Source organism: Physcomitrium patens, chromosome 13 (genome assembly GCF_059467195.1).
Source record: "Physcomitrium patens ecotype Gransden chromosome 13, ASM5946719v1, whole genome shotgun sequence".
Taxonomy (NCBI): Eukaryota; Viridiplantae; Streptophyta; class Bryopsida; order Funariales; family Funariaceae; genus Physcomitrium; species Physcomitrium patens.
Genome location: NC_143422.1, coordinates 9,485,092 through 9,557,180, shown reverse-complemented (window position 1 = coordinate 9,557,180; position 72,089 = coordinate 9,485,092). Strand labels below are relative to the sequence as shown.

The window sequence follows — 72,089 nt, the reverse complement described above, 5'->3', positions numbered from 1 at the left end:
TTTCTTGATAAAGAGTGGATTACTCCTCCTCTTGAAAGTACTATAACATTCTAGAGGTTATAGATTACCATCCCCTAGACTAATATATATATATATATATATATATTTTAGTATTCTTTTGGTTTTTTTTTTTTTTTTTTTTTTTTATACTATAGATCACATTTTTTTCTTTTGAAGGCACATATTTCTTTGATTTTCTTTGGCAAAAGGTGAAAAAGTCAACATGATAGACTCTAAAGAAATCAAGTTAGATTCTATTATTAATACTTTTGAAGCATTGAAGATCATGACGAGACTTTGTCAAAGCAGAATGAAAAATTATATATGACCATATACAATGGTCAAGGAGTTGGAGTACCTCAACCACCACATCAAATTGCAATAGAGGTTCCAAATTCTCAAAGGACTATGTCTGCTTCAAACATAGGAGGTGTTTCCACTCAATGCAATGATCTGATAACAATAACAATAAAAAAACCAAGAATTAACCTTCTAGACAAGTTTGATGGCACCCACTCAAAATTTCATGGCTTTGTAAACCAAGTACAACTTATCACCTTATTTCAACTTCAAAGATATTCTACTAAAGCATCTCATGTTGGTTTAGTTGAAATCTTCATATTAAATCAAACTTTATCTTGGTTTTTTCCATTATTGAAAAGAATTCTCCTACATTACATAATTTTGAAGCATTTTTGGCTGTATTTGTAAAAGCATTTGGTGAACATGATAAGGTTCATTCTTCAATAACTAAAATTCAAAGCCTTTGATAAAAAACGAGTTTTGTATCAACGTATGCCTCAGATTTCTAATAATTAGCATATAATATAAATTGAAGAGAAGATGCATTAATGAGCCAATTTCATTGGAGATTAAGAGACAATGTCAAGGACTTATTGTTGTCTCTGTCGGATCCTCTAATACTCAACGAAGCCATTACTCAAGCTATAAAGTGTGATAATTATTTATTTCAACAATGACAAGATAAACGTTCTTCAATTATACCACATGTATACACCAATTATTATACAGCTTCTTTACTATCCAATTCTAATGAGCATTTGGAAGCAGAAGATATACAGATTGATGCAGTTTGTTTCAAATCTCTTTCTAAGTAAGAAAAAAATATTGAAAGAAACTTGGTCTATGCTTATAGTGTAAAAAATTTAGCCATAAGGTTAATAATTGTTTAAAGAAATACTAGCATACATATTGAATGAAGAGTGTAGCTACATCATCAAAAGCATTGCAAGAAAATAAAGGCGTCCAGTCAGAGTAGGGACCGTTGTCATATTACGTACTTTTTTGCTCGAGAATGCACTGAGCATCTGGCTGTAGAAGGTAGTATGGAGATTCGCTAATATTCAAGCAGTCTATTGATTTTTGATTGTTGGAATATAAACGATTGAAAGAATATATCATAAATCTATACGGATGTCCTTTGACTGCTCGCCGAAATCCTTTTTGTCCCAGCTGATAGGTCTCTAGACGTTACAGAGAACCTTGAACAATCCAATCTGTTAATCTTCGATACCGCTTTATACTCACGACCTTATATCCACTGATTGTTTTGTTAGATTAATCCAAAAATTTTCATTCACTTTGCATACTCAATCCTATAGATATCCTTTTAATTCTTCAATCACAGATGTAACTTCGATTTCACAAAACAATCAAGAATAATCACACCCACTTCATTAAAACCTTGATTCACCAGTACAACACATCAACCTTTCAGCATTGATCACCAGAAGTTCCTTTTCTGACCCCTACCCAAAAACCTTGTATCCTCCCTTTTTTTTAACCTCCCTAGTTCTCGAATCTCTGAATCCTCTCTTCCACCCTAACCATTTCCAAATATTTTTTTTTTCTCTCTTTCGGAAAAAAAATCCAGTTCACCAATACAATACTGACTTTCAGCAACAATTACCTCCATCTTCCCCAAAACCCTATGAAAAAAAAATCCCAATTCTCTGTCTTTTCTCCCCGAAGCATGAAGCTAGCTCTCCGATCCTTAAAATCCTAATTCTCCCTTCTTTTATTTCTTAACCTATCCTCCCCTTTAACCCTGAGAAGATCCTATTCTTCCGCCTTGGACTCCCCAAATTGGAACAGTCGACGGAGCTTTCTCCTCTATTTTTGCCTTTAAGAGATCCTTTTACCGAAAGGACGTTTCCAAAACGGCACAAAGAACGGAACAGCCTGAAATGGAATCGGAGCCCCGTAATTGAACCGCATTGAGTTTTCCGACCAAGTCACGTCTCATATTAGATAAGAAACCCGTAATAGGACCTGGATTAGAGGTCTTCTAAAATTGGATCTAATTGGCTCTGCCGTCAGAGCTTTCTCCTCCATTTTTTGCCTTTTAAAAGGTTTTTTTTCCGAAAACAACATTCCCTGAAATGGCACACAGAACAGGACAACCTAAAATGGAATCAAAACCCCCGTAATCAGAACCACATTAAGTCGCCCGACCAAATAAGGTCTCATATTGGCTAAGAGGCCCGTAGTAAGACCTGGATGTTCCCATAATTGGGTCAAATTGGTCCTTCGCGTCAGGCTCGCTCAGTCATCGATTTAGTCCTTTTGATTCTGTTGACTCCCATTATTGGACTGGAACGGAGCATTTCGTTACTGGTAAGTATGCCCTGACCAACTGTGATGGGGTGTCTGAATTGGCCCCTGAATATTGGCACTGGAATCGATTGTTACTCCCAATATTCGAGGTAACTGAACATTAATAAAAGTCCTCTTTCTTTATATTTTCACGGTATACTCGTATTACAACACGACATCCACCCCCTCTGAACCTGTGCATCCTCCGGTATGCACCAATTTATCCAATTGCTGTTTGATTCAGAATATATCTTCTACGTCTTTGTCCAGTTCGTCTTCGTTACCTTCATTATCCAAATCACTTTCATCTTCTTGCTGCGGAATCTCTATACCTTCATTAAGGTCTTTCATATTCATCTCCGCGTGTCTTCGTTTAAATATTTTTACTCGCTTCCCTGCAATTGGTATTTTCAATTTTGTACCATCTAACTCCTGTAATGAGTAAGTCGCATTATCATGAACAGTTGTTACTACATATGGTCCAAACCAACGTTTTGAAAATTTCCGCAAAGTACTATGTTGATTATTCAGACTATTGTCATAAACAAGTACCCAGTCACCTTCCTCGATTGCTTTAGGTCTCAATCGATGTTGCTTATTGAATTGTGCCTTATTTTGTAACCTTGTTCTTTTTAACCTTTCCAATGCTATCTACACATCTTCCGATCTTTACTCCAATTGTCGAATCCTAATAGCCAGAAGTTCTTCTCTTGTTAATCCATCTTCCCACGGTAGCATACTCCAAGTAAGTATCTTTTCTTCAATCAACATAATTGGTTTTCGACTTGTCATAAGTTCTACTGGCATATATCTTGCCACCGAACTATGTGTTGTTCGATCAGTCCATAATGCAAATGACAAAAGCCGTGGCCACTCTCTAACTTTTCCATTACAAGCTTTAACTAATGCTTTCACAATCGATGGGTGACCACATTCGCTTTTTGCATTCCCTTCCGGATTATAAGCAGTAGTCAGTGATAGTTTAACTCTACATCTTTTAAAGAACTTACGAGCTTCTTGTGCATTTAATTCTCCATGATCTGCAGTGATTTTTCCTACGCATCCGTAGCGACAAATAACATCTTCAAGCAAAAACCTATAAATCTCCTCTGTAGATTTTGTCCTCAATGCTCTTCCTTCTACTTGATTTGATAAATCATCATGAACTAAGACCAAATATCTCATCTGCCATAATCCAATTGGCATAATAACCAAATCAACAACCCATTTAAAATGAATAGCCACAAGATACGTAAGATGAAGACCATCTCGATGTCAGATATTAGAATACAATTGACAGATTTCACATGACTCTACAAATGAGAGTACATCTCGATACATATTTTTCCACCAATATCGTTCTTTGAGTATAGCAAAAGTAGTCTAGATTCCTCTATGCCCTGTCAATAAACTATCATGAAACTCCTTTAATAATTTTAGTTTTTCTTCTTTTTTGCCTATCACTCGTTGTGGCATTCCAATTCTTTTTTTTGGTCTCTTTCATAAGAATCCATCTCGAAGCAAAAATCCATATGTTTTTTTTCTTATTTGTTTGAATTTTTCTGTAGACCGATTCCCCTGCTTAGTCAAGGTATTCAAGTAATGACCAATATCCAATAATTCTCCTTCATAAGATTCTTCAAGAAATAGCTTGTCTTCTTTGTTGAGATTTGATATTGAATAGAATTTCAATCCGACGTCATCAATGTCTTCAACCATTTCATCCTCCCTCTCATATCTTGCTCGAGATAATATGTCTGCTACTAAATTGTCCTTCCCAGTAACATGCTTAAATTCTGGATTTAGTGACTTAATATAAGCAATCCATCTCAACATTGCAATATCTGGCATTGAACAGTTAGTAATCATTCCGAGCAATGGTAAGCAATCTGTTTTAATTACTACTATTGCCCCAATCAAATAGTCCTTTTCAGCTTTCATAGTCGAAACAACTCCCCAAAGTTCTCTTTTGACTTGCGAATATGCACACTGACGAATATTTAAAACTTTAGCTCCAAATCGAACTGCAAATCTATTCCCACTTGAATCATCTTGACCCACAGCCCATCCAATGGCAATTGGACTAGCGTCCACAGTAAGAATCACTGATCTATTGGACTTATAATCAACCTTCCTCAATATTGGAGGTGACATCAATAATTTCTTCAATTTTTGCATTGCCTGAATATGCCTTTCTTTCCATTTAAATCGGTAGCCCTTGTGTAACAGTTCATATAATGGATCTGTTATGTGAAAATAATGAGGGATCCAGATTCGATAAAATATACATGCACCTAAAAACCTGCGAACCTCTATTAAAGAATCACAATCCTCTTTCATCCTTCCCATTGCATCAACTTTAGTCGGATCTTGTTTTCTTCCGTAAGATCCACATAAATGTCCAACAATCATAACCTCTTGTACTCCAAATACGGACTTCATACAAGATAATGTAAGATGAACTTCTCTAAGCCGAGTTAAAATCTTTTCACAATCTTGTATATGATCAACAACATATTTGTGACACCCCCTCTTATCTAAAGTTTCATCCTTGTCTCTTTCTCTGCACCTTTTTATAGGAACATCATCCAGAAAAGGCATAGTCTTCTCCGGAATAAAATCTCTCAATACCTTATTCATTCCATTCATAATATGCGCAACTGAGTTGGTCAAGCCTTGAGAAAAAGTGCACATTCTAACCAATCCAAGTGGTGTCCTCATCGTTGTCATATCTCTACTTCCTTCGACAAGTTGAAATTGATCATAATCTGAATACAAGTCACCCATTGAATAGATCGCCCTTCCTGCAAACGCCTCAGCAAATTCATCCACAATAGGTCCAATTCCTGCATTCCTGACAGTTACTACATTCACCGGTTGCATATCTTGAATAAAACGTAGTGACCCATTCTTCTTAGGTACCGTAAACCATCGACTAGAATACGACGCAAATGAGGGTTCCAATATTTTCATCTTCATCTTTTCTTTTAATAGTTCCACCAATTTAGGTAAATGTACCCTCGATATTAGAATCGGTCTTAGATTCCAAGGTACATGCGGTACAGTGAAGATAACCATAGGTGTTATAATATTTGGATCCACACACCCAATTTCATAAGATTCGAAGGCAAACGATCTACCTTGTTTAGCCAACATCTTTTTGAAGTAATTTCCTCCGGCAATAAAGAACCATCACAACCAATCTTCAATTCTTCAAAAGTCTCTTTAGTAAACTGATGTCCAATACTCATTGGATCTCTTAAACTTGCTTCTTTTGATGCTTCTCGCATTTGTTCCTTAGAATCTTCTGGTAATGAATCGACAACAGGCTTTACCTTCTTATCTGCCATTTTATATCTCGTCTCTACAGTAACTTCTGGTGCTTAAAAAGATTTAAGTATGGTATAAACCTCTCTTGAATGAATCTCAATAATCTTATCATTATCTCCCAATCCAATAGATGTAATCAATTCCAATGAATCTTCCAGTCCATTTTCTTTATAAATATCTAAAATCCTCTCATCATCTTGCAATGTGCCTAACTTGCATAATTCTCCTTCAATATTATATAATCTTTTTCTTTCTTTTCTTTTAAAATCATCAACTTTCTTATACATAATATTTCAATTCTCTAAAATACCAATAAAATTCGCATCAAAGGCACCTTCATCTCGTAAGAGTACCTCCTCTTTTGTACCTCCATAATCTCGCTTTATAGTGGTACCTTCCCAAAATCCTTAAATCCTTCAACAATCTTTGGCAATGGTTTCTCCCTCAACCTATGTCGATTTCATTCATGGTTAAGAAGTATTGTTAGAAATTATACAGCTTTCTTTCCATCTTCGCTACGTACCCTTGCACAAGCAGAACCATCATCAAGTACTTTTGTTTCCATCCGTGTTGCCGTAATATAAGGTTGTCCTAAAATCAACGGATAAGACGTATCTTGAACAAAGAAATGTTGCTCCGTTGCAACATCTCCAATCCAAATTTTGACATCTGGACAAGCTCCATATAATTCGCCTCGTGTGTTATTAGCTACTTGTATTGCCCATCCATGTTCCATATCAATTGGCCATTTTTGCTTCTTATAAAGATCTTTAGACATGAGATTTATTTAAGAACCATGGTCGACTAAAGCAACAATTGGTTCTTCTATATCTCCTACTTTCACCAATACCTCAATAGTTGCCCTTGCCCAATGCTTTCGAGTATAATGGCTCAAAGTTTCCATTTTCTTATCACTATAATCTTCAAAACGTACTCGTTGATTATACCCATTTTTTTCATTTGTTGGTTGCTTGTAACCAATATCAACCTCTTCTTCATCTTTATATATTCTTGCATCAATAGCATGACTCATTCCAGTTTCGCCCATTAATTGCCTCTTTCGCTTAATGCTATCAATGATATCATGAAACTCCTTCTTTATAATTCCCAAAACTTATTTCAATGTGAATTCCACCTTAGCGTTTAATATACGTTCTTTCAATACCCCTTTCAAATTTGTTGCCGCTTCAATGTTAGAAAGTAACTTATAAGCAATTGATTTGTCCTTATCTTTTGTCTCCCTTGTTTTTTCTTCCAATGATGCTGAGGTATCCTTTACAGGCAATTCTTGTGAAGCTGCCTCCCGAGCCTTGTCTCCTTGAGTTTGCTTCTTAGAAGAATTTCCTTCTCTCCTATCATCAAAATTTCCTTGTCTCTTTTCTTCCATCAAAGCTTCATGTTGGCTCTTAGCAATATATGCATGAACTGAAAGAGACTCAACAGGATCCTCCCAACCTGTTGCACCTCGTATTGTAGTTGTACTCCTCAATAACGCTTCTCGAGGTAATTTTCCTTCTTGCATTGTAGAAATGATAGAAGCCCAAAACTCACTTGTTTCTGTACTTCCACCAAGGTCATCATCTACTCTAGCACCATAACTTGCACTTTCTCGTGCTGGTGTTTTATGCTCTTTTAAGTAATCTTGACCTAATGCTCTCATTCTTCCCTTGCCAAAATTGGTTTGAAGAAGATCCTTCCTATCTTTTAATGCTATCTTCCCATCTTTCCAGCAAATAATTCCTTGTTGTATCATATTATTAAATTAATTGTAATCTTTCCTAGTATGTGAAGCATCATTACACCAAATGCATCTTTGTACATATCCTTATTTTGAAACATTCTTCAAATTATTTGTAGAAGTATTCTCTTCAAGTCTTGCCAATTTGATTTGAAGATCTCACATTCCTCGTATAATTTCTTCCATCCTCATATCTGCTTTCTTTGATAAGGATGTCGAAGGTTGAACTGTAGGCATTGTTACTGGTGTTGTACGTACTGGAGCTTTGGGTGCTTGTACTGTTTTCGAAATATTACTCCTATCCTTCCTCCTTTCTCTTTTTGTAAGCAACCCCACCGCATCTTCAACGTTCTTCCACTTTTTTGTCAATCCTTCATCTTTTTCTTTGTCTTCAAGAAGGAGTTCTAATTTTCCTTGTAATTCTCCATCAGCAGCTTGAAGAAATAGATCAACTTTGTTCGGCTCCAATGTCAATTTTTCTACCTTCAATAATTGAGAGTACTGCCTCTCAAATTTCCTTAGTAGCTCTGTTGCTTGCAAATTCTTATTAAGTCGTTCAATCCATTCCAGAAACAGCTTCTTAGTAACGCGATCAACATCTTCTAAGAAATATTCGTCTTTCAATGCATGTGAAAAAACCTCCCATGAATTTCCATAATGATCTGTAATTGATGTAATATGGTCTCTTATCTCCAATATCGTGGCAAGTCCAAATAATTCAACCATTTTCTTCTCAAAAATCCGATTTAATTCCATTTCACGAACATAACATCTTAAATACCTTGAAATATTCCTTCCATCAAATTGATCAATTTTATTGACTACTGCTTGCAATGCTTTGGTTGCCAAAGCTTCTTTTCGATCATTGCTTTGCTGTTGCTGCATTGATAATGAGAAGGCTTGAAACATACTAGCAATAGACGGATCCATGTGCATACCTTGTCCTTTAGAAGAATCTCCACTAGAAACTCCTCCCAAAGATCCTTCAAAATTTTTATTTTTATTTTTCATAAAAATAAAAATAAAATCAAACAAAATCCAATACCTTCCACCTCAAGCTTTCACGTCGGGTTCACCACTTATGTCATATTATGTGCTTTCCTACTCGAGAATGCACCGGGTGTCTGGCTGTAGAAGGTAGTATGGAGATTCGGTAATATTCAAGCAGTCTATCAGTTTTTGACTGTTGGAATATAAACGATTGTAAGAATATACCGTAAATCTATACGGATGTCCTTCGATTGCTCGTCGAAATTCTTTTTGTTCCAGTCGATAGGTCTCTAGACGTTACAGAGAACCCCGAACAATCCAATCTGCTAATCTTTGATACCGCTTTATACTTACGACCTTGTATCCACTGACTGTCTTGTTAGATTAATCCAAATATTTTCATTCACTCCGCATACTCAATCCTATAGATATCCTTTTAATTCTTCAATCACAGATGTAACTTCGATTTCACAAAATAGTCAAGAGTAATCACACCCACTTCATTAAAACTCCGATTCACCAGTACAACACATCAACCTTTCAGCATTGATCACCAGAAGTCCCTTTTCTGACCCCTACCCAAAAACCTTGTATCCTCCCTTTTTCTTAACCTCCCTAATTCCCGAATCTCTGAATCCTCTCTTCCACCCTAACCATTTCTGAATATTTTTTTTTTCTCTCTTTCGGAAAAAAAATCCAGTTCACCAATACAACACTCATTTTCAGCAACGATTGCCTCTGTCTTTCCCAAAACCCTATGAAAAAAAAATCCCAATTCTCTGTCTTTTCCCCCCGAAGCATGAAGCTAGCTCTTCGACCCTTAAAACCCTAATTCTCCCTTCTTTTATTTCTTAACCTATCCTCCCCTTTAACCCTAAGAAGATCCTATTCTTCCGCCTTGGACTCCCCGAATTGGAACAGTCAACGGAGCTTTCTCCCCCATTTTTACCTTTAAGAGATCTTTTTACCGAAAGGACGTTCCCGGAATGGCACAAAGAACGGAACAGCTTGAAACGAAATTGGAGCCCCGTAATTGGACCTAGATTAGAAGTCTTCTAAAATTGGATCCAATTGGCTCTCCCGTTAGAGCTTTCTCCTCCATTTTTTACCTTTTAAAAGATTCTTTTTTCGGAAACAACGTTCCTTGAAACGACACAGAGAACAAGACAGCCTGAAATGGAATCGAAACCATAGTAATCGGGACCACATTGAGTCGCCTGACCAAATCAGGTCTCATATTGGCTAAGAGGCCCGTAGTAAGACCTGGATGTTCCCGTAATTGGGTCAAATTACTCCTTCACATCAGGCTCACTCAGTCATCGATTTAGTCCTTTCGATTCTATTGACTCCCACTATTGGATTAGAATGGAGCATTTCATTACTGGTAAGTATGCCCTGAATATTGGCACTAGAATCGGTCGTTGCTCCCAATATTCGAGGTAAGTGAACATTAATAAAAGTCCCCTTTCTTTATATTTTCACAGTATATTCATATTACAACATGACACCGTGCAATTGAATTCTTCACTATCACAAACCAAAAAAGGTCTTGTACTCTCTACCAGCCCTTCCCATTGTTTTACTATACCTATATGGTTAAGAGTCACAAAACTAGAGTGTCATGCATTCCTTGACTTGAGAGCCTTTGCATGTTTTATTGATGAAGAATTTTTTAGATCACTCAAAATCTGTACGGTCAAAAAATCCAAATGCGTATATGTAGAAGTAATAGGTGGTCGATCTTTATCCTCTAAAGACATCACTCATGACATGGTTCCATTTAAACTAACCTTTGAAACTCATAGTAGCCAAGTAGTATTCAATGTCATTATATCACCATCTAGTCCAGTCATTTTAGGACTCTCATTGCTTGAAAAATACAATCTACGGATAGATTGCTTATTTCAAAAGTTAGAATTTCTTCTAGTAGATCATGGAATCTCCAGATCTATGAAAAAGCTTCTAACACCCAATAAGCCAAAACTTAAACAACATTTATTTATTGGAGCTAGAACATTTGTGAGGGCAGCGAAACAAGATACTACATTTGCGGTCTATGCAAATCCACAATTGGAATATGTCGTTGCTACAGCAACAATTCCAAAGGCTTATAAGGATTTTTCAGATGTATTTGAAAAAAATAATGCGGAGATCTTCTGAAAGCATTGCCCTTACAATTATGCGATTGACTTTCAAGAAGGTTCTCAACTACTATTTGGACCTATCTACAATTTATTCAAGAATGACCTTGCAACTTTAAAAGAGTACATTGAGAAAAATTTGGCTAAGAATTTTATTTGATATTCCAAGTTGCCAGTTGGTACTCAGATATTATTTGTGAAGAAAAAAGATGGATCTTTACGAATGTATGTCAATTATTGTAGTCTTCATAAAATCACAATAAAAAATCAATATCCATTGCTGTTGATATCTAGACTTCTTGATCAACTTAGCCAAGCAAAGTTCTTTATGAAGATTGATCTACGAGGCACTTATAACTTGGTATACATTAAAGAGGGAGATGAATGGAAGACAATATTTCGCTTCAAGTATGGACATTTTGAATACAATATCATGTCTTTTGGACTTACCAATGCACCAGCCATATTTCAATACTTAATGAATGAAATATTTTGTAAGCATCTCAATGATTTTGTTGTGATCTATTTGAATGATATTCTAATCTTTTCTAAGAATCTGGAAGACCACGAAAAACACATCCCCCTTAAGCTGAAAAAGCTACGAAGTCTTAGACTATATGTAAAACTAGAGAAGTATGTATTTCATGCACTTCAAGTCGAATTTGTTGGATATATTATTTCTAAGAATGGTGCCACTTTCTTGAAGGTGCCTCTCATCAGGTGACTATATATACAGATCACAAGAATCTTGAATACTTCACGTCAACCCGAGTTTTAAACTATCACCAAGCACGTTGAAGTATATCCTTATTACGATTTGACTTTTGCATCACGTATTGATCCGGTGTCGTGTTGTGATTTGGCTAATATATAAAAATAATGTAATTATGTACTTAATATATAATTTATTAAGTAACATGGTAAGAGCCATGTTAGTAGATTTTAATTGGTCATAGAATATAATTTGATTATTACCTTGAAAAGAAGTTGTTTAAAAAGATTACTATAGAATTTGTATAACTTTAATTTTCTTTTTGATAGTGGCTTTTAAGATTGGTTTTGGTTGATAGTAACTTCCAAATATTTAGAGTCACCTTTGTTAGACATTTGTGACATTTGAAAACTTATTTTGGTTCTTTTATTTAGTGTTTAGAGTATAAATTATGTAAATCTTATAAAAAAAAGGATTGAAGAAGGGTTTTGATAGCAAAGGGAATAATTAGGGCACCAATATAGATGAATGGAGATAAATGATGAAAATCTCCATTCCTATTGGTCAAAAATCATGACCAATGGACTTTGAGGAGGCTGCCCGAGGCCATATTAGGGATTAGGGTTAGTTTTTCAGAGCCATTCGAGCTTTGAAGGCAAGAGTCAACAAGTTTAGGTTTTTGGCTATGATTTTGGTACAAATCTTGTATGATTTGGAGTTTATATGAAGGCGATATAGGCACTCAAAGTTAAGGTGTTGATTTGGAAGCTACTGTCACACTTTTTGATATAACGAATGCATACGGAAGGCAATTGAGGATCGGCAATAGCAACTAGAGAAAGCACTTTTGTGGCTACACTTTTTGCATACTGATTTTTGGATTTTAAGTTGCAATGAAGGAGTTATTAGATTTTGAAGTCAGTGCATGCAATCTAAGGATAGTAAGTAACCCGATTTACTAGCAGTTGTGACTTGAGCTATATCTTGAGCAATTTGAAAAGGTTTTGGTTAAAAATTTTAGGAATTTTGTAAATTTATGATAATAAACTTTGTACATAAGTTTTATGAAATTTAAGTATTGGATTCTTCAGATATTAAGAAAATAGTGCTTGAGTGCTTGTAAATTAGGGTTTAGAGCATCTTCTAGGGTTTCTTAGATGCCAGAAGTTTGGAAGTGAATTTGTAGTTGGTTTTTTTTGTGATAAAAGTTAAGAGTGAATTCTATCTATCCTATAAATTTGAGATAATCTAAATAGCTAGATCAAGAGTTATAAATTTCTAAAGTTCAAGATAAGAAAATCCTTCGCAATAAAATTATATTTTGAAGGGATTTTGTTATATTTTGAGTTTTATGCACTTTAAAGGAGTTTTAGAAGCTAAGAAAAGATTCATATAAAGGTTTAAGCTAAACTCTCTACAGCTAGATACCCAGTGTATTCCTAGATAGCAAATCATGCCATACAACACCAGGAGTCAAGAAAGATTATTAGATGTATTATCAAGACGTTCCTACTTTGAACCAAAAGAAGGCAAGGCATCATATGATCAACAACGAGCAACCTTGTTAAAATCTGAGTAATTTTATCTTGAAGCAATCAATGTATCAATGCTTGTGGATTTATTGTTTCTTGATTAGGTTTGTGAAGCCTCAAATATGGATCCTCTTATTCTTTATATCAAGCATCTTATGAACAACCTTCTTGAAGATTCTTCTAAATTCAAGTATGAAGTCAACCTCTTATTCTGTGAAGAATGTTTGTTTATTTCTAAAGGGCCAACTTCCATGCACGTTCTTCAAACATGCCATGACTTCCCTCTAGCTCAACATTTCAGATTCAACAAGACCTTGGAACTTCTATCTAGAGATTTTTGGTGGCCTAAAATGTAGAAGGACATTAAGAAATTTGTATTATCATGTAATACTTGTTCAAGATCAAAGAATCCTCAATATTGGCTATATAGACTTTTTCAATCTCTTCTTATTCCAAGACAACCATGGTCATCCATCTCTATGGATTTCATTAAAGATCTTCCACCATCAAGCTCATTTGACACTATCTTCATAGTTGTTGATGAATTGATGAAGATGGCACATTTTATATCTTGCAAGAAATCAATTACTAGTGAAGAGTCAGTAAGACTCTTTATTGACAATGTCTATCATTACCACAGGTTACCAAACAACATTGTGTCGGATTATAGGCCACAATTTGTATCAAGGTTTTGGAAGACACTCTTCAAGTTTCTTAAGATTGACATCAATCTTTCATATGTCTTCCACCATCAAATTGATGGCCAAACGAAGCAGGTCAATCAAATTCTTGAGTAATATTTGAGGTGTACCATTAACTATCAATAAGACAATTGGAGTTTCTACTTGTCATTGGTAGAGTTTGTATATAACAACACAATCCATGCATCTACACAACAGGCGTTGTTCTACTCAAACTATAATCATCATCCAAAGTTGGATATGCTAGAGCCTTCAAAGTCGACAAATCCAGCAACAGAGGAGTTTGCTATGAAGATGGCCAAATTTCAAGCAACCTTGAAGACTCACCTAGAAAGGGCTCAATAATGTTATAAGCTACTGGTAGATGAATTGAGGAAGGAATATCTTCCATTCCAAGTTGGTGACAAAGTGTGGCTTCTTCGACGCGATGTAAAAACCAACGAGCCATGTAATAAGTTGGACTATCAAAGGTTGGGATCATTTGTGATTCAAAAATAAATTAATAACATAACTTATTAATTGGAGTTACCTTCATCCATGAAGATTCATTGAGTCTTTCATGTTTCATTTTTGAAAAGGTATAAAGAATTGAATATACCAGGTCGAAGACAACCTCCACCTCCTATGGTTGAAATCAATAATCATGTTGAATTTGAAGTATATTCTTTTGATCTTTTCTACCTCATATGATATGGATAGTCAAGAGATAGACATCCTACCAATCTCAACTAAGTAGCTTTCAGAGATGACCTCAAGATGAAGAACCGCTTGAACTATGAAGATGTCAAAAAATACCTAGTAATAGATTACTAGTAATTGTATTTGAGGTAGAACTTGCCTATGAAGGACGTCTAGAAAGAGTGTTTGCAAGATAATTTCACAATGAAGATATCAAAGTTCATGCTTGGTTACAAATAGAAGTCTTGGGGCACTATCAATGGCTACAAGGACCTATAAACCATTTCCCTTGCAAAAAATAACTGAAATATATAACGGACATTATGTGAAAAATCTTCAAATTCTTATGCATATACTGACTTGCTATAATATTGCTTCTCGGAGACCTCAAAACTAAAAGAGGAGGTGATGTCATAGACATACAACTGAATAAGATTCTAGAAGGTTCTAATAGAATCTAAGAAGGCTCCATAAGGTTTTAAGAGTTTCTAAAAGATTCTAAAAGGTTTTAATAGATTCTAAGAAAGTTCTAGAAGGTTTTAGGAGGCTTTAGATGATTTAGGAAGTTGTCAAAGAAGAATCTTAGCCTTGCTTTGTTTCCAAGCTTCATAAAAACTTCTCAAGAAGCTTCCTAGGACCTAATATATGTAGGAGTCAAGGCTGAGGAGATCCTCAATCTCGACAACTCACTTCTTATGGTCTAGTCAAGATCTTCTTGCCTTGTATCCAGTTGTTGTTCTAATGTCAAGCTAACTCCATTTCTTGATCTTGAATCCTTGTCTTATGTATGGTCCTTAACAAATGCAAGTTGGTTTCATTAAAGGCAAAAAAACAAAGCATATTGATCCAAAATATTTTAGTTATATCCATGACTTAGTTATTAATCAAGTACTTAAGATCAAGAAAATTGAATCTGCAAATAACCTTGTTAATCTCTTCACCAAAGCTCTCCCTTTGTGCAACCATCATTGACTTACTTATGGCATTGACATGTAGCGACTTGCTTTTCTTGAGCAAGAAAGTTAATAAACTCTTAAAATAATGTTGTATTCTTTTTCCTTCATTTATAGTTTTATCCTTGAATATAATAAAGTTTTCTTAAATAAGGTTTTAATGAAGTAGTAGTTATAGATTTTGCAAGATTATAAAAAATTATAGATTATAATTCTATGTAAATTTTATGTTATATAAATATTATGACAAGTAAGGAAGAATGTTGAGAGCATTAAATGTAGTCGGTGCTCTCTATAATATTTATTATAGTTTATAATAAATACTATAGCTATAGTATTTACAATATAGTGGGGAGAAACTGTTTATCTTTTTCTCTTCTCTTTGTATATGTGCAATAACCATATTAATATACTCCCTCTTTGTGTGTATGTGTGTGTGTATTTTTGTGCATATTACTTCTACCTACTCTTGTGTATCTCCAAACAGTATGGACCGAAGTCATGGATTGTCTATGAATCAATATATTAGAATAATAAACCTTTTGAGCAAAGAGAGCAAGAAGAAAATAACAAAAATAGTAACACTAGTATAGATCGAGATAAAGAAAAACAAGCAACACACATTTATAAGAATAAGAAATGAGGTTGAATTATAGAACATATTAGAATGAAAATTTGTTTATTTGAGCTCATTTGAACTCTACCAATTTAAGCAAACTATTTATTTAGATAAAGAGACAAAGAGACAAAAATATAACAAACAACAAATTCAATATTAATGTGGAACAATGAAGTAAATGAACAAGCAATATGAAAAACAATACTAGCAATACAAGAAGATAAAATATAAAGCAAAACTACCTAATTAAGATGTTTATTCTTAAATCTATATTTAAAAAAATTTAATAATTTTTGGATATTACAATGAGGCTCTTGAACTTATAGCCTCTAATTAGTAATTTATACAAATATGTTGTTAATATGTGACGAAGTGATTAATGGATCCATGGTGATATTTTTAATCTTAAAGAAGTTAATGGATGTACTATGTAACTTTTGAAAATTAGAATTATTATTTTTTTACACCTTACCTACACTCATACTAATAAAAAAATTAAATTATGTATTTAAAAGATTCAAATTTGATCTTGAGAATCAAAATTATATAGTTTGTAATTTGTACAAATATATACACAATTGTCAATTTTTTTCATAATCGAATTCAATTTTTTAAGTAGTTTTTATGAAAACTATTAAATTTCTTAATCTTTATAAATGTAGACAACAAGAATCCTCAATTACAAAGCTAATTTTCTTATATAATCAAACTGTTGTAAAGTAATCATACATACAAACCAAAGACAAGCAGATTCAAAGGGAACATTCCTTGTAGATTGAAAAAAATGTTTCAAACTTTTTTGCCCTTACAAAAAAAATAAAATAAAATAAAATAAATAATGATCACTCTTATAAAAAGATAAAAAAAAATCATGATAATCATAAACCCTTATCTAACTAGGTTTTTATAATCCCACTTTTTACGTCTAATTTAACAAGGAATCAATCAATGGAGCATTGGAGTAACGAAGAACTCAAAAGCCTAAAAAAATGCTCTCATTCATATCCATGAATGGAAAAAATCAAAATGAAATACTGGGAAGGGACATCTTCATGATAAATTTTCATTCAAAAGGCCAAGTTGTATAAACATTCCAGAAATGAGCATCTTCAAGATTTCTCTACACATAAGTGTAAAGAATCCACAGCGTGTTAGCAAAAGCCTTTAGCATTTGCTTCCAGGTTTCTGCAAGGATCTCGGTTTGAGCAGCAGGAAACAAAAATCCACTAAAACTTGGACGTAACACTTCACATCTATTTTAGGTTCCAGTCGGTGTTTAGTTTCTTCGTTCGATGTGTCATGCGCTCTCATCAAACCGTGTAATCGAGGGGTGCTGATAAGATCAAGACAGTTTTACCTACTGCAGCAGGAGTTGCAGTGACCGAGCCTGCCCTACTGTTCAACACACACACCAAATAACAGGAGATTACTTGGCTTAGGTAGCAAAGTCACTCGGGTCTACCATTTCATCCCCACTTGCATCATCTGGCAAGGGTAGAACTAAAAAAACATTTTGTAATAGCTGGAGGCTCTATTCAATCAGTACAGCGTGCAAAGCTTAAGCTTATCGAAAATTCAGCCAGTGCTTGTAAATGGGATGCTTCGCTGCGACCTGCCAGGTCTAACTCCATGAAGGGTCAAATCTTCAGGCTCTGATGAAATAATGTCAGAGTGGTCTTACTCAGGAACATCTGACATATAATAAATTCTTGGAATCATGGTCCATAACCAAATTTTTTCTTCAGCCTTGCGCTGACACTGTTCTCACTTCTATACACCTCATTGTAAACAGCATCCCAGTTATGCTTGGTCTTTTTTTCTGCTTCAGATAAAGACTGCAAACCACGTCCAATTTGAGCCGCATCGCTGGCACCCCAAACAGCACCAAGACCCCTCTCAATGCTATCTCCATACCATAATATGCCAGCCCCTGCCATCATGCTGCTCCCAAATATAACCCAAGCACCTCGACTGAATTTTTTCTTTTGCCTCTCCCTCATAGCGTTGTAGAAATTTGTGCGAATTGCTTGAAGAAATTGCCTCTGCAGCCCTGATACGAGTCCCTGTGAAGCCACTTGAGCTTTTTCAGCAGTAAGTGCAGCTTTTCCAGCGGATACGGAAGTAACTTTTGCAGCTGAAGCCTTCACTGGAAGAACAATTTTTGACGCTCCAGGCATTCCCTTAGCAACTGTAAGAGCAAGGGAACGTTTGCTGTTCAAGAATCCAATCTTGAATAGTGTGGTAGACTTCGCTAAGACAAACTTCACCAGGGGACTTAACGGGCCAGCCCAGTGAGGCAAATATGCTAGACCAACTGCAGCAGCTGCACCTGCACCAACAACAACAGCGGCTTTCTTCTCTTGGCTAGCTTCTGAATGATGAGACGTTTTCTCTCCAAATGAAAACAACGTTTCAAGAAAGTCTACTTCTTTAACTTCATCTGTGGAGACGTAGCACTCATCAATGAGTGGAATGAAATCCTCAGGGATTTGTTGGTTCCACTGCTGGCGAATCCCAGCCACACGATTCACATCTACAACTGCCACTACTGTTCCATGCTCTCGTGCTTCTTTTTGCAGGGACTGAGCTAAGATAGCATGGCTCTTATCTTCATATGGAAGGTCGTAAAATTCTGCTGCAGAGCGACTTGGTACCTAGATATCAAAAAATTCGCAGTCAACAGATCAAATTTATGACAGAAATAAGGGAAAAATCCACTGCCTCAATCAAAAGTAGGACTTGCAAACAAAGGCAGGTTTTACTCATTTATGGTTAGTGAAGAAATTATGTTGCAAGCTGTCAGACTACATGTAGGAAAAGAAATGTGCAAGGTTTCAAAATTAACTTGAACAATAAAGAAAACCAAATGAATCGTACCGTATACAGATACATCACCGCAAAGAACCCAGCAAAGCTCAGCGCAGAATTTGCTGACATACCTTGCGAGCAGATGCTAAAATTGAATTATTCATTCGCACCCGGCATATCTCCACAAAAATTCGAAACATAGAAGCCTTTCGGAGGTCATTAGAGCTGACCTCTTGGCCCCTTTCCACGGCTTGACACACATTCAGTGCGTGCGAAGCCGCATCAATATTTTCACGCATTCGAAATAGTCCGTGAAACGCTTCGAAAATAGGAAGGAAAGGAAGCGCTAATTTTGGATGATCAGATGCTTCTTCCGACGTTTCTTTCGAGGGCTCAGTGCTGCCATCACAAAAAAATTAAAATAAAAACAGAAAAGAAAAAAGAAAAACATACTCATAATCGCTTTACAGAGGGCTAGGATAATGAAAAATTGGAAACTTAATGAATTCAGCCACATTTTTTTCTAACTATTCCACAAATTCTTGTCATTTTTCGTAGTAATGGAGTACTCATTGGACAACGTAGGTAAAGCATCTCAATATTTTCTTCAAACTCAAAGAGAGGACTCTCCACTTGATACATGGTCATTGCATGCTAGTCAGAGGTTTATTCGCTTCAGCAGAATCATCACTGAACAATCATAAGTGACCATTTCATGCCTAGTAAATGCTCTGATAAATGCCTCGAAGTAACATTCCAAGAAAACTATAGATCATAAGAACTGTTCCCACATTCACACTCAAATTTGAGAAACAGAACCTGTTTACTAGAGTTGCTAGATGTGATTATGTGTTTCGTTTTCAAATAAGAGGAACCCAAGGAAAGAATCAGCAGATTCTACTCCAAAACCCCGAGCGATATCTAAATGAAATGGTTGATTCGATGAACTCACCTCTCTGTAGTAGGTTTCGTATCAGACAAGCTTGTATTATGACCGAACATTTGTGCTAGGGCCTGACTTGTCGACTTCCTCCATTGATGCAATTCAGCAAGCGGAGATTCTGTCACCATCCGTCGCAATCCCTCCGTGACACGCCTCGTTACTTCGGAATTCAAAGCATCTAAAACGCGATTATCATTGGCCAGGAGATTCTGTCGAGATGAATCTTGCACAGGATCCGGGCTGGTGCTAGGGGTTTCAGCGGGAGTAGAGCTTTCACCTTCTGCTGGGGGTTGGGGGTGGGCAGACGATCGGTAGGGATAGTCGATATAGCGAAACAACGCATTCACTTTCGCCGCAGCCTCTTTCGCTTCCAACACATCACCATACGCTCCCGTCCCGAAGATGGAATTCGCAAGCCTCACGCGCGCCCTGCTATCATACGGCACAATTGGATCCCGCTCAAAATTCTCCCGCACCACGTCGAAACTCGACGTCGGCACTTCAACCGGCACGCCATCCTTTGCCGCCAATCTCTCCTCCTCCCTGAACGAATCTATTGACTCCAAGTCTACTAAGGCAACAACAGCCTTCGGCTGCGCTTTCGCAATTAATTCCCTAACATCCCTGACAGCCTTCTCCGAAAAATACCAGCTAGAAAGCAGATATACAACCGACTCTGGCGAGTCCTTAGGTCGCAATGCCATCACGAACTGCGACGTAGACTCAGGCAAGTTAAGCTTCTTCACAAGTTCCCTAGATTCGACAAGATCTTTGGGATCGAACCAGGCGCGCAGCCAGTCCAGCAATGAGGCCGCCATAGCTGCGCCCCCCACTGCGTAGCACTCTCTCTCCCTCACACACAAACAGACAAACAAACAAATAAACCAACAAATAAATAAACAAACAAACAGACAGACAGAGAGACTTGGTATGTAAGACTTGAGGGAGACTTCAGCGTTTTCCGAGTAGTCTTCAGGTCTACCGGAAGACCTGGTAGCCCGGTTCCCTTGGGCGTTCCCTTTTGTTCTCCCCGTAGGCGCCGCGTTCGCCACCGCGTCTGGTTGAATTAGGTCCAGTTGGACACTTGCAACGAGGTTACGAGAGTTGGGAACGTGTTCTCTTGAATAGAACGTGTGGTTGTTTCGAGTTCCCTTGAGCGTGTCTTTGGATGCGGTTTCTATGTGGATTCTGTCGGTAACGCCTTTTTGCAGAGTTTGACTGCAGGTTGGATATTCAGAATGAATAAAAATAATGATGATAAGTGTGTTTTATTGGTACATTCTCAGTATATTTTTAGTTGGAAATAAATAATTAAATATGGTTTAGGAGAATTATTTTAGAATAGTTTATAGTCATATTGATTAGGTTTTGTAGTAATATATATATATATATATATATAGGAATGTTAAACAAATCCAAGTTTTTACTAAAACAACCCACTCATCCTAACCATCATGAAAAAAACAACCTCAAGATTCATTTCTCCACAATTGGATCTACAACCAATGAAAACAAACCACATTTATTATGATTATCATATTCTTCATCAAAGATAGGTTGATTTTGTAAAAGCATGGATCTATTTAACATTTGCTTATATGTATGTATATATATTATAACACTTAGTTTTTTTTTTATAAGAATATATTTGAAGTATGGATTTAGTATCTATTTTTGTTAATTTTTATTAAAACTAATCATAAAATTTTAGAAATATTAGAAGTTATAAAATTGTGTGATGATTTTTTTAACAAATAAATTTTTGTAGTTTTAAAATAATAACTAATATGTTTCTACCTATTTCAATTTACTTTCCATTTATTTTTATTCATCTAAATTGTATAGGTATTTATTGCAATATATTAAAGTTGATTTTTTGCCTTATCATAGTTGTATCTTGTATTTTGTCTACTTTAGGTAAATATAATATAATAATTTTGCTTGTCATTAATTAATTGTTTTCTTTTTTTTATCAAAATATAAATCATATTTGGTGGATATTTAGGATATCTTATAGTCAATCAAATGTATTACACATAAAAGAGAGTATCAATGTATTAGATCACTTAAGTACCTTTAACAAGATTTTTTGTAAGTTGATAAATATTGATGTCAAATTTAAGATAAAAATAAAGTTTTGTTCCTATTGACTTTGTTAATTCCATCATTTGAATATTTATTCACTACTTTGTTATATAAAAAAGATACATTAAAGGTAAAAATAAGTCACATATTTTTTTATCACATATCTAATAAAATGAAATAGAAACCAAATAATAACACTTTAAATTTGAAAACATTGTTTATTTATGGGAGGTAAAAAAAAACTAAATGGACAAATCCCAGGACATCAAAACAAATAAACAAAAATCTAGATCAAAATCTAGAAATTGATTCAATAAATCTAACATCAAACAATCAAACAGTATAAATTTTTTAAACAAACTAATTTTGTGGATTTAGATGAAGATTTTAAAAATACCTACACACAAAGTAATAAGATTTGAAGTATATAGCTCCTTAATAAATATTTGCTCTTGTCTCATATATAAAAGAATTGGCATAATTTGTGTCAAAATACATTTACTAGTGTAACCTTGACAAGTGTTGGTATATTCCCAAAAATACGAAAGAACTTGATTTATTTTATTGCTAGGAATTGCATCGCGACGTTGCAGGAATTGGCTCCGGAAGTGGAGTCGTAGTGTGGGCAACTCTCGTCTCGCTGCTACAGAGTATTCATGCTGCGGCGAGTCTGTCGAGACGTTCTCACTAGGATTGCCTCCCTCCGAGACACCTTTGTGGCTAACATGGCTGTAATTTGGACAGAGGAGGTGTCGGCCCATCAGCAGCAACAGCTTCTTTCTAGATCTTTCTGAGTGCTTCTAATGCCCACGCATGCACGTTGACTCGAGTTCTCCCTCAGCTTTTGAACTCGCACACGAACCTAATACAAAGTTACCATGCCAATCAGACATGAAATACTACAAAAATCCAGCGTCTACAAATCCCAGGTCCTCGAACTAAAACCTCACCCAAAGGCACCCTCAACAAAAATTCAGCACTTTTTAGAGTGGTCCTTTCTGACAATAAACTTGCCCACACTGCTGTGATACATTCCAGAAGCTGAATATTATCTTTCTTAGCATGTTCCTGCTCACGACAACGTTACATCAGAAAATCTGCACAGTGCCACCGTTTCCGATAAGATGATATGAAGCACTTGTAAGCGTATTTGTGTAAATAAGGGGGAATATCAAAACATTTCAAGCCATACGTCTTGGCAAAACAGCTACACATTTCTAGTATGACAAGTTTTAGAAATATTAATACCTCATAGAACAGGTAATATTGGCCAATAGTGATCTCCGCATTGCTGTGTAGGAGTACAGAATTCCTACCGACACTGACCCTTCTAAATATACTTCAAGTTTAGGAGTAATGGATGTGCTTCAGAGAATGGAACGAATTTTTGATTCTCTCTGTCAAGGTTGTTGTAGCCTGTTAGTCCCGCAGTGTAGAAGTCAAATGAACATGTCCACTATACAAACACATGGACTAGGCGATTACCGGGATTGCAACATAAACCTTCAATGCCCCTAAAGATTCAAGTCCTCTGCGGCCCTGAAGTGCCCCTTCCATCAAGAACCTGACGCTGTGGAGTATGAACTGAAGGTTTCGGGTTTGGGGTAACATTTTCAGTCATTGGTTGTGTGCGTTGTCTGCAGAGGTTGGCGATGGGGTCGGCAGCAGCGCCGATGTTCCAAAGCTTGGTAGTGTGAGCTTACGATGTCGAGCTTTATCAGAAAATTGAAGAGTTGATTAGGAGGAAATTGCCCGAGTTTTCATGTCAGCAGGAGGTCATATCAATGTGGGAGTGAGTCAGTGAGGCACAGAGAATGGCCACCATGCACATGTGGGAGAAAGATGGTGCAAAGAAAGGTAAGAGAAGGGGACACGGTGACGACGATGGCGATGATAATAGACGGCCCGGACGGCCAGAAAAGGGTGGTACCAAGCCTAAGAAGCAATATCAGAAGTCCCGGTGGTCGACTCTTTTCAGAACACCTCTCTTTCAACCAACATGAATTTCAAGCTTTTCAATCTACTCACGTCTTTTCTTTGACGGATTACTATTCAGTGATTGTTCTTAGATTAGAATATGCAGGTCGAAACGATTAAAATAACCTCATCAAACCATGACAACCAGTTTCTTCCACTTCCAAAAAATAACGAAATTATAGGGCCATGAAAAACTCTCCTTTCACAATACAATTGTATCAGTACCTATGAACATCTTTCTAAAGTTATGTATTTAGTTTGTGATAAATGTAAGGATGTGACATCCCAATATCAAAGAGCCACCACAAGAGCCACTACAAGTGAATATTCTATCTATATTAGAAGCATTACAAGACAAATTTCCAAGCATAGCCAAAAAAATTGAAGAGTATTTAAGTACTTTTGTTGTGTTGTAACATGGTTACTAGGTAAAAAAGAAAAAAAAATGATTATATTCTAAAAGAACTTAATTAAAAATATTATAAAAATTTACTTTGGAAATATAGATAATAGTCAAGGAGGTAGAAAAACTAATAAGTGCTAATGCTGCATTTTGTAAAATAGGCTTCTACTCACTATGTATAGCCAATAATAAAACAAAATAAAATAGATAGAAAAAAAATGAGTAATAAAGACATCTTAAAGAAAAAGTAAAGAGTAGTTTGTAGCAAAAATTACCTTATAAAATCTAGAAATTGATACCTCAAGAAGACCAATTGTGAACCAAGGTTGAAATTAGACCTTAAGGCACAATATCAGACATATATAGCAATTTTGGGGTTTTTTTGCCAATCAAAGAATAAGATTAGAGAGCAGACTTTAGAAAGATTGTTTTAGCATTAGTTTCAAGTGATTTGGATGGATATCAAATTTTTGAGAGCTTTTCAAAGTGAAAAATGTATACAATAATTTTGGGTTTTAAAAAATAAAAAGCTACTTACATATATCAAGAATTTGTGAGTATTGTAACAGACATATAAGTAAAATTTTATAGATCTATAACTATGCTTATATTAAATGTATTTTAAAAATCTTGAGTAAATCATTAGTTAAATTGAAAGACATAAGAATTTGATTGAGTTAGGATCTAAAGTATTTAAATTTTAGAGTCAATGAGATTTTCTATAGTCCTAAAAAATCTGCTAATACAAATGAATTGGAATTTTGTGAGAGCATAGAATGCTTAAGTTCTTATACTTTTGCTAATTAACAAAGCAACTGAATAGTTCAACAAGGAATAATTGTTGCTAGAAGATCAACATTCAGATTCAAGAAGAAAGATGGCTAATACCTAAGAGTACAAGAGGTTTTTTTTTTTCAATTGGTTAGTTTAATTTTTCTCAAACTTTGTGTGCTTTTTTTTTTACTTAAAGATTAAAATGTGAAAAAAAAATAGTCAAAATCAACATATCAATTAATAATTATTAAGATTTTAAAACTAATATAGAAATTTTATTAGAATTTTTTAAGGATTTATTTAGGATTTTATTAGAACTTAATTAAGAATTAATTAAAATATTTTAAAGATTTTATTGACATTTTTTAATATTTCTTTAAAAAATATATTTTTGATACTTCTTTAGGATGTTTTTAGTATTTTTTAAAGGTTTATTTATATTTTTTATGGTTTTTTAATAAAATTTCTTTAAGATATATTAAGAATTGATTAATGTTTAATTAGAATTGCTGAGGTTGAATTTGGATTTATTTGAGATTCTATTTAAATTATTAGGACCTTTGTTGTTGCAATTTCTAATTTACTTTCCACAGCCAAGTGTCTAGTGCATTCTCACGCAAGATAATACGTTAAACAATACCACACAAAACCTAAAAAATTATCTAAAATTTATTGTCATCTTCTTTAGTAGTATGCTTTACAAGCTCCTATTCTTCCTATTAACACTCACAACTCTTTTTAAAACTCTCTAATTTATTTTTTGTGAGCATCAAGAAGAAAATGCAAGGCTTTTATTACTTCATTTTGTATCTATATTAACACAAAATATAATTTAAGAGTCAAATGCCTATTGAAATTCTTGCAATTATAAAAACCACATGACTTCAATTTATAACAGAATAATTAGTTACAAAAGCTGTGGAAATCAACCAATTGGAATTGATATCACTTATTTTGGTTATTATTTATAAAACTCATGCAAATCAACCTCAATCAACTTAAAGAATTTTTCTTTTTTGTGATTTTAAAAATATATATATTTTGCTATTTAGAACTAAATGGTCCACTATTCAACCAAAATAAACACTTCAACTAAACATAGCTTTTAGTATGCATCCTATTAAATATCCTTCTTCATATGTTGTCAAGTTCAGCATACTTGAGTCTAGTAGATGTTGTTGATTTCTTTTTAGTACATCTAGCCATTAAAATAGTCGACACTAATATCAATTCTTTTATCCCAAATTGCCTTTCTAACAATACTTTTGTCATCATTTACAAGTTTAGTAAAATTTGGATATAATTTTGTAGTTCCATTGGCTAAATAGATGCCCAAGTAAACAATATTGATATTTTAAAGTCTCATTTAAATAACTTTATATCATAGGCATACAATCAAATTTTGGCACTTGCCAATAGTACAAAAATACACTTGAATACTTCTCATCAACTTGGTAAAATAGCTCCAATTTCCAATACCCACACCTTACCATGCAGAAAGTCCATGAGATCAACATTACAATAGTAGAAGATGAAAAAAGATGTATCAAGTGTATGATGGATTCTTCAAGGCCAAATAAGTTGAGCAATTTGTGGCTGCAATCTATTGCAACAACAACCAAAACTAATTAATTTTTAAGTTGATTTTTAACAAACACATCAAAAAAATGATAAGTCAATAAAGATATACACATTGGTGAGATTGAAGTAGGATTGAAGAGCCTTGGGTATCCTTCATGTGCATGAATGTTAAGCGTTTAGGAGTTTTGTCCAAGAGATCAACTGCCCACTTTGTATATTGAAACTTCTTACACTATTAATGGCCTTTCACACTACTTGCTACAAGCATTCCTTGACATTACTATGCTCTAGTTGAATTATTTGTGAACATTACTATACTCCTCTTATTCATTCTTGTCTAAAGAAATAACTTAATTTTTTTAAGTATAAAAGAAAAATAGATAAATAAAATAAATAAAATAAAATAACAAGCTGTAATCCAAATGTTTTATGCTGTAAAGTTTTATTGAGTGTTTTTTGGATGTTGATAATACCATTGATGAATATAAATATAAATATTTACAAATTCATGCTAATAAAAATATAAATATTTACAAATTCATGCTAATAAAAATAATGGGATTAAAAAAAATTATGTATTATGTTGCTTTTTCATTTACATTGTTGATAGATAGTAATAAATTATGATATTATGTAATCACTACAATGAATTGTATTTTTCTACTGTAACAGTCCAATATGGTTAATCTTTTTACTTAAAAAACACTTAGATGTTACAGTATTTTTTTTGTTTTTCAACTTTTTTTTGAGTGATTAAATCTCAAAAGTTCTTTTAAAAAATAATTTTCAAGCAAAAGAAAATTAAAGCTACGATGCATTTAATACGTTGCAAAAGAGTTTACACAATTATCTTTTAAAGTGATTTTTTGTATTCATTACTATATGTTGAGAGAAATGTCAATATGTATATATATATATATATATATATATATATATATAATAGTTTAAAACCTGCATATGTCCAAAACCTTTTTCAACTAGGAACCATTGATATTGAAGAAAAATACAACTCATTGTATTTTCTAACCCAGAGTCAATTCATTGTATTTCTAACCCAGAGTAGACAATAATAGCAGTAAAAATAAAACTTGGATAATGCATTATAGAGGCAATTCCATTCGTTAGATTTTATCTAATTTCAAATGAAAACCGCTGAATCAAAGTTTTTCTAAATTTTAAAAAAAATTAAAATTAAAAAACAAAAGATGAATTTTCCATAAGTTTAAATTATATAATACAATTCAATGTCCTTCACCATGCCCGTAGGCACCATTCCAATGAATTGAGGTCCAAAGCTAATTTCTGGGAAACCCTAAAGGAAAAAAAATTGTATGTATGTATGTATGTATGTATGTATGTAGGTATACATATTATTGTTATCAAAAAAAAAAATACTCTGTTGAGAAAAAGATACAAAAACAAAATAAATGTGGGAGATTCAATGGACAACGAAAGCCGCATTCAACACCCCAGGTGTGAACACACGAGCGGCTACCCAGGGCTCGTGTGAACAAGTCCCTGTGCCACGCAAGCGAAATAAGAATGCCACGTCAGGAGAAACGTGGCGCACAGGGAGGAGAGGATGTGGTTCATGGGGACTCCACCGAACCCCATCCACCCGGCCCGGTCCCGGCCTGCCCTGTCCAAACGCTTTGAAGAACTTTTCGAGGAGGAACGATGTGGAGCACTTGGATTCCATCAACTCACCCTGTGGCTCCCGTTCTCACACCCATGCATATTCATCCATCCACTGACCACTCATCCACCGCCGCCCTCTCATGCATCCATCCATCTTCACCAACAGTTGGCTTTCCCCTCACTGAGAACGGAATATTCCAAAAGATTCTCACCCTCCTCGTCCTCCTCTTCTTCCTCCTGCTTTGCGGCTAAGCTTGCTTGCTTGGTGAGAGATGGGGCGATGAATGGAAGCCAGCGAAGGAGGACGGAATTCGGAATTCGCCAAAGCGGCCTTCCTTCGCAGCCACGAGTGCTGGTTCGGAGGATCGTGATTTGTGTGCGGCGTGGAAGTAAAGGGAAAATTTGCGCGGCTCACAGAGAGAGTCGCTGAGCGTCAGGGTCTTTCAATTCTCAGTGCGACATTTGTGCGTCGAGCTTTGTGGGTTTGAGAGTCGGTGAGCTGGGGTCCTTGATGGTTGGTGTAGAAATTGAAGGAGGGGAGTTATTGGTCCTGGATTCTGACGCTCGGGGTGAATCTTTCCAGCTAGTGTTGGATGTGTTGGTCTGCTCCGTGAGAGGAAAAATTGTTCATAACCACACGGATGTGCTTGTGGAAGTCGGAATAGGATTCTAACGGGGAACAGGCCTAGTTCCTGAGTTTAATTCTATTCGGTTTTGCTGCCTGTGGGGTGTTTGTGGCATACAGATTGTTTTTCTCTTGTGTTGATAGGAAATTGCAGCAATGGCTACCGTGAAAGGTTTGTGCTCTTCAAGCTTAGCACCCTCCTCCTCTTCCTCCTCCTCACAGAGGTCTTTGATCTCACCAGCCTCGTCGTCACACGCCTCTCGCTTCTCCTCGTCGTCATCTCGCCTCAACGTGCTCTACAATGCAGAACCCGTGCGCCACTCTCGCAGGAACTCCAGATTAGTTACGTTTGCAGTACTGGCAGAACCTAAGATTAAGGTGACATCGCCATCGATAACCAGAACTAACGAGCCGGAGGTCGCAGGGATAGCAACCGCAGATTCTCAGATTCTAGAGTTGGCCAGTACATCACATTTGCAAGCCAAGCTCCAGAGTCCTGCAAAAGCAACTCCCAGGAATAAGAGTCCCGTATTGGGACTCACTGATACCAGTTTGAAATCAACTCTTGAGCACCGCCTCTGGGTAGCATTCGGCGGAGCGATGGTCACAGGAATGATGACCAAGGCCCTGATCGCCAGCCATTCTCCAGAAGGTTACTTGGAAGTGGCGGTCGGCGTTGCTTCGGCGTGGGTACTCGCTGATCTCGGCACGGGATTCTACCACTGGGGGGTCGACAACTACGGCAATGCAAAGACCCCAGTCTTCGGCTCACAAATCGATGCCTTCCAGGGACATCACCAACGGCCCTGGACGATCACTAAGCGGGAGTTCGCGAACAACATTCACGCCATTGCAAGACCTGCCGGCCTCTTCCTCAGCCCCTTCTTGCTCACGCCCAACCAACCTTTCTTCGATTCTTTCCTCGGACTATTCCTAGGCTTCGTGGTGATGAGCCAACAGTTCCACGCATTCTCTCACATGAAGAAATCTCAATTGCCACCATTCGTCGTCGCGTTGCAAGACAGCGGCTTCCTCCTCAGCCGCAAGATGCACGGGACTCACCACAAGCCACCATACGACGTGAACTACACCATCGTCAGCGGGTTATGGAACCCGATACTAAACGAGACTCAAGTCTTCAAGAAGCTGGAGAGATATATCTATGAGAAATGGGGCGTGGCGCCGAGAGCCTGGAGTGACACATCGGAAGAGTGGATGCAAACAGACAGTTACTTCGAAGACGGCACAGAATTCGACCCAAGCCAATCTTCGTGAGCAACGCCGCTCACCGAGTTGTCGCATTTGTAGAATCCCCTTTGTACCTTAACACAATCCCCCCCCCCCCCACATGTTTCAGCCGATTCTGAACCCGACTACATCTGCCGAACAAGAGTAGTGTTGATCGATGAGGTTGAGATTGCCAGACAACTAGATAGAGTTCATTCTTTTGACGCCACGAAAACGATCGTCAAGCCGGTGCTTTCTCCGACCCAAGTTGAGAGATTTAGTGCATTCTGGAAGGAAGATGGTGTATCGAATGTCGAACCAGACAATTACGTTTCTTTTTTCATTTTTGCCTTTGTTATAAATTTCCTACCTTTCCTACAGTCTGCACCTCTCTTTCGATCTTCTGTTGCTGATGTTTCTTCTGCTTCTGTGACCTCAGAAATCCATAACTTCATATGGGTTTTACTACTGTTAATTGTGTGCCCCGAGCAAGAATTTGCCTTCTCCAACGTGAACTTCTCACTTAATTCTATCCGGATGGTTTCATAGCTTTCTGGCAGCTTCATTCACTCAACAATTTGGAATTCACTAGGGGTCAATTTCACGTTGAAGAACATGATCTTGGTTCGGTGGTTACAACTTCCACTAACACTAAGTTCTCAATCTATCTAAGCATGTAATGTGTTTTGTACTATGTACTGGATATCAAGTCTAGCAAGGAAAATCGTTTGATTTTTTTTCTATTACTTTTTGTTTTTCGATCCTTGACCAGAATATAAGTTCGCAATCTTACAGTGTAATGATATTGTAAATTCTCTCTGGTAACCAATTTTTTTTTTTTTTTTTTTTTTTTTTTTTTCTAAATCTTCCTGTTTTGCTACAGGGAAATCAATCAAAAACATATTTTTGTATTAAATAGCCGAAGTTTTGAAATGAAGTTTTATTCATTTATTTATTTTATTTATACCTATGTAACTTAGAGCCATTGGAATGCATACATTGGTACAAGAGCATTAGTTAATTGTTATTTTAGTAATTCAACTTCTATGAATGTCACATCCAAGGAAGAAGAGTCATGTTGTTGCTTGGCCTGCGTTTTGTTGAATCTAAATAAACTAATGTATTATTTACATCTCATTCTGCCATGGAGAAGGCTTATGCTTATGTTCCTACTTTTCATTTGTTGATGTATTCAGGGTATTTTGAGATATTTTTATGGAGATAAATATTGTTTTCTAAAGAAGGAAAATATCTTGGAAACTGTGTTGTTGTATGAGGTTGGAATAGGATTGTTGTGTTTATGATATAATATGTTTTTTGTTATCTAGCTTCATGTTATATTCTCTCATTTATACCTCTAAAATAAATAGAAAATAATTGCATTTTTTCCTTGAAAATGTTTTTAAAAACCTAAAATAATTATCTTGTTGATATTGGTTTTTTAAACATTGATTTCTACTATATAGTCTTAAATTAATAAAACTAATTTAGCTCTATTTTTTTTTAATTTCTTCCCCTATTCTATTGTGGCTCATCTCAATAGAAATGCTTTTCAACTTTATGTATTTATATTTATTTATTTATTTATTGATATTATTTGTCCTCATTATTACAAAATAGACCACAAAATATATTGTTTATGCTATTGAAATCTAAAAAGACATTGGTTCCATTGATCCTATTTTACACAAATAAAATTTACACTCTTCTTCTTTCTATTTTAAATTATAAAACGTACACTAATTTATTTTGTAGATTCTTTCAATAATTATAGGACGAACATGTTAAAGCAAAAGATGTCTAGATTAATTGCAAGCTATATCTGTGTATATATATATATATATATATATATATACTAAAATATTATTTAATAAAATCTATGTAAAATCTAAAAATATTTAATAAGAGACTCATAATTTCTTCATATAAAATAAGAAAAATATATTAAAGATCAAGTAATAATCTCTTATAATTTGTAATAATTTTGGCCAAAAGTACATCTTTTTTAGTAGATTTGAAATTTAAATCTAACAATCATTATATATATATATATATATATATATATATATATAAAATAAAAATAAAAATCAAATTTAAATTTTCTACTTAATATATTTAATAACCATAAATTAATATAAAAAATAAAAATAAAAATCAAATTTAAATTTTCTATTTAATATATTTAATAACCATAAATTAATATAAAAAATAAAATTAAAATTAATCAATGGCTTGATATTATTTATATATAATTTACCAAGATTGATTTTATCTTATCTATTCTATTTTTATTTTATATAAATATAAATAATATAGAATTATAATATTACTTAGATATTAATATAAACACTCTTCTTTTAATTACATTTGCTTTGATCAATAGTCAATATTTAATATCTTAGTAGATGAGACATCTATTAAAATTTGAATTATTTATTTATTTATTTATTTAAAAGTTATTAAATTTATATTAATTTATCCTTAATCTAAATATTTTACAAAAAATATCTAATAATAATGACTTTATTTACCAAAGTCTCCTTATTATAGATTGTTTATGCAATATTATCAATATTTTTTGTAAATATTTGCTATCTACTACTATCTACCAAAATAATGTCTTTAATATGACTTGTTATAATTTATTATGTAACAATATTTATTATTCTATTACAAATCAAAAACAACATATATGGTGCTGATAATATTTTCTTTCAGAAGATCTTTTTTTTTAATTATAAATATAATTAATATCTCTCCATTCAACTTTGTTTGTATAATTGTGTTATGAAATCAAAGTTTGGTATAAATAATGAACTATAGTGGCATAGGTCTTAGATGTTTGATGTATGTATATATATATATATATATATATATATATAGATATGTGTATATATATGTATGTGTATCATAGTATACTTCTTAGCCATTTAGAAACATTTTTGAGAAGATTTTTAGCAAATATGGAAATAGTTTTTAAGAACTATATCCCTTCTTCTTCTCTAGGAAAAGAGAGTAGAAGAAATACTCTTATAACACACTATTTTTGTCTAATTTGGTGAACAATTGAGATATCTTATAAATAATCATTAGAAGATTTAATAACTCTAATGCATAACTTTAAAAAATTAAAATTATACATGTATTTGTATCAAGAACATGAACATCAAAAAACTAAAAGGTCAATATACTCTTGTGCTACTCAAAAAGACTAATAAATCACTTAAAGATGATATAGTATTAAACTAGAATGGCTATTGTCAAAGACAAAAAGACTAGAAAGTCTTGAAATAAGAGTAAGGACTAGAAAGACATTGAAAAGAGTGAAGAAGACTTTATTCTTACCTCCATATATACTCTCTAACTAAGAGCTATTGTCATAGACATACACATGTAAGCCAGTACTTATCTGTATAAATAGGTAGAAGTAAGTAGAAGTAGGTAAAACTAAGTTAATTCTATAATATCTTCTATAGAAGCTTCTTAGAAGCTTCATAGATACTATTTTGAATTTTATAGGTGTCTATAATTGACTTTTTGGGTTAGAAAAGTGGTCAACAAGTTGGCCATGTGCCACACATGTTCTTAGCTTGAAGACCAAGCTAACTATGTGGCCCACACATAGAAAAACTTGCCTTGTTAGTCAAGGCTTGTGCCCTACAAAGTCAACACATATTGCAAGTCTTATAGAACATTGTCACGTAGCCTCTACTAAGATAGTATATATAGAGAGAAGAGTGAAGCTCTCTTCACTCTTATCAACTCCTTTCTTGCTTCTAGTCTAGTTTCAAGAGTCTCAAGTTTCCTTGTCTTTTGGCAATAAGCCATTCTAGTTTCTTTCTAATATACATACTTCCTTATTTCTATTTTATTATTCCTTCTTTGAGACAAATTTTATTGATTTATACATCATCTTTTAGTTCATGTTCTTGACAGCTATGTAGCAATGTTCTATAAGACCTCCAACATATATTAACTTTACACGACACATATTTTAATTTGTAAGGTAAGTTATCTATATGTAGGCCACATAGATAGCTTATTTTACAAGCTACTAATATGTATTATACGTGATTAACTTGTTAACCAAATTTCTAGCCTATTAATTAACTACAAACATGTATAAAGTAAAAGTAGCATCTATGAAGCTTCTAAAAAGCTTTTCTAGAATATATTATGAAATTAATCTATTTTTACCTACTTCTATTTAATGATATAGATAATTATTAGAATAAATATATATATATCCATGATAATTTGATTAGATCTTAGTAAAATAATCCTATATATATATATATATATATATATATCTTTAATTTATCTATTTTTTATTTGAATAATTAATTATTTTATTGTTTCTATATTTTTAAATATTAAAAAGAATAATGTATAAATTTTCAGATTTAAAAGACATAATTTAATGAATATTTTTATTCAAATATATATTTTATTTTTCTTCCAAAACATAAATTAATATTAAAATATATAAATTAATATGTTGTAAAAAAATTATTTTATCTAAAAAATTTAAATTATATTTTTAAAAAAGACTTATATTTTTTAATTAATATAAATATATTTTATTTTTTTATTAACTTTTCAAAATAAAATGAAGTGTATGTATGATATAATTTTTTTAATTATCTTAAATACATCTTATTCAACAATATACATATATTGTTAAATATATGTATATAAGTCCATTCAACAATATACATATATTTTTAATCTATTAGAAATTTTATAATTTAAATTTTAAAGTATTTATAATAAAATCAAGATTTCTTTAATTTTATTTCTTTAGAAAATTAATATCATAAGAATAAAGAACTTATAGGATATTAAAATCTTTTTAGCACTTTAAATATATACATTTTTATTTATATAAAATATTTTTCTTACATCTAGTATTTTAATCGACTCTAATATATTTTTTTATATCTATTTATTATTTAATTTTAAATTTTCATATATAATTTTAGAGAAAAAATTATAAGCAAACATTATTAATGCTTGACTTTTTTTCTCATATTTTGATTATAATTTATTTTATTTTTTTAGTATTAAATCAAATTTTAATCAAAAATTTGTATATATTACAACCAATTTGGCATCAATTGATGATTTAATTATAATAGAAAGTTTCAATATTACTTATTTTTATAAATAATAAATTTTATTTTTTAATTTATTTTTAATAGATTTTAAAAAATTAACAAAGATATGGTATCTTAGATTTCTTTTTTATCTTCTACAAAACTATTTTATTCTTCTCAGTCATTTTTTAAATAAATTAGAATTATTTATCAATTTTTTTTATTTAGAAATAAGTATTTTATTTTTATTAGAAATAAGTATTTTATTTTTACTTAGAAATAAGTATTTTATTTTTACTTAGAAATAAGTATTTTATTTTTGTTTTATTCTTATACATGTTTTTTAACCAAAATACTTTATGGTTTGAAATTCATCTAGAAAAGCTTAATATTTTTTAAATCTTATTAGAAATAGAAATCATGTAGATTTATGCAATGAAAGTGATTTGAAATATTATGTACTTTACAAATAAAATACAATGCCAAATAATACAATAAAAAGATTATCTAAGATAAAAATTTTATCTTTAAATTTTATAAATAGTTAATTTTTAAATATATATTAAATAAATAAAAATTTATAAAACCATGTTAAAACATGTAAGTTGAGGCTATAAGCACACTTTAACATGGTCTTACTGATTGGCAAGCAAGCAAGGTCAAGGATTTAATTAAGGCTATAAGCACACTTAATATGTAGTTTTAGTTGAGGCTATAAGCATACCTAATGTTGATGTGTGCACATCCATAACATGTGGAAGGTTGTAATTAGTGGAATGTTTTAATATGGATCCTACCACCTAACACAAGTATGGAGGTAAGGGAGGTAGTAGCCTTCTTCTTTAGTGGTCTTGCTGACCGGCCAAAGAGCAAGGTTAAGGATAGTATTCCTCTAAGAAAACTTTGAATCTATTTGCATTAAAGAGACAAGATCATTTGACAATTGAAGTGCTAACCAAAACTAAAGCCTCATAGATCTCTACTAGCTTAATACAAATATACTCTTGTCACCATGTCACTTTTCTGAATTTGTGAAGAAGGCTATAAATGAAGCTTCAAACTAAACACTTGTAATAGAGATGTTGGTATTGTGTACTAGAATCAATTGTTGTTAATTGCTCCACTGCTTCCCAAGAAGTTATTCTATTACTTTTTGTCTCTTTCCATTTGCATTAGGATTTAGAAGTTGGAGATAAGAATCTAAAATCTATGATCTACATTTTTGGAATAATACTTGGAACTATATAAGTTTTAGGTCTATGAAAGATCATTATCTAAAACTCAACCTCCAATTCTAGCCTTGGCTCATGTGGTTTTGGAGACAATGGATCTTCTCAAAGGACTTTTTGAAGGGACAATTTGTAAATCATGTGGAATTGTTGAAGTGTGAGAGGAATAGGATACAACTTAAGAGATCTATAACAATTAGGAGGAACAAACAAAGAGGAGCAATGCAATTGGATTTGTTGTATTTTGTTGGATTGTGAAATAAAGGAAAAAGAATTGATTGAAAAATTTAGCAAGTATGATGAAAAGGAGAGGCTTCAACCAACAAAGATTTTTCATGACGTGTGGAGTGGATCCACATGGAAAGCAACAACAATTATTTGGTAGGGAGTATTATGAAGGTTTTTGGAGTATGGTGGTTTGTGGTGGTCATCTACAATCATGAGAGACGAGTGGGATGTAGATCTGGTTATTTTTGTGATATTTAATGACAATGAAGTAACAATTATTGTTTTTCTGAGCAACTTTGGTAGTAAAATAGTGTTGTTTGTTGATAAAATTCAACTTGTATCTCTAAGAAAGACATAATAAATCAATTCAAATCCTTATCCAATAACAAATCAAATTGCATTTATTTAATCATATTTGCTAACTAATTAGTGGAACCACCAAAGAGGAGGTTGTTGTCCTCCCTCACCTCGATACTTGTGTCAGGTGACAGAATCCACATTATAACACCCTACCAATCTCAATCCTCCCCATAATTTGGGTATGCACATAATAACATAAGATGTGCTTATACCAAGTTAAGATGTGCTTGTAGCCTCAATCAAATATATAATGTCTTAATAAATTTTATAGTTCAAAAAGTACTTAATGAGTATTTTAAAAAGCATATATATATAACTACATACAATATATAACTACAACAATATACTATATACATACTATATATAACTACAATAATTATATATATATATATATATATATAATAAAATAAAATAATTTTACATTTGATTTAAATAGTATGTCTAAAGATTTTATGTTAAAAAAATTTTCTTAGAAGATAGATATTATATTATTTAGATTTTATTCTACTTTGTCATTATATCAAATATCTAATCATGTTATTTGATTTGATGTTAACAAGTTAGCATCCTAAGTTAATATTTTATTATAAATTACAAATAGACATGTATAAAAGAGAAGTTTTCTTATTGGAATAAATAAATATATATAAATATATATATATATATATATATATTTGTGAGTGGATAGCAAGTTTTGCATGCAATAGCACAAATTATGATTGACAAAATGTTAAAGATATAATCATGTGTATTTGTAGAGTTTACAGCTGAAAATAAGAGGCAAGTAAAGCAATACGCTTCAATTGAAAAATCTATCTTATACACATCACTTGAACATAGCTGATACTGAGAAAACATGCGTCAAATCAACTTCCTATTGCACTCTACATAATGCAGTTCAATTGCTAGTTTTCTTGTCCTGCAATTTCGCATTCACGCATTCACGTTTTCCACAGGAAGCATTACAGACATTACAGAAGATAGATTTTTCTTCTTGGGGTCCCCAACAGGAAAGTGATTAGCTTTGGGGTGTCAATATCAGAAATCAGCTACACCTACCTGTGGTCGTCGTAGCTGCATCTTTCAATGCATCACTGTCTCACTCTCAGATGTATACAACTAATGCACTGAGAATGAGGGATTTCAAAGCGCCGTGGAAAATGTGCGACGCTGAACCCAGTGGGCAGAATGTCTGCCGAGTCAAACACTACATTAAACGAGTAATGCAACTTTTGAAATATTACAAGAGACTGCAAGTGACAGTCTGGTTGAAATTTGATTACGAAGGTGATTCATCAACTTCCCAAAATAAAACAAATCGGGGAACAAGTTTGCTATTCTGAAAATAATGAATCGGGGAACTGTCATGGCTCTAAACTTAGAGAAACCTCTAACAAAACCAATCTTAAGAGAGATCCAACGCTTTGGATAGCATCTCTATCCATGGCGTGTATAATATTCAAATAATTGAAAGGTAGAACCAAAACCTGGATTAGCCCGAAGAGCTCAAGGAATATGATGCTTGAAAACGAGATTGGCCCCACAAACGGAAAGCTTAAATCTTCAAACTCCGGAGGTTTTCTGGTCTCCATCTGGTAATCGATAAATTGACCATCTTCAGACATCTTTGTAGATGTACGGTTATTAGCACTTCGGTTAGTTACACACTTGTAGGAGAAACCCATTATATCACATGATTCTTGCTCACAATCTTAAAAACAAATCTGTTTCTTGTTTGATACATGAGTAGAAACAATTCGATTGACGAATGGTTGGCTTTGCAATCCTTGTACAAAATGCATGAAAATTGATTCGGTCTAATCCCAAGTGGAATTGGGTGCCATTTAATCAGGTGTATCTGCAAGTGAAACTTCAGCACAATTTCATCAAAATTTCTGAAGCAGGTTCTGATCTGAGGCTGGTCCACGCCATGAGAGGTTCCCAGTGAGCCTTCACGTCCACTACCCCACTCACTCGTTTCGCAGCCCACCACAGAAATGGAGTTGTCATGGCAGTGTACACCCCGATCCCCACTCCTCGCATGATGCCATTTGTATAAATCGGTGACCCCAAAGTCAATAGAGCTCCTATACCTCCAAGCCAGGGAGTCAACACCGCAAGAGCAGGAAGCTGGAACACATTGATCACCAAGGTGAGGAGGGAGAACGATCCCAGCAGAAAGACTCCCCAGCCCATGAAGGGATGCACTGTGGTGGGGATAGTGAAGGCAGGGAGAAGGAAGCTGCCAGTTACCAAGCCAAGGATTATGACCTTAATGGACCAAGGACGATACAGACTCTTCTCAGCACAGGGGCCGCGACCGAAGCACGAGATTCTAGCCATGGAGCTCTTCTCCGAGGACGCGCATTTTTGCCGAATTATCAGTGCCAGGAGCATGATGATAATGTACAAGAGACTCTCGGCTATGAGGATGGGTGTCTCGACCATAAATCTGCAGTCCACATACCATAGGAATGACTAATGGATTCGGAAAACTCGGTGCAATTAATGTATGGTTCTTGACCTCCTGAAAAATCCTACTAGCAAGAGACAAAATATGCGCAAAACTGCAGCAGTAAACCATCTGGCTCTTACTTACCCAATGGTTGCTACACGCTTTTCGTGCCATAAAAGCCCCAAAGGCAGGGTTGGCCACGACCACCAATACCAGGGTTTCAACATGGGGACACTGGGAAATGTGATGACGCTATTTGGGCCGCACGGTATTCTCCATTTGAGCTTCAGATCTGTACATAATTTACAGTGATATTTAAGTATTCTCCCAAGCTTGTCTACTGCAACGAATCTCTAGGATGTTCTTGCCATGAAGAAGGCACTGCAATCTCCTTATCCAACATGGGACCACTCCTGTCTAAATCGGTGACAACCATCATATTCGGGTGGATCAGAATCCTCGTTGAATTTTAAGGAACAAAGTCATTCACCTCTCTCTGATTCTACTAGCTTCATCAACAATTCCTCCAAAGAAGCTGAAATGATGATAAGAAGCAACTAGTTGAAAAAAGTCTTTAACATGGTCTCAGAAATGTCTGAAATTCTGATCCCCAAGTACTTACAAAAAAATGAAGCGTCCATTTGATATCCAAGTGGAAGCCGAAATAGCCCAGTCAGTCTTGAACCGTCAGCAGGAGGGTGGAACAGGGGTTGATCGAGAAGATCGTTAAAATGGTTGACCAAGAATCCTTGATCTGCTCCATCCTTGTTCTCCTTTCCAATGCTGATATCATGCATCATGATACTGAAAGTTTCATTTGATGGCTGTATAACACAAAAAATCAATAAAATGTTAGAGAGTAATGCGTATTGCTCAAGACTGTTAACTTCGGCAATCTGCTTCAATTTTTAAGAGAAATGCCATAAAGACATGCAGATGGCTGCAACCCTGACCGCGGAAAGACCTGCAGTTATCAACTTGCCTGCAGAACAAATAGACCCGTGTGGAAAATACACGGGTTGATAAAAGCAGCACAAAACTGCCCGCACTGGAAGAGCTCGTCCGGAGCCCGCAGGAATAAATTATCCACGTCAAGCATCACCACCCTCTGGTATTGCGTCAAACTCCACGCGTAGATCTTGTTCAACGTGAACATAAAGCGCTTGTCGAATTCGTTTTGATCTCTATAAGGGTTCTGAATATCATTTACGACCACAACCTTGGCACCTTCCTCAATTCTGCAAATCAGACGAGTAAAATCTGACGTAAACAATCTAGCAGTAAGATGCAAGGCAATACGTGAAATTCAGGGTGGTGAAACCAAATAACAAGGAACTCCGGTTGAATTACAGATGTCCATATCTCAGACGTTACTTTACGTCATAATCAGCTTAAAATAGACTTAATACCCTCACTACACAGCGGCCAGCTGAATACCACTTTGATCTCTTGCACAGTCTATTGTCCACTTCGTTCTCCGACAATAATTGAAAATTTAACAGTCCAACCTCGACCTTGGGGTTAAAGGTTCGTGGTCCTACTTCAAAGCTGCGAGAACTCTACTTTGTGTTAGGGTTAAAGAAGGCTATTTAATATACTGCGAGACGTATCAATGAAGCATCTCCACAGAAAAAGATGACAAATACTTTCAAACTTGTAAAGCAAAGATGGACTATATCATTAGAAAAGGCACCCTGCCGCTTACAGAGTCTTCTGCCAATGTGGAGGTACGTTTGCCGAGGCGAGGACAACAACATCCGCATCAACTTGTAATCGCACCAGCGTCCCCAACATGACGCGAGCGGCTATATAAAATTCGTAATCGCGAGGTGTGCCCATGTACAACATTGTTGCGTAAGCATTGGCCTTCGGCGTTCCTTTCAAAGGCGCAAGAGCTGCCTCGGATGAGAACACCGCACCTGTCATGAGCATGAGAACCCATAACAGCGCCGCATACACGCTCATTACTACTCCACTCTGGCTCCAAAGTTTACAATAGATTACGACAGGCTCGCTCTCAAGTTCTTGTTCCAAAGTCTGGAGAGAATAGGACCCAGATTACTTGCAGGCGTTTAACTTGGCAGGCATCGAGAGATGACAGAAGGCTTCGAAGCCCTTGCAGTCAAAGGAATACGAAGGGGAAGGAGGGAGTCGAGCAACCACTGCGTCATTCTTCCCCTCCAGCCATGGCCCAATTTCCCACCAACATGAATCAGAACTGACTCCACCGAGTTCACAAACGTACAACCCTCGTAACTCTTTAAAAATCCCCAAGAAAATGCCGCCAATGCACGCAGCAGAACCGATCACTACCACTGGAACTCAAGGAGCGAGGTAATTTCCCCTCCCACGTCGATTCCCCACGATGAAAGCCCTTCAAACTCCCACAAAGACTGCAACGAACGTGCTACATTCACGAGCATGCGGTGAACCACCAACACTCAACGACGTGACCCGCGTGACATTAACTCCCCAACAAATCAAGCAAACGTCATCACTCAACTCCAATGGTCTCACACCACAAACACATGATCAGAATTCCAACTACAAACCACTGGACTCATGGCAGTTCCCAGCACTGGACTCCTGATCACAAAACCAGACAACCACAACCCCTCCACCTTCGAAACAAAGAACCTCAAATGCAAGAGGCACAATTCGGACACTTCACAGAGTTCCAACACAAGCCGACTCAATTACTGCAACCAGATTTCCTTTGAATCACATCGAACAGACACCCATCAACCCAGCGTCGGATTCACTTCACCAACAGAACCAATTAAATACGACAACGCACAACCCGATCCAACGAATAAGGCAACGTCCAGAAATTCGCTTCCTCTCGCGCTTCTCACTCTGCCCCCACTAAGACATTCATGGATCCTAGTCAGAACGCGCTCGATCGTCTCACTCTGCCCCCACTAAGACACTCATGGATCCTAGTCAGAACGTGAGTAAGGACGAGGAAGTGAAAATCGAGCTCTCATTGATGGGTCGAGTCTTAACCAGTAGCGTGTATGCTTTCAGTCAGAGGCACCAGCGAAGACCAGGACGCAACTTGCAACAGGCTGCGAGGGGGGGCGAGGGTGGAGTTTTGGCCGGCGTGAGAGAGCAGTCCCCGCCCAGAACGAGGTGATCTCACGCGGCAGCTTCGGAATCCATCCCTCCCCCGCCACTTTGTTGTAATTGTTGTTACTTCGCTGCTGATGCTGCAGCTGCTACTGCGTCAGGGGGCCACCGAATCAGTGCCGTCGACAACGGATTCTTCTGCGGTGCGGGAGAGGCCTCTACCGGTGTCGAAGACGAAAACGAAAGGTACCTTCCTATTGTATTTTATACCTAGTATATCCCATCCGTATTTTTCTGACCAATCTGCCCCTAAACAAAATGGGCTGCCCGTTTATAAATTTGTGAGGGGTGCCCGGTGGTGCCGTGCAGTTGTACTTTCAATAAAATTAAACTTATCGTCCTCGCCGTCGTCGCCGTCGGAGCTAACTGCGGACCCGACGGGCCCTCGGGTTCGTCCTTCTGCCCCGGGTGCCCATTTTTTTAGGGTTTCATGGCATGTCCCCTTTTGACTCCATTTCCCTTTTCTTTTTTTTTCTTTTTTTTTTTTTGGTAATCCTTCTCACTTGAGATTTTCTAGCCAACATGTTGGATTGGGTTGTTTGTTTTGGAGTCCAGTTTGTAAGTTCCAAAATCTGGACCCTTTAGTGTATTCAGTGTATCAGTGTGTGTCTGTATGTATGTGTGTATGTACACTCTCACTCGTGTACGTATTACTTTTAAGTAAAGTTTTGAATGTGTTCGTTGCCATTTTTATATAAAATAATAATAATAATAATAAATAATAATTTTGTTTGCTGCATGGTAAGTTTCGAGTGACTATGAAAAAATTTGTGAGTTGTAACTGTGCAATATCTTACTTGATGTTTCGAATTTAATTTACAAATATGTTCATTCTCCATGCACAAATCTAAACTATTCTAGAAACGTATATATATATATAGCTCTATTTTTTAACAAATCACTATTAGAAAGGGAAAAAAAAACGCTTAGTATTCTTAATAAACATGCTTCAATAAAATCATTACAGATCTGTTTGTGATTTTTCATACGTATGGGGTATCTATCAGTTGGTTACACTTGTTCAATAAAGTAAAATAACAGGAGAAAATTATAAAACTTCATGGAACTGAATTGATGTGTTATATATTTCCATTTGCAGAAAAAAATAGTTGTAGCATTTTATCACAATTGTGATACTTGACACTTGACACTTTTTTTTTTAGGGTCAACTACCTCTCCCGCTTGAGAAAAAGTAAAAAGTAAAAAAAAGTTGTACTCCCATGTTAGTTCATAAATGACATGTAAACATTTTTGAAAAAATATTTTTTGGGGGGCTTATTTTCTTTTATAGATGCAAAATATTGCAGCAAAACATGAAGAAAAGAAACCCACCGTTTAAAAAAATATAGAAAAAATTATCTACTCCTTTGAGCGTGACTAAGAATGGATCCACATTGGCAAAATGATAAAAGATAGGGATAAATTACATATAGATATAATTGAATACTTTAAGGGGCGGGGGCTCCAAAACCCCAACTGTCCCCACTTGTTAGAATGGTGGGGAACTTTTAGGGAACGCGTTCCCATCAACAAGGAATTAATGAGAACAGCTATGTTCCCCGGTCCTCCCGCTGGCGCCCCAAAGGAATATACTATTAGATGCTCACGGAATGTAGGTGAACTTTTCATCGCATGACCTTCATCCACTTCGATTGGATGATTTGTTGTACGAATAATAGAGGGTCATGGATGATTTATTCCATTCAGAAATCTCCTCCATTTTCACATTAAACATTGATAAATCCCGAGGCCATTTCATAATCTCCGAGGTTAACTTATTTTTTATACTAAAAAAAATCATAATCTGAAACATTCATTTAATTTCTCGTTGTAGGAATTAGTTCAATTATACCACACTCAAATATCATTGCGCATCACTTACTTAGTATGTATATACTTTGTATTGGGATTTTATTTAAAATATCAATGTGTAAGTTTTTATCCATGATTTCCTGGGGTTTAATTTCTGTGTGAAATAATATATGGAATTCTTGAATGCTTGAGATATTTTGAATCATTGTGAAAATTAAATTAATGCTATAAACATCTTACTCTCTAAACCTCTAAATACATTATTATAAATATTTTCAATTAATATAAATTAATATAAATATAAGAAGTGGTATATCCATTTTTTTTTTTTTTTTATGTATCTACTCCACAATTTTCATGTGCCCACTTCCTTCACTTCAACCCACATCAAGAAAAGTATTCTATCTTATTTCATTTCTTTCATTGCTAGTGTATTAACATGATTATTATTATTATTATTATTATTAGCAATGCTATTAATTAAACTTTACATGGAGTTATTCATTACTAAAAATAAATTTAGTTCCTATAAGTATCTTATGAGATTATATTATTTATTGAAATACTTCATTACATATCTATTTTATATAAGTGATTACATTACTTAAGTGGTAAAAACACCCTTTCTATAGTGCTTAAGGTTTACAACATTTTGGTCGAGAGGGACATGAAGACAAATACCTTGTGTCCTCAAAAGTTTAGAATGCCCAAAACAAAAATACTCAACATTGACACATAAATATATATATATATATATATTTATATATAAAACTATGGGTCATCAAAAAGGGCCATAAACAAGTGTCATGATCCTATATAGTGTGATCAACATTGAAAAGGACATAACTTCTACAAAATTATTACCACAATAGAATAAGTACAATAGTGACATTTAAGCAACAAGCAGGTGATGGAATTATATTTCTGCAAGTCAATTGAAGTAGTATTGAGAAATACAAGAGTCTTAAAAAAGGCCTCAAAATACTGGTATTCGACTTCTAAAGATTACAAAAAAACAACAAAAAAAGGGGCATTTTAATTTTAATTTTTTTCTTCTTCTTCAGTGCATTAAGATGACAGAGGAGAGGGATAATAAATATTAAATAAATATAAGGTGGAATTATCTAACTTTTTGCACTGTAAGATTGTTTCAAAAGATTTGAAGTCATGCAATTTGTGACTGGGTTCTGTCACATTTGAATATTTTGTCTTGCTAGTGGACCATTCTGATGCTTTTAGTTTATTCGAAGTCCCTCCCATTTCATAAAACCCCAGTAGAGGCAGTATTGGTGTGAGAGTGTCCCTTCTTTAAAACCATCATTTTGATGATGACTATGTAGTAATTGACCTAATTTTTTTTTTTGGGTTTAACTAGAAATTCAGGAAGAAAAAAAAAATCAAAAATCAAATTATGTGCATAAAAAAATAAATATAGATGGTGTTAGTGATGCTCTTTTGTGAATTCCTAATTATTAACTATAATTCATTGTACAGACACAACATATACATGTGTAGCCTTCCATACATGTTTATGTGCAATGTCTCAATTAATTAATTAATTGTTTTTAGAAAGTAATGGCAGAATTTTTTATTTTTGAAGAGTTTTCTTTTTATATTGCAATATTATTGAAAGGTTGGTTAAAAGGTTGAAGAAGTTTTGCGAGAAACTAAATTTGCTCCTGCAAAAACTTATTACATGTTGTATACACACACATGCACACACTTGCATACTAAAACAAAAAATTATGAAGTCCATTATGCTAATGACCTTAAAAAATAAATAAAAATAACAGTAACATGTTCAGAATTTGCATTTGAAAGCTGCTTTCATGGTCATATTCTCAAATGTTGAGAACATCTAATTTCACATATTTACAAATTATAGTTTAAAACCAAGATTGGAGTACCCCTATTGATTGGAATAGTGGAATGGGATTATACTTACAAAGGCATTGAAAGCAATGTGTATGTTTTTTAATGTTAATTTATAGTTAAACTTTGGATAACATAAGTATAATATAATTAATTTTTTTTTGGTATTTTATATGAACAATTGAAATATGAATGTTTTTCATTCAACATTGAATATTTGATGTTAGAGTGACACAATATCATTATAATTTTTTTAAATATAAAAACAATTAGTTTTGTTCAATTTTCATTAGTTTATAATTTTGGTTTGCGTTTTCTGGTAAATTTGAATTAAGAAAAAATTTCAAGAATTTGCAAACCTGTAATGCACATTCAAATTAAAATTTACATTTCAGAATAAATTTTATTGTAAGAATTTCGCTAATGATTTTTCGTTCAATCAATTGAAACCTTTAATTTTCTTTGTTCAATCAACAAACTTTAAGGATAAACTAAAACATTTAGTCAATCAGTGAAATTCAAGGGCAGATATTAATTTATGTGTGTGTATATATGGATATATATATATATATATATAAGTGTGAACTGTTTCAAATGTAGAGAGAATATCTTACACAAATAGAGTTGAACTTACTTGAACCTTTGTCAATGCTATACATTGTATTGGTTCTAAGTTTTTATTGCAATAACAATGTCTTAAGTTAGGATGAGTTTTTTTGTTCTGTTCTATTTTTTAAAATTTAAATATTTTATTGAAATAATTATACAATCTAAAATTTTAACACAATACAAACAATTTGTTCATCTATTTTATATTATTTAATACAGCATCACCTATAAATCACAGATATATTATTATTTATTCATTAAATATATATCACTTAAAAAAATTGTGAAAAATATTTTTGATATTTTTGGAAAAACATGTATTGGGATCAATGTACTAAATTATAAATAATTAAATAAGTATAAGAATAAAATTTTAAAAATAATAAAATGTATGTTTATATATATATATATAGTCTATTTGTTTTTTATCCAATCGATGATATCTAATGATGTCCATGTTGTTTGTTATCTAATTGATGATGTTCATCAACTTCCTAAATGTTTGCAGCATTCACATTTTTTTTTCTTTCTAAAATTAAATTATATTCAAATCCAACATCCCTTCCATTCCAATCTCCTTGTCCTCAATTCCACCATGTCTTTTGTCCTTGTTCCAACCCCCTTGTTTTTCATATCATATGTCTCTTTTCCAATGTCCATTGTCTGCGTCTCTTCTTTTTTACTCCTAGCCTTTGACTTTCATAATCTCTATTCTCACTAACAACTAATATATATATATATATATATATAAAATTATATAAAATATTATTTAAAATATAGTACCAAAATACCTAAAAAATATAATTAATAGTCAAAGAAGTAGTAATATTAATAAGTGCAAATGCTATTTTTTTACAAAATAAACTTTTGTTAATTTTATAGCCTATAAATAAGACAAAATAAGGTAGAAAAGTAAAATTAATAATATAGATATCTTTAAATAGAATTAAGTAGCATATTTTATCAATAGTTATCTAAAATAATTAGATATAAATACTTAAGGAAGTTTGGTTATAAACATAAGTTGAAACTAGATGTTAAGGCATATAGCTGCGCTTTTAATGCAAATCTAGTATTCTTTGGTTGATTGGAGAACAAGGTTAGAGAGAAAAATTGCTAATATTTGGTTGAGCATTGATTTTGATTGATTTAATTTAATATTAAGTTTTTAAGAGCTTTTCAAAGTAAGAGGTGTTTTAAGTAGTTTGGATTTTTGAAGAATAAAAGAGAGTTTATATATTTATTTATTTATTTTGTATTTTAGCATAAAAACAAGAAGTAGCTTGTGTTTCTATTTTTCTTTGATTTTTTTTGTAAATTTGAATTTAATCTTACCATTAAATCAAATGTTATTAAAATCCAATTGAGTTAGGATCTTAAAATTTGGATTTTAAGAGTTAGTAAGGATTTCTTTGATCTTGAATAATCTATTGGTTGAATTGAAGAATTTATTTTATAAGAAAATTATGAACTTAGTTTTCAATAATTTTTTGACATTTGTGTACAAGTAAACAATTTAATAAGGGTTTATTGCCATTGGAAGATGAACATTAAAATTGGAAAAGAAGGACGGCCAATATCCAAGTAATTAAAAAGATTTTTCTTCCAATTAGTAAATTAGATATTTTTTAATTATGAAATTTTAAAAAAAATTAGATTATAATATTTAGAAAATTTTAAGTAAGATCAAAAATTTAATAAAAAATTATTGAGATTTTAAGACTACTATAAAATTGATTAGATTTTAATTAAGATTTTATTAGGAATTTTTAGAAATTTTGGAGGATTTATTAGTATTTGATTAAGATTTTTTTAGGTTTATTCAGATTTTTTAAAGATTTTATTAGGAATTTAATGATTTATTTAGAATTTAATTTTGATATTTTAAAAAATTACTTTGAAATTCTTTAGAATTTTTTTAGAATTTTTTTATAATTTCTTTTAGATTTAATTTTTTAAAAAATATTTGAGATTTTTTTTATGAATTTTTTAGATTTTTTAATATTTCTTTTAATATTCTTTATGATTTCTTTGATTATGTTTTTATAAACTATCTAATCAGCTTTTAAAGATTTCTAGAATTTGATTAAAATTTGATTATAATTGTTCAAAGGTTAGTTTTTACAAAATACAACATTGCTCTTAGTCTCCAAATTCCATCCCCACTCCTAGCCTTTAATCCCTCCAATCTCCATCTCCACTTCTATCACTTAATCTCTCCAACCTCCAATCTTGCTCCTTCTTCTAACTCCCTTGATTTTTGTCCATATTCCTCTAAAATTGGTGTTTTATTATATGTTGTCTTGCTTGATAATGCACCAATTATTTTTATATTTCCAATTTACTTTCCACAATCCTAATAATTCTAATAGAATAACATATAAATCACAATAAAAACCTTTAAAATCTTAATCAAACCTTAATAAATTCAAAAGAAAATTTAAAGAAATTAAAATAAAAAAATCATAAAAAAACTTTAAAAAAATAAAATTTTTTAAAAAAAATTCTAAAAAAATAAAAACCTTAATAAAATCCTAAGTAAATCCTAACCAAAATTATATAAAAATCTTAAAACTCCAAAAACTATTAATCAAACTATTGATCTTTACTAAATTTTTTCACATATTTTAATCTTTAAGCAAACACCAAATACACAAAGTTTGAGATAAATTAAATTTATTAGTTAAAAAAAATAAGCTCTTAATTTTTTTAGATGTTGGTCACTCTATTAATGACATGAATCTTGAAGAAAGAAAACTCAATATATTCTTGTGTCACTCAAAAAGATTAGAAAGTCACTCAAAGATGGTAATATATTGAACTAAAATGGCTATTGCCAAAGACAAGAAGACTAAAAAGTCTTGAAACAAGACAAAGGACTAAAAAGATATTGACAAGAATGAAGAAGACTTCACTCTTATCTCCATATATACTATCTAACTAAGAACAATGTGGCAATATTCTATAGGACTTCCAACACATGTTGACTTTGTAAGATACATATCTTAACTTTGAAAGTAAGTTTTCTATATGTGTACCACATATTTAGCTTATTCTACAAGCTACCAGCATATGTGATACATGGTTAACTTGTTGATCAAGTTTCTAACCTATCAATCAACTACAACCACATTTAAAGTCAAAACCATGTCTTTGAAGCTTCTAGAAAGCTTTTCTAAAAGATGTTATGAAATTAATCTACTTTTACTTACTTCTATCTATTCATATAGGTAATTATTAGAATAAATATGTATGTCCGTGATACATTGTCTTGCTCTAACCTTCATATTAATCTTCTAGCAATAATTTTTCTTTGTTAAATCTTTCAATTTTTTAAAAATAAGAATTAATATAGAAATCCAAGCTTATTATACTATCACAAAATTTTACTTTAATTAGATAGAAAAATTGCTCATGAACATAGAAAAATTCATTGATCCTAAAAATTAAATATTTGAGATCCTAATCTAATCAAATTTCAAATCCTTCAATCTAATTATTTGAGTGGTCTTAAAATTATAGAACACATTTAAGACAAGCACATTTACAAAATTTCACTTATTTTTCTACTATAATATTTACAAAATTTTTAAATCTTTAAACCTCTTTTTATTTCTTAAAATCCAAAATCCTTGAAAACATTTCTAACTTTGAAAAGCTCCTTAAGATATAAAATTGCTCCAAATCACTTGAAACCAATACTAAAAATAATTTCTTTAAAATCTCCTCAATCTTCTTATTTTACTCTTCAATCAGCAAAAGAACCTCAACATTGCTGTAGGTGTATAATTTTGTGCTTCAAGGTCTAATTTTGATCTTGGTTCACAACCGGTCCTCTTTGGGTATCAATTCTTGATTTTTTAAGAAAAATTTTACTACCAACTACTTTTAACTCTTTCCTAAAGATGCTTATATTATTTTTTTTTTTCTTATTTATGGCCATATAAGATATGGATAGATTGCTAAGTCAATCAATAAGGAACATTTTTACTTTAATATTTAAATACATTTATAATACCAAACATATTAAATCATGTATTTGAAATATTTTTGATAATGATTAGATTTTTTTTTTTTTTTTTTTTCACCAATCATCATGAAAGTTAACAAGCTTTCAAACACATTACAATAAATAATTATTTTAAAATTAAATAAAATAAACCACCAAAAAAACTTGTCAGGGAAACAATGAAATAAAAAATGCAGAAATGGAAAACCTAACCTAATTCGTATCACTAAATCGTCAACCAAAAATAAAAAATAAAAAAAAAATAGTTGAAACAGTTTTCATTCTGATTGTTCAAAAAAGCAGTCAGAATCAGATTACAAACATCCATCCAAACCGGATGCGGGCCAACAATCCGTCCATCCACACAATCATCCAAAACAACACATCTATCCATAACCGATTGAATAATCCATATACATTCGACAGGAACATCCATCCTCTTATACATCCATGATCGAATTATTCATTCATCCATAAATTTGACCACCGGCTTCGGTCAAAGTGTGGAGCAACGCTGCACGCAGCGAAGTCGGCGGCAGCCGCAGCTGCGGCGCAAAAGCTTGCGGGGCCCCCGGAATTCGGACGACGCGGTGACCGACTGAAGACGTTTGATACCACGAGCGTCAGCGTGATCCTCCTCTGTCCAATGACAATGCTTCTCCCGTACCGACTAACTTACTAGAAGATGAAGAAGAAGAACACACAACGACGAGATCCTGCGCATCTACATTGCCCACTTGCAGTCACGGCTCCACCGATTAAGTGCCCAGTCGGAGCCCTGAATGCGAGGTGCTCAGTCCCTACCTGCACGACTCTCCGACACTCTCTCCTAATGTGTTTTATTCTGCTGCTGATGCAGCTGGGTGCGTAGTCCCAGCCCCACTGTCAGAGCCACTAGATCGAACGGGGCTTTGCAGTCAACGAGTTGCGTCTACAGTGCGCACCTTAGCGGTGGAATGGAACCGCGCTCGTTCAGAAAAGCGTAGCTCAGTCGGGCTTGCAGGTGACCAGTGACGATTTGTTTGCTGTGTCTCGAGCGCGGCATCTTGACTGGTGGCTACTGACGTGAGATCTCCTGCCCATTCTGCATGATTTTTCTCCCCTTACCGCATGCGGTTCAGTACGTGATTTCCTGATCCCTTGGCGTGGATTCTATGCTCGAGCATCGTGTTCAGGAATCGTCTGTATTGTAGATTTCCTGGGAGAAAAATGAGATTTGTTGCCTGTTGCTGAGAACTTACGGAACTTGTTACTGTGAATATGGCAGACGCAATGGCGGCGTTGATCAGTAATCGGTCGAGATGATGCATGTCTAACGTGGTTGAGGTAGGGATGGGCAAAGATGTCGCCACATGAAACTTCAAACTTTCGAGTAAGGATCCGTTTCAACCTCGTTAATCCTGGTTCTCATCCCATAACAAGGGCCACCTGCTCCCTTTCCATTTCCAGAGCCTATACAGCCTATAGCAGCAAGATCGAGCAGTGGTTATAGAACAAAGTGACTAAAGCATCAAACTCCATAAATTTCTGGAATGCGAGATCATAAAATTACATGAGCACTGCATGAAAGTTCTTTCGTGATGTCATTAAAGAGGCACCAAAAGTCGAGGTTGGAGGAAGAAATCGTAATAGACAACCATTGTTCCAAGAAACTGTATAAGCTGCAGCCAGTAGATTAGCTTTCTGCTTCATCGTAATCCAAATTCTAACCACGAAGAGGAGGAGGGTCAGCTATTGAAGCCATCCAGTATCTCTGTGCGCAGAATTTGTATGCGGAGAACATACTGTCAAGCCGGCGCGGACATACATTGACTCTGAAAGTGGGTGGTCGACATCTGGTGTCGTGATCAAGCAGGCCAGCCGTCCAGTAATCTCTGGCACCCTTGCAGTTGTGGTGCAACCGAGAAAATATGGAATCAGGTGCATTGTTCATTTGCTGCAACCCTTTCACATGATATGCAGACAAATTCATTCAAGTAGCTCAATAGCTTCACAAGATCTCAGGCATCACTCTGGAAACCTGTCTCGATTTTTAGAGGTGGGATTCGAAAGCATGGATTCCTTTGCAATTGCATGCTTCATTTTACCGTGGTTTGTCAATCATGTGCCCTGAGAAGGTCTGTAAAGGATTCAACGTGGACGGTAGCACCTGTCAACAAAAAGACCAGTGCCCAACGAGACAGTTAATTATCTTATCACGGATTGGTGGGGGTTAATGGAGATTCTGAAAAGAACTTGGGTTGAGATCCAGCAGAATTAAGATACGGGACGAATCTTATTCACTTCAGTAACATTTTTTGATTAAATCTACCGCAGTTGGCAACTATGGTGCATGGTTTTACAGTAGTTCTGAGTTGAGGAACTTCTCAACTTAGTGGAACCACAACTTAGAATCCCCGCGGATCAATAGCTGTTGCATTAGCATTGTATCTGTAAACATCACAACGTCGGACTCTTCAACAGTTATAAAAATACGTTGGACTTGCAACAGGATGTTGGTCAACTTCTCTCCCTTCATCACAACTTCTCTAGTTACATTGTTAAGTACTGACATGTACCCGAGAAATTAACATGAAGCTGAGCTGGGTCATTGTTAGCAACACTGGAGGTGGACATGCTCAGCTGGCCTTCTAGAGCCACCTGATTGACGTCGCCAGAATTTTGACACCCTGGACTATCACCTCTTGCTTCTCCCAGCGACTGATGTGCCTACACCCAATTAGATCACTTGTTTATCAGAATTTGAAGATTGCTATGGGTGAGACAAATTTTAATTAAGATAGTGATACAATTGTCAGTGATCGGGGACTTGTGAGGGCCTTGTCGCCCAGAAATCAGAGGGGTACCAAAGACCATCTCCTCGACATCCTTGCATCTCCAGATCTGGGTGGATTGAATAACATTCCCCCTCATGACTAGCAATATATGTAATTAAGCAGACCACAAAAAAATCGATGAAGTATAGTACCAAAAAAAATTCCTGTGAGTGTGTGAAACACACTCCCCTCCCTCTGATTTTTATTCTAGAGCTTGACCTCAGAACTTCTTGGTTGAGTAGTTTAGAGTCCTGAAATTGGCGTGGCATCCAGCCCTCGTCACCCACATGCCTCCAAAGAATTATGTATACAAATTGTTGAATTTGATCCTCATTGAAGGTCATTTTGAGTTGTAAAATATATGAGTTTAAGAGTGCTATAATTTAAATGGCTTTTAATAGCTATTGACAATCAACATAATATCTAACAATTTGAAGTTTAGTGTTCAACAAATTAAAATTCTAGCACTTTAAAAAAAAGTATTATATGGATTAAAATATGAATTGAAAATTATATATATATATATATATATATATATATAATCACAATATAAAATACATAATTTTCTAAAGATACAAAAGACATACAAGGTGTGTTTAGTATTATTTCTAACTTTATGTAAAATATCATTATTACATTACAAATAGATTCACACAAATGTACTTAATCTTTGCTACATCATTATATTAAACTATAATTTTTCTTTCACATTTTAATTTATAAACAACAAGAGATGATAGAGTAGACAGATGCATGGAAAAAAATTGTTTAGAAAAGAGAGCATCAAATAATAAATGTTCAATAAATAAAGATGTTGCTGTCTCTAAAAAAAATAAATTGACAACAATTAATTATTGGGTTACAGGTAATTTTTTTATTCTATATAATAAATATATATTGTATTATATTTTTTAATGTAAATTTAGTATTGATGTATGATATCATATAGTAACATTTCAAAAATACGTATTTATATAGAGTAGTAATAATAATAATAATGATTTTCATGTTATTTAATTAGTATAAAGGCTTTTATAAATTTTCTATATAGGTTTTATTGCATAAAAAATAACAATAACAAAAATTGACAACATATATAACAAGCCTAAGTCAATATTCAATTAGCTATATCATTATTTTAGATTTTTAAGTTTTCAAAAAAATATATCTTCTCAAAAAATTGATTTTAATTTTTTGTATGTGAATTCGAATTATTATAATAAAAATTTAAAAATACAAAATATTATAATAATTTGAATTCACATACAAAAAATTAAAAGAAGTTTTTATAGCTATCATCTAATAATACATAAGAATTGTATATAATATCAAATAGAGATACAATAAATTTATTGATGGACAATAAAGACTACATTAAAGATTATATAAAAATGGGTTTTTAATTATGTGCTTTAATTTATAACAAATGAAATATTAATCAAAAAGCTATCTAATATGTTCAGGTGCAAGCTAATAATCAAATACATACAAAAATCATCTTGTTCATAATTGCTTAAATTTCCATCTTTTTATTAATAAAGCCAAGCCTAGCTTCTATAAATTTCAAATAACATCATTTTTTTTTCTCAAATATATTTTATATTATTGAAAATTTAAAAATAATTAAAATTAAAACAAATTCTTGTCTTACAAAACATTAAAAACCGTCTATATAATAATTTGGTAAAATTATATTAGTACATATATATAAATATATATGTATATATATATATATATATATATATATCCTAATTAAATTAAAATATTTTATTTTTATAATTATACCAATTATGCTAATTATATTAGTATAAATATAAATATATAACTTTAAATTTGATTTATTATTTCATTTTTCTAGATTTTTGTGTTTAAAATATATATATATATATATATATATATATATATTTTTCTAAGAGATCTAAAAGAATAAGGTATAATTGAGCATTATATCTTATATACTATACTCCAAGTTATATTCAATTCTTATCTACATTAATACAATTTCTTGTACTTATTCTATCAATTTTTTCTTTAATATAAAGTAAAACTTATATTTATTGTAGCACATAGGTAGAAATTAGAAATAGATTCTTTAGAATTAATAAATGCAAAGTTTTTAAATCTTTGTAATACTTCAAACAAAAGAAAATATAGATACATATTATTATAAAAGCAATCTATATAAAATCTGAATATTGATGTAACTAAAAAAAACATTTTAAAAAACATTCTCAACTTTTATGCCTATTTATAGTATTATTTTGAACTATATAATAAATACCTTTATAATTTTAATAACTTAAAAACATGTCATTTTTTTAATTTAGTATTACTGATAGAATTTGTTTTATAAAATATATAAAACTATCACACGTGAAATATGTAGAAAATATACTAAATTATAGTTGTATAAATGTAGGTAAATCTATTGATAATGGGATGCCTCTATGATGTAGAAGCTAAAAACAGTATTTGATTATTACTTTTAATTTTGACATTGTAAAATTCTTTTGGACCTTGTTGTAATACTTATTTTGAATAATAATAAAAAATGATTTACAATTCTGGCATAGTATAAATAAATAAATAAATAAAACAATTACCTATACCAAGTTTTATTTAATAGATAGATATATAACATTTAATAGAAGTGTTTGTAAAATAAATATTAATTTCAAGAGTAATCATTATTTGGTAGATAGAAAATTATATTAAAAAAGTATAGGCAAAGATTGACAATCAATACAATAATCTTTGTTTGGAAGAATCTATGATTAAGGAGATAAAAATATTTTTAAAAATATCCTTTAAAATATTTGTTAAATTATTTTTTAAAATAAAACCATGATTGTATTCATCTTATTATAAATATATTCAAATACAATAAAACCTGAATTAAAAATAATTTATTTGTAGAACTTAAATTGGAAGCAATAACAACATCAACTAATAGACTTGAATTCTTTTAACAATGCTTGCAAATATGGTACAACAATAGGCTATCATTATGCAAAAACAACCTTTTATCAAAATAAAAATTTAAATTTTACATAAAAAGGAATAAAAAAATAAAAAAAGACATTTCGTTTTTTAACCATGTGAGTGTTAAAGAAATAAACATATGATTGTATAAAACATAAGAATTTACCTTAGAATTTAGATTCTTATTATATAGAAAATATAATTGGCATTTAAAATAATCTCACTTAATATTTTAATATCATATTATTTCTCCATATTTTTTTTGCCAATTAATTATGATTATGATCTCATCACAATTATTACATTTTTAAATAATAGTCTTCATGCTATTTCATCTCAAGATTTGTCATTTTTAAAACTAATAATAGACCAAGCCTTTAATGCAATTGGAGTAGTAGCTATAATAATATTTGCCTTTAATATTGATATTTTTTTAGAATTGCAAGTATGTCATAAGTATAAATATAATTTATATAATATTTTTTATCTTATACTAAATATATTATGAGTTTAGTAATAACATCAAATAAGATTACAAATATTTTTATTTAAATCATGCAAGCCACTTGGTTGCAATGGTGTATGCATTGTTGTAACACAAAATATTAGAGCAACAATCACATTCTTGAATTTGCTTTCAATATTGGAAGCTAAATTTACACATAAAAAATAATATTAATGTATATTGGCACATTTGTGCTTAATATATTCAAATGTTGTTTTAATATGCATTTAAACTTTATAAAGAAATAGATTAATTTCAAGTCTTATAAGAAGATGTTATATTGAAATTGTGATTTAAAAAATATATCAAAAATAAAAAAAAAAACCAACAAACAAACAAATAGACAAAACTATTATTGCTACAATTAATTCTTAGATTCTAACATTTTACTTTATTTGTATGGCCAAGATAATTTTGTTATGAAAATAGTTAAAATAATAAAATGAATAGTTAGAATAATTCAATGAATAGTTAAAAAAAGTCAATAAGATTAAAGAATAAATTAAAATTGGATTGATTATACTTCCATAGAAGGCCTAGTAATGAGGATAGCATGCAGCTTGTATACAAAACAACTTATACTTGGACAGAGATTATATTAAAGAAGTGCAACTACACTTATACATTGAAAAGAATAGTAGAGAACTAAACACCTTGGAATAACAAGTACATGTTTATGAAGATTATGGACAATTGGATAGCAAAAACAAATATCTACAATCACATACCAAATAAGACAAATAAAAAATTGGAAACAAACTACACATTTAGAGACTATGTGAGTACAAACCAATATACTAACACAACATACAAGATTAATAATGAGGATTATTAAATAGATCCAAGCTATTACTAAATCAACCCACCTGTTCTAACCATCATGAAAATAAAAATGACCTCTACATTTATTTTTCTACTATTAGATTTGCAACCAATAAAAACCAACAATATTTATTATGATTACCATATTCTTCATTATAGGTAAGTTAATTATTTCTTATTTATGCTAGAAGAAGAAAACTTTAAGACACAACATATATAAAACCTATGACTTTTCAGCTCATATTCCATGCTCTAAAACAATACCCTCCAAAAATTATGCTCACCTTTCTTTTGTTCCAATAAAAAGTTGTGTTTTTTTTTACAGACTTGTGTCTTGTCTCGCTCTCTCTCTCTCTCTTCATTCTCCCAACAAATTTCTCCCAACCATTCTCGCGCCTCGTCAGCCCTATCTCTTCTGCAATCGTAAAGGACATTCAACTACCAAGACAATTCACACATGTTAGGCATTTTTTGGGCTTAGAATTTGCTACCACAACAAATAATATACTTCCGCGGCTCCTCGTGAAGGTTCGGATTCGTTCGCACCCGTGGGATCTCGATGACCGGATGTTGTGCACTTTGGGAACGTGTTCCCCATGAACGAGGAAACCCTAACCCTGTGTTCGGAGCAGCGTTAAGACGAGCGTGGTGCGAATGTTGTGTTGCAGATCGGATCAACATGATGCGAATGGCTCGCGCTCTGCCAGAGCTATGGCGCTACAATCTGCCGGCGTCGATGTGCCGGCGCGCGCCGTTGTGCAAGATGCCTCTGACTCAAGAGGAGCCGCTTCCAGGTATGGTGGTCTTGTCCCTCTTCGGGCGAGTATTCGAGGTTTTGAGTTCTCACCTTGTGTTGGTTGATGTTGAGCTGTAGTTTGTTGGTGACTAATTAGCCGGTCGCATGATAGCGGTGTCGATAGTGTGGCGTGAGTCACCGTTTGACCCGCAGGTTTACATGTCTACGGTCAGTATGATCACCTATATTCTGTGTTGTGTGCTTCATGATCCCAACTCCGATTTACACGATTTTGGTTCGAATTGCACATCTACATTGTCCTTTTCCTGATCAGCTTATTTTGCGATATTTGTGAATATTACCGTGTCTGAACTGAAAACTTGAATATAACTGTTTGGTAACGTGTGTGTTCATTCTGTTTTCGTATTTCTTGAACCTTTGTACAGAGGTTCAACAGTTGGTGGTTACAGCGTCAGGGCCTGACAGGCCAGGCATCGTGGCTAGGTTGAGTAAGCGGGTGCTGGATTGCGGTGGCAATGTAGAAGTCAGTAGGATGGCAAGACTGGCTGGCGAGTTCTCAATTTTAATGCTCGTTACTTTTGACATTACGTAAGTACATCCCCTTATTTTAATCTTCAAAGCATAACCTATTTGTAACGATCTTAATTTCATCTTATTTTCTTTTATTGTAATACAATCTTGATTTCTTAGGTAACTTAAGTCTTGGTAACTTAAGTCGATGGAGATTTTGTGTGCAGTCTCTACGGGGCCTTTAGAGTTGAAATTGTTGTCGTTGCTTTGAATGCAGTGCTCATCTCTTAAGTTGAAAGAACTTTACCCAGTGAAGTTATTTTAGGTCTACAGTCTAGTAAATAGAATGGTCTCAAAGAAATGATTTGTACAGAACGGCACGGAAAGCCGAGCAGTTGCGCAACTCTCTTCTGCAGATCGAAGGACTCCAGGTCTGGTTTGCTACCAGAGTAGCTCTTGTAGCGAGTGTTGCAGAGATGTGTCTGCAGCCAGTTCAACTTGTGATGCTTTAAATGTCCAGTCAACCGTGCCAAGAGTTCATTTCTTCAATGACTCCCGGCGGCTTTTAATTCTTCTTCATTCCCATCATCCTTTTCAGGTCAATACGAGGTGGACTGCTAACGACAGTTTAAGTAAAGCACGACCTCAACACAAGTTTCGTAAGATATTGTTACGCGGGGTTGATAATCCTGGTACGCCGGTTCACTCCTTTTTCACTTTGTTAGTATTAACCTCTTTGGACCACAACTCAAGTTCTATTGAATGATGAACATCCGGTGACAAATTAGCCGATCGCGTGGTAGTGACGTCTTCGGAGCCGAATATCTCTGTTCGACTAGCTAATCCACACGTGATCGGTCAGTATGATCACCAAAATTGAATAGTGAACTTCGCAATCTTAACTTGAATTACTCGAGTTTTAGCACGAGGCATTTTCTTACAGCGTCCTTTTTTGTGACATGCACGTAGTATGTTTTTTATTTTTTATTTTTTATTTTTTATTTATTTTGATCCCTGTTCTACAACGCATATCTAGCTATTTGAAATTAGATTTTGAACGCGTAATTGTGGTGACAAATTAGCCGGTCGCCTGACCATTGTCAACAGAGACAAAAGTCTTTGTTAGATTCTGGAATTCACATGTGAAGCGGTCAGTATGATCACCTACATCCAACGGCATGCGCTTCTAATCCTCACCTTGATTTGATTCATGGTCAGGTAGAAGCGGTGTCTATATTGCAATACTTCCGTCTTTATCCGACTCCATGGGTTTTTGCGCCTCAGTATAGCCGGTTTTACATAGCGCCTATTTCAGTAATACCCTACCTGTGTGATGACTTGCTACTGCAATGTGATGCAGGTCTTGTATATAACCTAACTGAGTACCTGTCATCCCACGGGATCAATATCGAGAGCCTTGAAACCTACACTCAGGAGGTTAGTGTCTTGTTCCTTCGATCTTCTTGCGTGATGGTTTTGGTGTTCCTTTTTTAAGTTGTTTGCTAGGTATTAAGACTACTTCCGAAGTGGACGCAGGTATCGCCAGGAAGTCCACCGCTTTTCATGATGGAGGGGGTAATCGCAATGCCCGTGGGATTGTCGACTGCTACGTTTATCCACAACCTGGACACTTTGCAAGCCACATTAGGCGCAGAAATCAGCATAACAGAATTGCTTAATCCTGTTCGGAAGCTCGCTCCGTCTTCTCTTGAAGAATCAAGTTGAGTAGAGTTTTCTGAGGAACTTGTGTAGTGATCAAATTTCTGTTTTCTTCTCAGTAGCGCAGATACAGTCTTAGCAATTTCGAATATTGATACTTAACGAAGATATGTGTACCGTGTACCTTCAACTTCTTCGTTGAAAGTGATTGTAATTATGCCATCTTCAATATCACGGTTTGAGATTCATTTTGGAGCTATTCATATGTTAACTGTTACATCTGGTGATACGTTTCTAAGCTTCACTTGCTCATTACTATTGTTTAGAATTGGGATGTCTCCTCTCTTGTACTGCAGCTTTGTGATCGTTACGACGTGTCGACCCTTTTTCTCTGTTGCGGCTGGGTAGGGTTTAATACACCCCACCAAATCATCTGGAAAATTTGTCTGATATAGCCGAACCACAGTGCCGTGTATTCAGCGCACTCTTTCCGCATCCTACTCTGTGCACGGCAGGAGGTAGTATTTAGACGCAAGGAAAATGAAACGTTATGTATATTAATCGTGCACATTTCAAATCTAACAAGCCCTGAATTCATTTTGGATTTCTCTCAATCACTGGTTGGGTTACATTTAAACCATCAGCTACAAAACATGTATACCGAGCACCAAAGCTTTTAAGGAACAAGGACAGCGAACTTCAGTTTGCGGTATGGTATTAATGAAACCTCTCTCGTTTCATGATGGTAAACTAGCACAACTCATTACTGCTCCGCCTTGTTTATGAGGTACTTTAGATTGCCTATTTGCTGAAGTACCTCGTCATGTTAAGAATCCTTCATTCAAACTGATTTAATCAATGTTTCAACTATAACTGATAACAACTAGATCTTTGTAAATGTCTTCTTATTATTATTTTCAATTTTCTAAACTTGCATATTTTCAATCATCAATCCCAACTGAAATTTGTAATTGTTTTTTTTCACAAAAATGTTGTACCTCTTTGTACCACAATTTATTTTTCAAGTGATAATGTTAACTCTCTACATTGTGAAATGTTAGTGGCAAAGCGAATTAACATGATTCAAATAGCAGATTTAGTTCAAGTGTCCTTTTACTGGACACTGCTGATTTTACATGATTACACATCATATTAAAAAAAATGCTGATTTTTGTTCCATTGTTAAGTTTGATAATCCAATGCCCAGTTCTACGCAGACCTTCGCGCGCGGTTCACACCGCCCTCACGATAAGGGCTGCGAGCAGGACAATCGCGCTCTGGTTCCACGAGTACTTGCGGATAAACCCTGAGGATTCGATTAGGTGGGTTGTCTTCGAAGTATCACAATTCGGAAACCCACTTGATAGTTTAGATGGAATCATTTTGGGTACGAGTGTGCTAATTGTTCCGACGTCCACTTCTCCTGAATCTGAGTTGATTGCTCGGTGAGCGGTGCACCGAATTGTTGAAATCACCCTAAGGTTTATCCATTTTGAGGTTTCGATTTTTGTCAAGGGATGGCGCCCTTCATGCTTGTGCGTCGCTCGCCGATTCTCTTGCCGCTGATTCCTTCAGTGCTTAAGTTGTGGCAAATCTGCTCAGCTTCCCCTGTATCAAGCCACTCGTTTCGGGTCCTTTCTGGGTGAGTGCCTCACTGTTTGATTGGTGTGTATGATGTCATGGTTTTCTTCACGTTCGTCCTTGCACTTTCACGAGGTAGGGTCAAATTTCGTTAGTCTTGATTGTTTGTGCGATATAATTGGGTTTTGTAGTATTGTAAAGGAGGTGGTTGCTCCAGAAATCTCCTTTTGAGAGCAGACGTATGTTGCCCAACGTCTGCTTGTTGGGATTGTGCTGTGACATTGCTGGGCGATATATTCAGCAGTTTTGAGTAGTTAAAATGAGAGGTCTCTTGAACACCCCGGGTTGAGAAATTAGTCGGTGGAGAAATTAGTTGTCCTTTCACAATGTATTTGGGTACCTCTTGTTAAATGAACAAGGGTGTAATTGTCCGTGTTGGGCCATCGACTTGATGCAACTGTTATTTTGGCTGCTGGCTGTACCCAGATTGATTGTACGTGTTCCAAGGAAATTCCCCGAGGTGAATCAACGGTCGCCTCGTTTTCTTCGCACAACTGCGGCAGTTTTTGACAAGGACCAATTATCTGGTACACCATTTTCCGCTAGCATCTATGAGACGGGATTTCCGACGATGGTTTATGCCTTAATACAACAGTTCATTACCAATAGTGATTTTGATTTTAAATACTGGTTACTTCACCTCGTTCTCACTAATGGCCGTGCATACCTGGAACATTATGACAATCTTATTATTTGTCAGCTGAGTTGAGTCCAATGTGATGTTTTTTCAGCTGGAGCAGCTGTATATACCAAGGATGTAAGGCTTAGTAATGAAAATCAAGGTTCTGATGAGGAAGAGCGGCAAACTATATCAGACAATGATACGATAGCAGCTATTGTCACTGCTATGGGAGGACAGCAGGGAGCTGTTGCAATCGTTCGTTTGTCTGGAAACTCAGCCGTTAAGATTGTCGGTCGCTTGTTTCGGACAGCTAAAACTATGAGGAACAAGGAAAACTCTCACCTTAATAATGAGTGGAATCCAAAGAGCCATCGAGTGCAGTATGGCAATCTGATAGACGCTTCTGGAACGCTAGTGGATGAGGTATGCAAACTCGTAGAGCTATTCCCGAAACCAGTATGTGGACGAGATTTTTGTTTCTGAAATGGAAGTTGTATTTTTGTATTGACCATTAGGTTCAGATAGTTTATTTATGTATATTTACACCTGATTTGGTGATGATCCTTCCAAAATAACTGGTTGTTTCTATACAGGTTTTGGTGTTGCCGATGCTGGCACCAAGATCGTACACCAGGGAGGATGTTGTAGAGTTGCAGTGTCATGGAGGGGACGTGTGCGTCCGCCGTGTGCTGCAGCTATGCTTGGAGGCTGGTGCAAGACTGGCACAGCCTGGTATGTCTTGTTACATTTTGTATGTATCTCCTCACATTTCATCTGCCTGATTGTCTGTTTCAAGATCATAACATGCATCGTGAATAGTTTTCCTGCATTCTCATTAAGTTATTAGTGTACCTGCAGGAGAGTTCACTTTGCGGGCATTCTTGAATGGTCGTCTGGACCTTGCACAAGCAGAAAGTGTCGCACAACTAGTGGCCGCCAAAACCTCCGTTGCAGCTCAATCTGCCCTTGCTGGTATTCAGGTAATGAATTTTGACTGCCTTACGGCGTTGAATCGGGGTCTCCCATTTGCTTGGCATTTCCTCTTTACTCTGGACTTCATTGGAGGGAAATAGCATATTTTTTAATATGAGAATATTTAATGTTGGTATGTCCTGTACGCAGGGAGGCCTCTCAGCCTTTGTGCAATCTCTACGTATGGAGTGCATTGACTTGCTGGTTGAGATGGAGGCTCGTTTGGACTTCGATGACGAGATGCCTAATCTAGACATAAACGCCCTAATAACAAGGATAGAAACTATGTGTCAGCGCTTACAACAAGCATTAGCTACTGCTGGTCGAGGTCGTTTGCTGCAGTCTGGATTGCAGGTGCAATTTCAATTCACCTACGTGTCACTTCATGTGATTGTGCGGATATTCAAGCCATTCCTTTTCTTGCCGGTGCTCGATAATATACAGTTTTTAGATCTTAAACCATGGCTTTCCTTCACACTAAGAAGGGTATGGGAGTTTCAAATCGGTTCCTCGCATATTAAGCAACTAATTTGATTGTTCTTCCAGGTTGCTATTGTTGGAAGACCTAATGTTGGCAAGTCAAGTCTTCTGAATGCCTGGAGCCAAGTAGGTGAGACCACAGGCTCGGCTTGTGTTTAATTATTTTGTTGCACCGGAAAATTTATAAAAAGCACGAAATTATTTTTACACCACCAGTTTTGTTTTGTAGAATATCATTTTTATTTTTATTTTTTAATCTTTTTTCCCTTCTTCTTATCCTTCTTTTCTATTCTTGTTTTGGGGGAATGCGTGAAGTTTTGCTGGCGTGATTTATGGGTTGTTGTTAGAATTAGCCATTGTTGACAATCTCCTTGATGATTAGCTAATTTTTGTTCAGTCAAACTTGTACAGCAGTCCATCTAAAACGTGTGAACCTGTTTGCAGAGTGAAAGGGCAATAGTTACGGATATTCCTGGAACAACGCGGGATATTGTGGAAGCTCGGATGGTTGTGGGGGGGATTGCTGTAAATTTGCTGGACACAGCTGGCATTCGCGATACTGCTGACTTAGTAGAGAAAATTGGTATGTGAAACTTATGGCCTTTTCCTTTATTCGAGTTTATGCCTGTTGTTTTTCGAGGTTGACTTGTCTGCGATGCACTGGTTATATTTTCATGTGGTCTTTTGTTGTATCTGATTTTACATTTGGAAGGTAGTCCTTGACTGGGCTCTGCTTCTCGAGATGCTGCGATTGTGGGCATTCTCTAAATCGTACTTTCCATCAAGTAAATGAATTAATGATTCTCGCTTATTTCAAATGATTTTCATATTGCAGGAGTAGAGAGGTCAGAAGCGGTGGCAAAAGCTGCGGATGTCATTGTCATGGTTATAAGTGCCAGTGATGGGTGGACACCGGCAGATGAAATAATTTTCCAACGCATCTGGGGCACAGACGGAATACTTCGACAAAGAAAGGAGCAAACTGGTGGTGTACTAGCGGGACCTATGGCCCCTCCTTCACAACTTGCAACTGTTGTCGATGTATGTGGAGTGGGTCTATCCTTTAATATAGTATTCTCCCTTTCTCAACATTGCAGGATTATCCTACAACTAAATCTGTGCGAACGAGTGAAATTTATCCCTATCTCGGTTGGGATTGTGCAGGAATGTGAAGATCAGCCGGGGTCTGGAAGTGTACAGACCCCTTCACTTCTGGTGGTTAACAAGGTGGATAGAGCTGCAGCTGGGTCAGTGATCTTGCCTCAAGAGGTTCAGAATGCATTTTTCAAAAGGGTGGCAACTTGTGCAACTCAAGGTGTTGGTTTACAAGAACTGGATTTTGCAATCCTAGACCTTGTTGGCCTGGGTCATGTATCGAGTGAGGGTCAGCAATGGGCTGTGAATCAGGCAAGCACATGTTTGGAATTATGTGAAGTTTAATGACGTGCTATTGTTTTGTGGCATATGGATGTAGTGATGTCTCTCTGAGTGTGTTGAAAAATGCAGTGAGTAAAATCTGTGCCCTACCGTACATGTTTAGAGTACATCATGGGAATTTATTATTAACTTAATGTCTTTGCTCCCCTAGAGACAAGCCGAGCAGCTTGTGAGAGCACAGGAAGCACTTCGAAGAGTGGTGGAGTCTGTGCAACTGGATATCCCGCTTGACATGTGGACCATAGATCTTAAAGAGGCTGCTATTGCACTAGGTGAAATCAGTGGGGATGATGTTTCTGAAGAAGTTTTGACAAATATTTTCAATCGTTTTTGTATTGGGAAATGATAACATGGTTCAGAACCAAAAGTTTCATTGAATCTCATAATTTCCTGTAAGTATTCATATAATCTTGATTTCATCACATTGTATCTTGTTCAAGATGTCGAATTTTAGGTCATTTGGGTTCAATAATTAAACTTGATGGTTATTATCGGTGGTTTCTGGCACTGATGCTAAATCAAAATTTATCTAAATCCCATCCTGATCAAATCATCATAGCACCTTTCTTCCACTTACCTAAAAATACCACACACCAAAATAATTTAATGAAAAGACATTGAGTTTTTAGGTGGCAATAATGAAACGAAAAGAAGAAAACACTAGGTTTTATTCCCATAATACTCTGTTTTATTTAACTTATCAGAAAGGATTATATTCATATTTTCAATTTCAAGTATTTTTAATATATATATATATATATATATATATATATATGTTTAATTTTAATTGAAAATTTTAACAAAAAAAAATTATTCATGTTAGATTTTAAATAAAATTTACTGTTAATATATTTATTCTTGTAACATTTTAAAACTTAATTAATCAATAAAATTTTTTATTAGAAAATAAAATTTAAAAAACTTGTTGAGTGGATAGAAGGTTGTGGTGGCAATAACAAAAGGTGTGATAACATTAATAATTTCTTAAAAATAAGTTAAGTTTTAAAGTTTTTTCACAAATTATTCAGCACTACAAAATACAACACAAAAATCAACATGTAAATCAAGGTTGCTTATTAAGTTGAATGGAAAAAAAGTACCAGCATTACTTCCATACCAAAAAAATAAACAAAAAATAAAACCAAAAGGTTTGATTAAAGCAAAAAAATACTTTTAACGTGTACTTTTCTGAAACCATAATATTTTAGAAATCTACAAAATCACCAAAATAATATTAAGTCTCCAATTCTTTATATCTAAAAGATTCACTAGTAAAAAATTACGATTTGGATCACAAAGCTAAAATGTAAAGTGTTGTGTATGCATAAGGTTGAAGAATGCCACTGTGAGAAAATAAAAGTTTATAGGAAAGTAAAATCTTACTAAGCTTAGTCATGCACACAATTCACCACTTGCAAAGGCCGCATGGTTTTGCACTTGCTATCTAGTCTTGGCCCTATTATGGACTTGTAGAGCTTGCAATTGTGAGAGAGAGAAAGGGGGAGAGAGAGCTTCTTTTTAATAAAGTTATTATTACCTTTACATATTCATCTTTTTACTTCTACAATGCCATAACTGCATAATCTTGAATTAGTCTAGGTATAAGACAAGCATTGCTCTTCCTTATTTTTTTCTCTTTCTTATCAATATAGTAGGTAGTAGTTTTATATCATGGTATTAGAACATGTGTGGTTGTAGTATTCTTAGTTCAAAGCTTTGGTTCTTTGACTTCTTTTTCTTTCCAATTATCTTATATATATATATATATATATATATATATATTAGCATCTCACCATAGAACTCTTAGATCTTTTTCAAATTATATTCTTCTTTAGTTATTGTTAATTGTCTTCAAACATGGTTAAAAATAGTCTAGTTTTTAATGATATTGTATTAAGTAGTGACCCAAATTTTGTCAAGAATTAGACTATTTTTAGGAATTATATTAGCTAGTGATCCAAAATATTGAGATAGCAAATAATACTACCTCTTCAATGAACCTAGCTTGCTTGTGGAACAAGCATCTATGGCATATTAACTTTTAGACTCTTCATCAAATGAACTATAAAAATATGGTCTTGGGACTACCTAACATCCTAGTCTACAATAAGATATGTGAAACTTCTTAGTTAGGAAAATAATTGAGAACATCATTTCCAAAGGCTTGCCAAAGTAAGGCTAGTAAAGCACTAAAACTATTACATATTGAACTCTAAAGACGTCTAGTGCTTCATTTTTTAGGAGATTCATTATACTTTATAGCAATAGTTGATGATTTCAATTGATTTATTTGAGTATGTTTTTTGCAAACAAAATCTTAGGCTTTTGAAAGTTTCAAAAATTTTAAACTTATCAAAGAATTATAACTTAGTATGAAAATTTATACAATAAAGTTGGATAGAGGTGGAAAATTCTTATTAAGTGAATTCACCAAATTTTTTTCAGTCTTTGGTATTATAAACCAACTTACTAGTATTACACCACCAAAATATAACAACATTGTTGAGCGAGCCTACAACATGCATATAAGAAGTTATTGGAAGGAACCTACAATATGTACATCAAAGCTGAAATATCACATTTCCTATGGACCAAGGCAATAAATATAATAGCCTTTCTATTAAACTGGACACCAATAAATTCTAATCTTGGTATTAATCTATATCAAAGAATCTTAAAAAAAAAAAACCAACTATTGATCTCATTTACATATTTACTTTCAAAATTTACATATTTATTGACAAAAAAAATATACAATAGATTAGATCCAAAGGCAATAGAGGAAATTTTGGTTGATTATGAAAAAGAAACCAAAAGATTTTGTTATTATATTTCCAAACATTACAAGCTAAAAATCACTTGTAATGTTTTTTTTTATGAAACTATCTATTATTTGGCTGCAACTTAGAGCTTGCACTTTTATCTAGTCATAGTAACTCATTATTGTTCAAACTTCATACTATGTTCTCACCTTCAATGACTTAGCACTTACCATTAAATAATATCAATGAACATTTATATACTTTACTTCTTTATAACCTTGATTTACTTTCAAACCATCCTATTATTCTAGCACACTAAGTGCTACCAATTCCAAATGAACTACCAACCACCTATGTTATATCGCCCAAAATCCATCAATCTTCATCTATACTTTGCAATAGTGCTATATATATCGTTGAACATTCAATTAATCTCAATATTATGGAGATTGACTACTTTTATGAACTAATAGCTAAATCAACAAATCTTCTTATTTATGCTAAAACCAATCTTCATTCCAAATAGCTTTACGCAATGGAATATGAATATGATTCTATAATTAGAAATTATACTCGGAAAATATTTAATTTATCTATAAGTACCAATCTAATAATTAGAAAGTAGATGTATAAAATAAAAGTAGGTTTCAATGGTCAATTAACACAGTTAACAACTAAAATTGTGGCTCTTAAGTATCAATAGATTGTAGGATTAGACTACTTCAAGATATTTGTTTTTATCACAAATGAAATTCCATTCATATTATGCTATCTATGGCAGCCAATTATTATTAGGAAGTTTCTTATCTTGATGTTAAGACCATGTTTTTAAATGACAATTTCACCAAGCTAGTTTACATGGTCATTCCAAAAGGATTTGAGTATCATGGCACCCACAAAATATGCAAGTTATTCAAATCATTGTATGAACTTAAACAAGCTCCATAAGCTTGGTTTGAAAAAATCAATGATTTCTTGCAAATTCATGGTATAACAAGAATGAAAGCTGATTATTTATTATATTATATTAGAGATGATAGAAGAAGGAGAGGATAGCTCTTTTCATTCTCTATGTAGACGATTTTCTTCTAATTGGTGACAATAAAGCAATGTTGAACTAGTTAAAAGTATAACTTTTTAATTGATTCAAAATGACTGACTTAGGCTCTCTCCAATTTTATCTTAGAATGACATTCTTCATTATAAAATTTCATATCTTCTTCAATCAATAAAATTAGATTAAAATGATTCTTTGCAAATTTAAAATAAAAGAATGCCACAACACTTCTATGTCAATGCTTAAATGGATGAAGTTGAACAAAGAAGAGAAGCAATTTTTTTGATAAGGTACTTTATTACAAGCATGTTAGAAAGTTAATTTATCTTTTAAACATCCAAATTGACATCTTATTTGTTATTTTTTTCCATCATCCATTCCATGCACAATCTATATATTCTTTATTTGAATGCAGCTAAGTACATTTTGTACTACTTGAAAAGAATACTTGATCTTTGAATTATTTATCACCAAAGAGATAGCACAATTATTATGGGTTTTCCAATGCAAACTAAGAAAATGATGTTGATGATTGCAAGTCTATCTTAACATATGTATTCAAATCTGCTAGTAGTCCAATCATTTAGTCTTTAAAGAAACAATCTACAGTAGCAACCTTGTCTATAGATATAGAAACAAAGACCATTTTTGAGGACATCAAATAAGCAATATAGCTCTGTACTTTACTTCATTGCATCACCAATATAGAATCTAAACCTATTATCGTATACTTTGATAATTAGATTTCATTAAAGTTTGCCAAAAATCTAATGAATCATGCTCACTCAAGACATGTTGAAGTATGACAATACTACTTTTAAGAGAATGTATTTACAGATATAACTTAGCTTATCTTACAACAAATGATCAATTGGCAGATTTTTTAATTAAAGCACTAGGACTTTTAAAAAAAATCAAACATTATAATAGCATAAGAATCCAAAAATCAAATGTCTTTGAAAGAAATTAATTTTATAGATAAAAGATTAATCTTCTTCATAGAGAGATTCAAAGAACATAGAACATGTTGCCTCATCAAGAAGATAATTATATGAAATATTGCAAGATAATTTAAATATATCCTCAATAAGTAAGATAAGTAGATATATTATTTTAAATCCTAGTCTTATTATGAGTGACTTTTATTCTATACCAACAATTGAGATAGTCCTCAGATAGCTCTAATAATCAATCTAAATCATTTCTAAAGCTTGCTATTTAATCATTTTTGTAATAAATAACTACCATAGTTTACTTATCCTTTGAAAATACCACAAAAAAGATAGAAAAGCAAGTGAATTCAGTTTTTGTGAGATGAAATATTCCATAATGATATTCAAAATAAGAAAAAGAAGTCTCAAGCATAAATTATAGAAGGACTGTAAATTTACTATTGAACTTTGGATCTCAAAACAAAAAAAATAGAATATAGAAGCTTATCTTTGATTACTACTTCTATATGATCAATAACTTGGCATATAAATATAAACACCAAGCACAAGATGAATAAAAATGACTTCTAATATAAAAGAACAAAGAGCATCAAGTTTATTAGAAACAATATAATCAACTTATAGTTTGTTGAATCAACAACAAAAATCACTCACTACCAAAATTTGGTTGCAAATTTTTTGGTTAAAAAAATCTTCTAAAAGATATTATAAATAAAAATGATAATTGCATTTACGCCTACAAAAACAATGATAGACTTCCATCATAATGCTTAGAGAGTAGAATTGTATTAAGTAAATAAAAACTTAGCAAATATAACATTTAGACAAAAATAATATTTTATATATTTTTTCTTTGAATAAATTATTAAGTTTAACCTAAAAAAAGATTCAATTCAATTTGAAGAAGAATGTTAATAAAGTTACTATTACTTTGAATATTCATCTTTTTAATTCTATAATATTGTGACTACATAACTTAAAGCTAATTTAAGTATAAGACAGAATTGTTCTTTCTTTCTTTCTTTTTCATCAATATAGTAAATAGAAGTTTTTATATTATATATATATATATATATATATATATATATATATATATATATTATTTTTTTTCTTTTTCTTTTTCTTTTTCTTTTTACAAAGATGGGATTTATTTATCTTATATTTTATCAAATTCTTGTGTATAATCTTACCAATCTTTTCATGAGTTTGTTATATTTTGTTTCTTCTTCTACCTCTTTTTAGTT

At 33.6% G+C, this 72,089-nt stretch overlaps 5 protein-coding genes and 1 long non-coding RNA gene across 7 annotated transcripts; 4 read left to right on the top strand and 2 right to left on the bottom strand.

Annotated features, from left to right (window-relative positions):
• Window positions 1–17,042: 17,042 nt before the first annotated feature.
• Window positions 17,043–20,738, bottom strand: LOC112290729 (uncharacterized). Its single transcript, XM_024537354.3, has 3 exons — window positions 19,771–20,738; window positions 18,950–19,217; window positions 17,043–18,664 (listed from the first exon to the last, which is right to left on the bottom strand). The coding sequence occupies exons 1-3, from the start codon at window positions 20,577–20,579 to the stop codon at window positions 17,726–17,728; spliced, it is 2,016 nt and encodes a 671-aa protein (XP_024393122.1). The 5' UTR covers window positions 20,580–20,738; the 3' UTR covers window positions 17,043–17,725.
• A 7,753-nt stretch (window positions 20,739–28,491) lies between these two features.
• On the top strand, window positions 28,492–30,451 carry LOC112290313 (fatty acid desaturase 4-like 1, chloroplastic). The gene has a single exon (XM_024536463.3). The coding sequence runs from the start codon at window positions 29,001–29,003 to the stop codon at window positions 30,117–30,119; it is 1,119 nt and encodes a 372-aa protein (XP_024392231.1). The 5' UTR covers window positions 28,492–29,000; the 3' UTR covers window positions 30,120–30,451.
• Window positions 30,452–38,214: 7,763 nt separating this feature from the next.
• On the bottom strand, window positions 38,215–42,180 carry LOC112290650 (putative glucuronosyltransferase PGSIP8). Its single transcript, XM_024537164.3, has 5 exons — window positions 41,145–42,180; window positions 40,422–40,677; window positions 40,062–40,263; window positions 39,584–39,731; window positions 38,215–39,436 (listed from the first exon to the last, which is right to left on the bottom strand). The coding sequence occupies exons 1-5, from the start codon at window positions 41,402–41,404 to the stop codon at window positions 38,857–38,859; spliced, it is 1,446 nt and encodes a 481-aa protein (XP_024392932.1). The 5' UTR covers window positions 41,405–42,180; the 3' UTR covers window positions 38,215–38,856.
• A 9,412-nt stretch (window positions 42,181–51,592) lies between these two features.
• LOC112290305 (uncharacterized) lies at window positions 51,593–54,046 on the top strand. Its single transcript, XR_016506049.1, has 4 exons — window positions 51,593–51,935; window positions 52,138–52,242; window positions 52,634–52,790; window positions 52,988–54,046. It is a non-coding gene; the product is annotated as an uncharacterized LOC112290305 (long non-coding RNA).
• A 4,493-nt stretch (window positions 54,047–58,539) lies between these two features.
• Window positions 58,540–61,180, top strand: LOC112290202 (uncharacterized). The gene is made up of 6 exons (XM_024536246.2): window positions 58,540–58,789; window positions 59,178–59,340; window positions 59,636–59,693; window positions 59,861–59,954; window positions 60,623–60,699; window positions 60,799–61,180. The coding sequence occupies exons 1-6, from the start codon at window positions 58,555–58,557 to the stop codon at window positions 60,985–60,987; spliced, it is 816 nt and encodes a 271-aa protein (XP_024392014.1). The 5' UTR covers window positions 58,540–58,554; the 3' UTR covers window positions 60,988–61,180.
• Window positions 61,181–62,210: 1,030 nt separating this feature from the next.
• LOC112290197 (uncharacterized) lies at window positions 62,211–66,512 on the top strand. 2 transcript variants are annotated; one of them, XM_024536240.3, is made up of 11 exons: window positions 62,211–62,563; window positions 62,989–63,089; window positions 63,294–63,607; window positions 63,778–63,916; window positions 64,043–64,164; window positions 64,307–64,510; window positions 64,703–64,762; window positions 65,081–65,219; window positions 65,472–65,677; window positions 65,801–66,043; window positions 66,225–66,512. In XM_024536240.3, the coding sequence occupies exons 1-11, from the start codon at window positions 62,439–62,441 to the stop codon at window positions 66,417–66,419; spliced, it is 1,848 nt and encodes a 615-aa protein (XP_024392008.1). In that variant the 5' UTR covers window positions 62,211–62,438; the 3' UTR covers window positions 66,420–66,512. The 2 variants fall into 2 exon arrangements, 1 of the variants encoding a protein (XP_024392008.1); XR_016506048.1 differs by having other exon boundaries at window positions 62,219–62,563; window positions 65,472–65,621.
• The last annotated feature ends 5,577 nt before the right edge of the window (window positions 66,513–72,089 follow it).

Excerpts from the sequence above, each read along its gene's own strand:
- LOC112290729 (XM_024537354.3), bottom strand. The coding sequence starts at position 20,579 with ATGGCGGCCTCATTGCTGGACTGGCTGCGCGCCTGGTTCGATCCCAAA. Across the intron at positions 19,218-19,770 it reads ACGAAACCTACTACAGAGAG|CACTGAGCCCTCGAAAGAAA; the intron begins GTGAGTTCATCG and ends TTGTGATGGCAG. Across the intron at positions 18,665-18,949 it reads TTTTAGCATCTGCTCGCAAG|GTACCAAGTCGCTCTGCAGC; the intron begins GTATGTCAGCAA and ends TTTGATATCTAG.
- LOC112290313 (XM_024536463.3), top strand. The coding sequence starts at position 29,001 with ATGGCTACCGTGAAAGGTTTGTGCTCTTCAAGCTTAGCACCCTCCTCC.
- LOC112290650 (XM_024537164.3), bottom strand. The coding sequence starts at position 41,404 with ATGAGCGTGTATGCGGCGCTGTTATGGGTTCTCATGCTCATGACAGGT. Across the intron at positions 40,264-40,421 it reads CGGGTCTATTTGTTCTGCAG|CCATCAAATGAAACTTTCAG; the intron begins GCAAGTTGATAA and ends TGTGTTATACAG. Across the intron at positions 39,437-39,583 it reads AAGCGTGTAGCAACCATTGG|ATTTATGGTCGAGACACCCA; the intron begins GTAAGTAAGAGC and ends TGTGGACTGCAG.
- LOC112290202 (XM_024536246.2), top strand. The coding sequence starts at position 58,555 with ATGACCGGATGTTGTGCACTTTGGGAACGTGTTCCCCATGAACGAGGA. Across the intron at positions 58,790-59,177 it reads TCAAGAGGAGCCGCTTCCAG|AGGTTCAACAGTTGGTGGTT; the intron begins GTATGGTGGTCT and ends ACCTTTGTACAG. Across the intron at positions 59,341-59,635 it reads CTCGTTACTTTTGACATTAC|AACGGCACGGAAAGCCGAGC; the intron begins GTAAGTACATCC and ends TGATTTGTACAG.
- LOC112290197 (XM_024536240.3), top strand. The coding sequence starts at position 62,439 with ATGGCGCCCTTCATGCTTGTGCGTCGCTCGCCGATTCTCTTGCCGCTG. Across the intron at positions 63,090-63,293 it reads TGACAAGGACCAATTATCTG|CTGGAGCAGCTGTATATACC; the intron begins GTACACCATTTT and ends ATGTTTTTTCAG. Across the intron at positions 63,917-64,042 it reads TGCAAGACTGGCACAGCCTG|GAGAGTTCACTTTGCGGGCA; the intron begins GTATGTCTTGTT and ends GTGTACCTGCAG.